We start from the raw sequence: 72089 nt of genomic DNA on the forward strand, positions 1-72089 counted from the left end.
TCTTTGTGGAGTCACTAATTTTGAAATTTATATGAATTATGTAGTATTATGTTGAACTTAACAATTGACCGATCGTTGCCACCTCTGGTTGAATTTGGATGCCTCTTTTACCCATTGGCTTCGTGAAACGGTTGTGGCCGTACACTCCTTGATCCTTCAAAACAGTTTGGTTGTATAAACTGCTGATTTTTGTGAGTTTTGACCATTTATTCTGTGGGGCTTTATCTAGATTCCTCAATTCTTGACTTTTTTATGCTTAAGCGAGTCATGTTATGATTTGTTAAATTGAAGGAAATTGGAATTCAAAGTAGAGGAAATTTTGGATAAATATGGTTGCTTTTATGGGTCTCCTTGGGTGCTATTTAGCCTTTTCTCCATGTGTATTTCTTTTTTGGTTATTTCTTTTTCTTGTGACTATTTTTTTCATTGTTTTAAACCGTTAGTCACACCATTACACACTTACTATAATGTTTTGATGTTTATTTGTGTAATAGTTGTTATTGCAGGTCAATAGCTTATGTTAAAAGGAAGTGCTGTAGAAACACTCAAGAGAAGTCAGTTGCTTATTAATTGCAAGTTAGCCTCTTGAAATGGAGGTAAGCCCCATATGGGCGATTTCATATGAACATTGTTGTAGTTCAATCTCAGAAGAATATTTTTTTATGCTAGTATTGTATTCAATGTATTTAATTTTATAGATAATAAATTTATATCGTAATATTTAAACGTGTCGAACATTATATTTAATATGAACTTTTAGTAGTGATTCTTTTGATTTATGGGTAGGAAAACAGGGCATTGCAGGCCTTGATGAAACGAAGGATGTTTTGGAACCAGATAAAGGAAGTAAAGGGGGGCTTTATGTTCCTGGGAAAGATCGTGTCATATTTAGACCTCCTCCTGAACGAAAGTCCATTCTTGGTATGTTTGCATTCTTAAATGATTCCGCATTGGAAAGTTTGTTCTCTAAGAATGATATGTTTTCCATCCGAAACTCTTGAATAAAAGTATCCATATGGTGTGCGAGTGCACTGGTGAAATAGTCTCTGTTAAATGAGACTATCACTAGAAAATGATGGCAATAACTGATGAACAGTGGTATTTGACACTAACAGGCTTGGATGCTCTGGCCATTGCCAAAGGAGGAAGAAAGAGTGAACATGGGTTTAAAGTTCCTATGGATCGGATTGTTTCATCTATGGCATCACTAGATGCAGAAGAAAAGTCTGATTTCCAAGAATCTGAAGATGGTTCAAGTGATGTGCCTCAAAGAGAACACGAGCTTGCACATCGCCATTACCGGGAATCTTCATCTAGGGGTAAGCTATTTATTTGAGTAAATAGTGGATAGTAATGTCTTGATTACAATGGAAGCTTTGTCCAATTATTTTAAATTGCATACCAAAACATTGCACAGAAGACACTTGAGATCATCAGTTGTTTTTCAAGAATATGATATCATCTAAGGTCTGTTTTGGATCCCTAGGAAAAGATTACGTGGAAATTGCTTTCAAGGGAGATTGCTCACTTCTACTATTTGGATCCAAAATTTGGGGCGGAAATGAGAAATCGTTTTCTCAATTTTATGCCCAAAATAGAGAAGTTACTTTTGTCCCCACAAGCTACAAAATTAATTTCCCTATCAGATTTCCTTATAGAGCCAAACAAAAATAGATAAATAAATAAATACAACAAGCTTATAGCTAGTTGGGGTCTAGAGAAAAGGGCAATCTTTTCCAAATCTCTCTCCCTCTTTCTCTCAGCTCACCTCTCTTTTTCTCTCTCCTCTCTAGCTCAACTGCCGTAACCCACTCTCTCTCGAAAAATCGTTATATCTTTGTTTCTCATCTCTCTCTCTCTATCTCTCCCTATCCATAGAAATCCCTTTCTGCTTCTATCTTGCCCTAGCAATTTCCTTCTCTCTCTATCTCTACCATGTTTTCCTTGCCAGAGATTCATTGCGTTTGACCCCATTTCATGGTGGGAAGATACATTCTACAGTGCTTCCAAATGCCAAATGCCATCCAGACAACAAAAACCAATGGTCTATTGGATCATCACTGTCCATTAAAATGAGGGGGGATGATTGAGATAGAGTGGAGCTTACTAGAGCTCTGACATTTCAATGTTGGGGTCCATTGTTATTATTTCAGTGGATGGTGGTGGATCCCACACTCTCTTCATCACCAATGATTGCCCAATAGACTATGGTTTTTCCCAATTCCTATGGATTATACTTGCCTTGTTTATTTTCAGATCAAGGGAAACCCTGAGTTGGCACTTGAAAGCATTTTTGAGCCGCTTTCTCTCTCAAACTTAACCAACATAGTACTGTGTTCTTTTTCTTTACCATTATTTACCTATCAAGACAATTTGTGAAACAAGCTCCGCTTTTTGCTCTATATGAATCTACTCTTCGTAGATGTCCTAGCTTCATTTTATCTATGTATTGTTATTTATACTAGGTCTTGAATATCTTTCATAAAACAATTGGGGCTTGACATCTGTAACAATTAGAGATATCATAAGGGCCCATCCAAGACAATAATGATGAATGTAGAAAAATAGCTCTGATTCAAAATATTTATCATAGAATAAGCAGGACACCACATACAGTAGGTGCACAGAGAAGTAATCTTGCTAAATTCTGTTCAAAACCTGACATTTCTATCAAATGGAACTTTAGCTTTTGAATAAAAGCTTTGATCTTATGGATTATATTTGATAAGTGATACTAAATATTATTAATGTAGGGTTTGGATGTGATAATTTCTAGCTATGGCTTGGTAAAACTTCGCATGCATCGTCCTGTATGTTTAGTATTTGATTGGTGTAGAGTTATTGGCTTGGTGCTTTGTGAAAAAGCTAAACCTTGTCTTGTTATGCGAACACCTTGTATTCTTAAGTTTTATGAGATGCTCACATACATGTATAATTTTTCAGAGAAATTATCTTTGGAAAAAGAGAGGGAGGCTGCATCTGAAACACAGTCTTCAAGTGAACGCCATCGTACCAAAGTATGTCTATTCTTCTCCCTTTTGTTAAAGAATATTCATTATCATCATAGTTTCATTTTTTACTATCACATGCATATTTATTTTAGAGTATCTATTTCTATTGAAAAGTGACTTACTGAATTCTGAATTGGATCTTTTTATTTGTTAGTTGATGCCTGAAAGTATTAAGATCTCTCTCTCTTTTTATTTGCTTCAAGGACTGCACTCCATCGAGTGACATTTCTAGGAGCAGTCCATATAGGACTCCCAGAAGACACGGGATGGAAGGTTATGGTAGTGGAAGGAGGGAATCTGAGGCTGAGGAAAGGAGTGACAGCAAGAAGCAGAGATATGATAGTGATGGTGATAAAGACTATCGTGGAAGGGAATCACACAGGAGACATGATGGCTATGATCAGATGTATGTTGGCGAGCATGGAAGGAAAAGAAGTAGAGATGCATATTCTTCAAGATCATCTGGGGCTGAGGAAAGGAGTGACAGCAAGAAGCAGAGATATGATAGTGATGGTGATAAAGACTATCGTGGAAGGGAATCACACAGGAGACATGATGGCTATGATCAGATGTATGCTGGCGAGCATGGAAGGAAAAGAAGTAGAGATGCATATTCTTCAAGATCATCTAGTATGTTTAGTTCAAAGAATATGTTTTCTCTATACCAAATTTTATTGTTAAATAAATCATGCTGCTATATGCATCCACATGCGAAAGCAGATGTACCAGCACATCCATTATGCAAGTACATATTATTTCTATCTACATGTATGTACTGGGATTTGAAAATACGACTGAATTCTGAATATGACTCTGCATAAACTTGACTATGTACTCCTGAAGAGCTCATTTACTTTCCTATCAGAAAAATATGCTATTTGTCAATGGATCATGGAAATCTGTAGTCCATTGGTGTCATCACATTCCAATGATATGATGGATGATTCTTTTTCCATATCATGGTTACTGATGACAATGGAGAGATTGTGAGACCCCCTTTGGGCTCATGTCCTGCTCTGAAGGGTCTCACTCTTGCTCCAGTCTATTGCTAAAGTCATCAGATGATGAACCCTCATGGACTACAAGTATACTGCAGTAGTTGTATTATAATACACTTCCCTTTCTCCTTATGGTTCCCATCATAAAGAAATTAACTGTGGCTTGCAGGCAAGTCTGATTGGGATGACGGAGGATGGGAATGGGAAGATACACCTCGTAGGGATAGCCCTCATGTGCCTAGTAGAAATCATTTGCCTGCACACTCTCCAATGCTGGCTGGGGCCTCTCCTGATGCACGATTGGTTTCACCTTGGTTGGGAGGTCATACTCCTTATACTTCAGGTATTTTGAAATTGTTGACAAATCAATTAAAATTTTATTGTTATGCATGTCTTCTTTTCCCCCCCCACTTGTCATACATAAAAGTCAACTCTAAGTATACATACACGCGCACCTAGCCTATAGGCTAGACAGTCCATATTGAATATCAGTGATATGGACAGCTGGCATTGTGTGTTAGTTTTGTTTTTTACAAATAAAATAAATAAAACAATATGCAAGAAACAGGGGAAAATAGGTGTCTGCAATTGCCAGTGAATGCTGGCTGTCTACATGCCTCCTCTGGTTCAATCAGGACCATGTAGGCTATACTATTCCATGGGCTGGCTGCTCATAAAAATTTTATCTCACACACTGAGGTTGTGCTTATCTTAAGAGCTTGAAACTGTCTCACTAACATTGTTAGGATGTCACAGTTTCTGCTTCTCCTTGGGACAGCGTTACTCCTTCTCCAGCCCCAATACATGCAAGTGGAGTTCCAACAAGGTCTTCAATGTCCCGTGGTCAAAGATCACATCAACTCAGTTTTCCGTCAGAAAAGTCCCAGCCACGTTTTGAGGTAACAATTTGCACCATTTGAAGGAAATGATAGTTTTCATTATGGCAAGTCTGCATGCATTCGGTAAGTGTTTTCTATTTCATCTCTTGAGTGCATTTAGCAATTTTTTTCCTGAGAGTACTGCTATGTTTTGATCATTCAGGATGACGGAGTTCATAAAAGATCTTTGTCCAAAGAAGAGTCTCAGGATGTCACTGAAAGGATGAGAGTAGAGATAGAAGATGCGGAGCGAGATGCTGACCGTGCCTGGTACTAACAGTCGACTAGAGCGGCTTTTATAAGATTACATTATTTTTCTCCAACTTGGAATATACCATGTGTATTATATGGATGGCATATACGTAATGCATGCTATGCTTTGCCTATATCATACTTACATAATTGCTAATGATTTGGATAAACATAAACATTGATACTAATAGTCAAAAAATCACAGTTAAATAATTGCTTATGATTTGCATAACGTTACATAGATACTAACTATGTTGTCTGTTGTGTTGAATGAGTCAATACTTGTAGATGTGCAAGGTTGATTTAAATTAGGAAAGTATGCCATGAATTCAACGAACTGCTAAAAATGGGATCTATTTTGGGTTACTGCAATTCAACGAAATGTTTTTTTTTTTTTTTGAATATACGATTCAATGAAATGTTGGATATTAGAGGGGGGGGGGGGGGGGGGGGGGGGGGGAGAGAGAGAGAGAGAGAGAGAGAGAGAGAGGTGGGGGGTGGGGGGGAGCACTTTTGTTTTACTGCCAAGTGAAAAAAAGGGTTATATTGTAGTTATTCGTAAGTCGCCTGTGTGATTTATTATATTTGTATGAAATTGCTTTGAACTAGTTGCTCTCCACCTAAGTTCAGGTTAATATTATAAGGGAAATTTATCAAATTCCCATGAGAGATGAGCAATTTAACACCTTATCAATAACTTTTGAATTTGGTCTAAGAGGGTGAGGACTTCAAACTTTCTCTTGACCCGTCCCAAAACCCTAGTAAAGGAGGTGGGTTGTGTTAGGTAGGCAACCAACGTAAAACTTTGTCAAAACTTTTCATGAATTAGCCGATCCCAAATAGTTGGGAAAAGACTCTGTAGATGATGATGATATGACCGATAACTTTTAATTTAATTTCAAAATACCCATAAAAAATACATGAACTTGAGTTGAAATAATTGCAAATATGTAGAATGTTAGGGTGTCTTGATAAATTTCCAATATTATAATACGAGTAGTGAACTAGTGATTGATGGTAACATCTATGTTTTCATTTTGTAGGTATGATAGAGAAGAAAGTGGTGCAATTTTCGATGCTGATAGCTCATCTATATTTCTTGGCGATGAGGCTACTTTTCAGAAGAAGGAAACAGAGTTAGCAAAAAGATTGGTATGATTGAATTTATATGCTAGAAATCTCTATCTGTATAGGTGTGTTGGCTTCGGATTTTTGTTAAAACTACAAGAAAGTTGTGTGTGGGTACTCAATATTTAAAGGTTCATGAGGCAAACTCTAAACTCATGCATGTACCTCCCTCACTTGACCAGTTTTAATGAAAAAAAGGCAAGGCCATATTTTAATGATTTTTTGGAGAACTTTTCAAAGTTATTTATCTGTTTTTAAGACCAGGTAAGTTGTGTGCAGCTTTGGATACAATGAGTCCCACATTAAGTGGAATTCTTACTCATGATCATTACAAAGATTGAACGTAGCATCTGTAACAAACTTTGATATGCCCAGCACTATATTAACTATGTTAATGACTGTAATGATGTCTCATGGAATATGTACATGCCTTTCAATTTGTGTATTGAATATATTTCAGTGGTTACCTGATCACCATGATGAATGCTCCACTCCTTAGCTGTAGCATCTCTTATTTGCAAATTAATAAAATAACTGTAGGGAAGGAGGTAAAAAATTTCAAAAAGAGTTCTGTGTCATGTTAGCTTTAAAAGGCCTATGCAAGTCAAAATTCTGCATATTTTTGGTGTATCATAGGAAGATCGTTATCTACTGCAGCACAAGGCCTGAATTTGTTTTCACGGTCATTTGTTTGACAGCAGCAACTAGTTGATTAATTTGTCAACAACATTAAAAAGAGTATCATTGTTAAACTTTTCATGGCTATCAGAGTTCTTTCCTGAGGAAGTGTCCTCGTTGAAACATGCAGTATTAACCAATAGTTATTTGCATCTTGTGCTTCATTTTCAGATAGTGATAAATTTTCCAAAGTCGTATTATCATGGCATAACCATCTTCTTTCTGGAAATTCTACGTGCAATCATTGCACCTGCAAATTTGTTTGATATCTGTAATTAGATTGAAAATTGTTCCTTTTAATGCAGATACGGAAGGATGGAACTCGAATGAGTCTAAGCCAAAGCAAAAAGTTGTCACAGCTGACTGCAGACAATGCACAGTGGGAGGACCGCCAACTTCTGAGGTCTGGAGCTGTTAGAGGAACAGAGGTGCAAACTGAGTTTGAGGATGAGGACGAGAAGAAGGTCATACTTCTTGTTCATGGTAAGTACACAAATACAGCCGCCTCTGCTAGCCAGTTGGTCAGTGATGAGAAGGTTTACTTCAATTCCATGAAACGTTGAAACGCCATAATTAATTGGTGTCATCATCTTCCAATTATTCGATGGATGGTGATGGAGGAAATGGAACCGCCATTGGGGCCTATGCAATCCCATTCTCTCTCCATCAGAATGCCTCTTTTTGCTGGAAGTTGATGACCAAATAGACTCCGTTTTTTAAATAATGCATTGGATTGTATTATATTTTCCCATATTATGAAATCCTTTGATAAAGATTATAGGTGTAAATATTAATTTGAACTATATAAAAGATGTATTGGACTAAAACTTGGTTGCTGTCCTTGTCTTCCAATTTGTAATTGCAGATACCAAGCCTCCTTTCTTGGATGGCCGTGTTGTTTTCACCAAGCAAGCAGAACCCATAATGCCAGTGAAGGATCCAACTTCAGATATGGCCATCATATCACGCAAGGGATCTGCTTTAGTGAGAGAAATTCATGAAAAACAGAGTATGAACAAATCGCGCCAGCGCTTTTGGGAACTTGCAGGTTCAGCGCTGGGCAATATTCTGGGGGTTGAAAAATCTGCAGAGCAGGTTAACACTTTGAGAAAACCTTCTGCTTTGGCTCCTTTTTTGTTAATGAACCCTGACTATTAGTAACTGATTTTTGCTTGTTATTATGCAAGTGAGGCGGTATGCTGATTTGGTTTTTCATATGTATTTCAAATGCCAGATTGATGCAGATACAGCTGAAGTAGGGGAACATGGTGAAGTTGATTTTAAGGAGGATGCAAAGTTCGCATCACACATGAAAGAAAAAGGTGAAGCAGTGAGTGATTTTGCAAAGACCAAATCACTAATGGAACAACGGCAATATCTTCCGATTTATTCTGTTCGAGAAGAGTTGTTGCAGGTCCTGTCCTCTTCTTTATATAGAATTTATATTATATTAGACATACAACATTTTGCAAATTATTGATCATCCTGATATACTGAACTTGTTCATTGTTAATCTAGCATTCTTTCTGAAATAGGAATTTATACTAATAATTCAAGTGATAGTGCTATAACTATGATCTATGTGTCATCACCATCTAGAAAAATGGATGATGGTGGGGAGAGAGAGGGACCCACTAGAACAGGATGTAACTTCTTTGGTGTGTACAACTTCCTCTCTATCATCCATAATTTACTGGATACTGATGACCCAATTGATGATGGTTTTTCCACAGTAGAAGGGACTATTGTATAACTCCCATAAATTCTTATATTGTGCTAAGCTTTACATGTTTGTGAATTTGATCATTTGCTTCACTTATTGTCCATCAGGTAGTTCGTGAGAATCAGGTAATTGTTGTCGTTGGTGAGACTGGATCGGGCAAAACGACGCAACTTACACAGGTACTTCTAATTTTCCCCATAAGTTGGGTGGTTCTTTTTTATTACTATTGTAAAATGTTAACTGTATCTTATTAATTGAATGAATCTTTAGAAGTATTATTGTTTTAAATATCTCAAATAATTTAATGAAAGATTCTAAAAGTTGGGAGGTTCTTGCTTCCATCCTGTGTCGGAAGCTAGAAGAATGTCAGTGTTCTATATTTGCTTAGAAGAATTAGCTTTCAATATTTGTTTGGTTTGCGAAGCTTTACAAATGAGATTTTGTTGCAGTACCTGCATGAGGATGGATTCACACAAGGTGGAATTATTGGTTGTACTCAACCAAGGCGTGTTGCAGCTATGAGTGTTGCCAAACGTGTTAGTGAAGAAATGGAGACTGAATTGGGGGATAAAGTTGGTTATGCTATTCGTTTTGAGGATGTGACAGGAAAAAATACTGTAATCAAGGTAGACAAGAAATCAGTTATGATCATTCTCATTTCTTATGAAATTTTTTATTCTATTTATGTGAATGTGTGTTTAAGAGAAAAAGAGGCTTCAGTTATTTAATGTCACCCCTCCATTTGTATCTGGAGCTTCCAGAGATATCGTTGTCTTGAAACTGTCCCACACGTGATGTTATTTACTTTTCTTTTTTGGCATTATTGCAGTACATGACTGATGGAGTACTCCTACGTGAAACTCTAAGGGAGCCTGACCTGGAGACATATAGGTAAGCCCTAGTCTCTTACTGTAATTTGAGGGGTATTGGGGCAGTAAATAAGCAAATATAGTAACTGAAAACCATGGTCAGTAACTTAAAATCTTACCTGGTTGATTGATAATCTAGTTCAAAATCTATACTGGTTGAGACATACACATGCACAGATACATTCCTTGGAATAGAACCAAAACCAAGAGACCATGGAAATGGAAAGCTTCAACTTCCCTTATTTTTTCCCTTTGAGTAAAAGAGAACTTTCTTGCTTGAAGTTCCTTACATGAATATATGAGGTGTATCAAGTTAGAGATGAGAGACACAAGGGTACTATGGAAACAGTAAAAAGGTTTAGGAAAGCATGCCACTACAATAAGATGCACTATGAAAACAGTGATCCATTGGGTCCATCACCACTTTATTAAATGTTGGATGGTCATAGAGAGGTTGACGTCAATGTTGATCATGCTCTTTTTCTCCATTGTCCGTAACAATGTTCAAGACCATGAAATTCTTGGACAACTCAGCCAATGTGCAAACCGAGGCAACTCACCCAATTAAACAGTTCATTGGCAAGAAGCCAAAAACTTGGCTGAGTTTTTCATATTTTGTAAAATTTGCTAAGAAGAGCATGATTATCCATGGTGGGATTTTAACCCAGTTTGTTACGAAGCCATACCACACTCCTACCATTCCACCAAGTATCATTTACATGACAAAACGATACAAAATACACACATAAACGAAAGACTCAGGTTGAACCAAAGTTTCTGTTAGAAAACTTGGCAACTAGCCAAGTCAACTCCGTAAGTTTTCTGAGTTGAAAATGAATCTTAATTACTTGTCCATAAATGCTATGGCCCTAATGTTTTCTCTGATATTTGATTAGCAAAATATTTGATTAACAAAAAATATATGCAAAATGTTGGCTTATAGGTATAAGAGCTCCAATTCTTTTGATTGATTCATTTTTTCATCATCATCATCATCATCATTAGAGCCTTTTCTTAACTATTTAAGGTCAGCTATATCGCGGGAACCCTTGCCTATTTTCGCTACAACTCGGCGGCACTGTGGCGTGTTGCTTCTGGGGAACGCCCTAGCTAACCCTTGCTCATTTCTCACTATACCCGGGTTTCGGTACCGTGCGTCGCTTAATGGGGATGTCGTAGCATAAGCAGATAGCATTGATTTTAGGATTAATGAAAGTTTTGGCAAAGTTTTATGTTGGCTGCCTATCTAACACAACCCACCTCCTTTACCTAGGCTTGGGACGGGTTAAAGGGAAAGTTTAAGGCCCTCACCCTTAGACTATTTTTTGAGTTGAAGAATTTTATATTTTTGCAGGGTCGTTGTCATGGATGAAGCACATGAAAGATCATTGAGCACAGACGTATTATTCGGTATACTGAAGCAAGTGGTCTCCAGACGTCGTGATTTCAAGCTCATTGTGACATCTGCTACGCTAAATGCACAGAAATTCTCCAACTTTTTTGGAAGGTATGGGATTCTTGTAAAACAACTATAAAAAATAATGAACCCTATAAAGACATCTTTTTTTAGTTAGGACCTGATTGCGGCTCAAGGTTTAATAATCAACTCAAGAAAGGTTGATGACCAAACCAGAAAATGGCATCAGTATGTATTGCCACCATGTTTCGGTGGCAGCATCAAAAACAGTTGGTGGATTATTGAGATAGAGAGCGGTCACTCCGCTTTAGGCTTAGGCATTTCTGCTTTCAAATTAAACAGCAAAGGATCCATCCGAAAGTTATAATGTGACCATGATACAATAGAAATCTTATCCTTTCTCTCTTGCTAATATATTTCCCTCTCTTAACCATTCCTTTTCTCAAACCACACCTAGCCCACCAAAGTATTATGACCTTATCTTTCTCTATCAAGAACAAAAGAAGACAAGGATATATCACAGGCTTCCTCTCACTGTCATCTCCAAATCATCTATAAATAAGTTACACTTATCATGTCCTCAAAAAAAAAAAGATACAGTTATCATACAATTCAATGGCAATTTGCCAATCTCCATCCTTTCTATGACTAAACCTTTTGTGCGCTACCTATTGCAGTGTGCCAATCTTTCATATACCTGGCCGAACATTCCCAGTTAACATCCTATACAGCAAAACACCATGTGAGGACTACATCGAAGCAGCAGTGAAGCAAGCCATGACCATCCATATCACATCCCCTCCTGGTGATATTCTCATCTTCATGACAGGCCAAGATGAGATCGAGGCCACATGCTATGCTCTAGCGGAGCGAATGGAGCAATTAGTCTCCACCACAAAGAAAGGAATTTCCAATCTCTCTATCCTCCCTATCTACTCTCAATTACCAGCCGACCTTCAAGCCAAGATATTCCAAAAAGCTGAAGGTGGTGCTCGAAAATGCATAGTGGCGACAAACATAGCTGAAACCTCTCTAACCGTTGATGGCATATTATATGTTATTGACACTGGTTATGGAAAAATGAAGGTGTATAACCCAAGAATGGGTATGGATGCTCTTCAAGTTTTTCCAGCAAGCAGAGCGGCTGCTGATCAGAGAGCAGGTCGAGCAGGAAGAACAGGACCAGGTACATGTTATCGCCTCTATACTGAGACAGCCTATCAAAACGAGATGTTGCCAAATCCGGTGCCTGAAATCCAAAGAACCAATTTGGGCAATGTGGTTTTGTTACTCAAGTCTCTTAATGTTGAGAACTTACTTGATTTTGATTTCATGGACCCCCCACCACAAGATAACATACTGAATTCTATGTACCAATTGTGGGTTTTGGGGGCTTTGGATAATGTGGGGAGGCTCACCGATCTCGGTCGAAAAATGGTGGAGTTCCCATTAGATCCCCCACTAGCTAAGATGCTCTTGATAGGAGAGAAACTAAGATGCGTTAATGAGGTCCTAACCATAGTCTCTATGCTCTCTGTGCCCTCTGTGTTTTTTCGGCCAAAGGACAGGGCCGAAGAGAGCGATGCAGCTAGAGAGAAGTTCTTTGTGCCCGAATCGGATCATTTAACGCTTCTACATGTTTACCAACAATGGAAGGCTAACAATTATAGAGGAGATTGGTGCAATGACCATTTCTTGCATGTTAAAGGCTTGAGGAAAGCAAGAGAGGTGAGGTCTCAACTGCTTGATATCCTCAAAATGCAAAAGATAGAGCTCACTTCCTGTGGTCCAGATTGGGATGTGGTGCGCAAAGCTATATGCTCCGCATATTTCCATAATGCGGCAAGGCTTAAAGGGGTCGGAGAGTATGTGAATTGTAGGACTGGGATGCCTTGTCATTTACACCCTAGTAGCTCGCTCTACGGACTAGGATACACCCCTGACTACGTGGTGTACCATGAGTTGGTGCTAACTACCAAGGAGTATATGCAATGTGTGACTAGTGTGGAGCCTCAATGGTTGGCTGAGTTGGGCCCTATGTTCTTTTCGGTGAAGGACTCGGATACTTCAATGTTGGAGCACAAAAAGAGGCAGAAGGAAGAGAAGAGTGCTATGGAGGAGGAGATGGAGGAGCTGAGGAGGGTTAGAGCACAAGAGGAGAGAGAGAATAAGGAAAGAGAGAAAGAGAAGAGAGAAAAAGAGAAGCAGATGATTGCGATGCCAGGGGCAAAGCCTCCATCGGGTAAGATCAGACCACGCGGAAGGCTCGGTTTGTGATAAGTTATCTGCCCCTCTCATGGCCCCCTGCCCGGGCATGAGAGAGAGAGATGATGGGGTTGGTGGGAGAGGGAAAGCAGGTTGACATGCAACTTATATGATATTTTTTATCTTTACTAGAACAGGTGGGGAAAGATTGTAAATTCATACTCGGCTAGATTCTTAGAAGTACTTCTGTGGGGTATTTTTCAACTCTTTTATTATGCGCCAAAAGATTATATGATTGTACTATCACTCCTTCGGGTTGACTCCTATTTAGGAGTGTGTTTTTGAGTATTTTTTGTACAGCCCGAAATTTTACAAATGCAACCTTCTCAATCTCGCAACTAACCTTAAACGGAAATAAGCAAGGTTATATGCCATATTTGTCACCGGAAAAGTTGACCCCATAGGAGTGCATCCAGAAGAAAAACAGCTGGATAGAAACTAAGAACTACTGGATTGCCTTAGAAAAGTGTCGGATCACTCTAAAAAAGTGTTGGACTGCAACTAAGAATGGCCGGACCGCGTTACCAAATTGTTGGACCGGAGAGTGCATCCAAAGGAAACATTGCTGGATCGCAATTAAGAACTGTCGGATGGTACTTGGAGAGAGGAAGGGGTGTGAACCTCACTAAAGTGGAAGCGTATTTTGGTTTACGCAATATCGGGGTTTACTGATCACTAAAGTGGATATAAGGCAAGATCGGGGTTTAGTGAGTGATCTAATGTTTTAAAGATAAAGATACCCAGCATTTAGGACTATTTGTACTTAAGAGAGAGAGAGAGGTAACTAATGCTTTTTAGCGAGAAAAATTATATTTTTAGGAACGTTTTGTTTTATGGAAGATAAACGTTTGTTGAAAAAAAAAAGGTTATTTTTTCTTGGAAAATGGAATGCTATGTTTTGGAAAGTTTAAATAAGTTATGAGTATTGTGTTTGATAATCTTATGGAATGTTAAGAAAGTTTTGAATGCTGTATTTGATAATGAATTTATATAAATATATATATATATATATATATATATATATGAATATTAATATATATAAAGTTGACACCTTTTTAAGATAAGATTACTCAACATTTTAAAGTTGACACATTAAATGTAGAATTCGAGTACACCTATAAAATATTTCTAAAAAGGTTGTTTAGGTGTTTGAAAAAATATCTAATCGATTACCTTGGCATCAAGATGTATAATTATGAGAAAAAAAAAGAGATTTCAAAGTCTTAAAAACATTACATCTTGCAACACATGATATGGACTTTCCATTTTCAAGAAATTTTATGCTTTTATAGATCAGCTTGATTCAAACTATTTTTTTAGTTTAAAATTTTATAATTAAAAAACGAATTAAATTCTCGTACCCTCTTACGAATTTTCAAACACCAAAATTATATCTCGGGACAAACTTTGGAGGAGCACCTTAATTTGATTGGTTAAGGTTGCAACCACTCCCGTTAGATATTAAGTCGAAAATCTGGTCATTAAGAGGGGACACACATGTAGATATGAGTGTGAGTCCATCTTGGGGAGACCTTATAATTTTTGATGGAGTTTCCATGAGTCAGACACATATATGTCATACACCGTTATATTTAGTTTAGGCCGGTGGATTTTTAAGATGGACGTTGGTGATTGTGTTTCCTATAATATTTGGCTCTTTGCGCGTGTTTAGAGAGAGAGAGAGGTTGGGACTTTTAGGCGCTGGAGAGTTGGTGTAGAGAGAGAGAGATAAGGAAAGATGTTTTGGTTTGCGGCAGCACACCGTCATCCCCGTCTCTGCATCTCTGCCAATCGCCCCGCCATTCTTTCCCAGATTCCCGCCATTAATCAAACCCTATATTTTCACGGAAGGATTTATCCCCTCCCTCTTTCTCTCGCTAATCCCCCTACTCTTCGGATTTCACAGTCTCAGGGGCTGCGGGCTACCAGTGTAAGCGTCTCTCTCTCTCTCTCTCTCTCTCTCTCCATAGAGTGATTAGGAAGAATCTCTCTTTCTTAACAGAGTGGTAAGAAGAATTTCTCTCTTAAGAGAGCTCTCTCCCTCCCCTTTAACAGGGCAGGAAGTATCTCCATCTCTTAACAGATTGAGCAGTTCTCTCTCTCTTGACAGAGCAAATAGGAAGAATCTCCCCTCTCTTTAACATAACAGAGTTAGTAGGAAGAATCTCCCTCCAACCCCCAAACAAAAAAGGTGCAAATAAGGACAGATTCTTTCATTTTATATATTCTTTCATTATGTGTCCCTATACCTTATCTGTGATTTTAGGATTTGGCATATGTGTGGGGATTTGTTTCTTTTCTGATATCATGCTTGAGGTGTGGAATATTATTGGGTTCTCTCGAGAAATTTGGAAAGAAAAAAAAAACAGAGGGGTTGAGTGGTTTCTCTAGAGGACTGGCTTGAATTACTAGCTACATTTGAAGGCCGTTGGGCTCAAGGAAGATTATCTTTGGAATTTAACCAACTGTCACCTCTTTCGAATAAATGACTGGTTTCACTGATGAAAAGGGAAAAGACATAGAACAAATAGGAAAAAGGCGTAAAATGATGAAGTAGTTAGGTGATATAGCTTTGTTTGTGGCAATTCTGCAACCCGTTGATGAAACATTCCACCTCTTATGGTGTTTTTCCTCATCTTCCTATTTTTAGTAGTGAATCATTGTATCTTAGTTCAGTTGAAAGGAATTCTCTAGAAACCAAACCATTTCTATCCAGGAATTGTGCTCATGAAAATTTGGGTTCGGTTCATCAGAGTTGATAATACTTGTTTTGATTTTAATATGGTGGAATTTTTCAGGTAAGAGTGAGGGACTCATGTTATTCATGACAATCATAAAATATTTGCTTTTTGTCGTGGAGCACTGTGGTGTCTAATGCAGTTTATCTTCATTGAATAAACTGTCTGGTTCACCACTTATTACAATTCATGCATTTTTTTTCTCTTCGATTAGTGGACTCCTAACAAATTTTTAGAGCTTTATGCTGGCCATTTGGCTGCTCATTTTATTAATGGTGATTATTAGGTTGACTTATGTCTTTGAGGCATCATTTAATGATTCATTGTTTCTCTTTTGTAGAATAAGAATGGAGATATGGATGATGAGATGGATGATTTGATTAACAAGTATGGTGAGGTAGTCTACCGAAGTAAAGACCAGAAGCCTCATGCTGCTGAAGTCGATGATGATGCCGAGAGCTTGTCACGTAAACTGAATCATTTTGTCATTATCCTTTTGATTATGGTTTCTTAGAATATCGAAAGGATTGCCTTTTTTTTTTTGCTGATATTGTGATTGGATGAACAAAGAGTGGCCCCAAAATGATCCCCCTTTTTTTTTTTTGTCATGCCTTCTTTTTGTAATATTTCTTCTTTTGTAGATGAACATAGTACGCTGGGAGGGAAATCCATGTCGACATTTTTTCTGTTTTGACTCAAGTTTTCCGGTGGCCACTTCCCAAATTTTTTATTTTTTTTTACTGTTAGCCCTTTCATCAAAAAAAAATGCAATTTACTAGTAACTCTTCATGTACAAAATTAAATTTTCAAGTGTACTAATTTGATATCCACACCCTAATCCTCCGGTATAACAACTGTTAATGCTGATCTAACAATTCCTTCTCGTGCAAGTGAGTCTGCTACTTCATTACATTGCCTCCATGAATCCAAAAATGTTAATTGTAACCTATTTACTTAATCAAAAACTTCTTTCATAATCACCATAGGCACATTTCCAATTTATTGGCACATGCAATAGCCTTTCACGAGTCTCCTTCTATGACAATTGTCTCAATTATTCATTTTGAAAATGTATGGGTGGGTGTTGTAGATGTTGTTCGCAGTCTTTTTAAAATGACAATTTTTTTCCCCCTTACTAACTGCGGACAATAAATCCTTTTAAAACTTATTTGTTATGAAATAAGAGCAAAACAATCACCCCACCATTTTATAACATCAGAGAAGCATCCTCATGTTTTACATTTTCTTGTGTCATTTCCATGATGATCAGGAGACGTGTCACGATCTTGGAGATTAGATTGATTGTTTTGAGTCTTTTGACAAAATGAGATCTACTACTCTTCGCTCTAAGGAGGATATTCTGATTTCATGAGGAAATTGAGGTTTTTCTGCCACTCAAAAAGTACCGAGTGTGTCATTTAATATTCTTCCTCAACACAGTATGTTATGATATAAACACATTACATTATATTATACTGTATATAAAAACAGTATATTTGGAGGGACACAGTATATTCTGAGGGAATCCCATGCCACTTTTTCTTCTTCTGTTTTGATGAAGTATCAATATTTTTTTTGAAAGTGTTAATTTTTATATATTGAGTAAAGAGTACAAAGGAGAGAGAGAGAGAGAGAGAGAGAGAGAAGCTATCCACAGGCGGATAGCAGAAGTACAAGGAGGGAGAGAGATAGAGAAGAGAAAAGCGGAATACAAAGGCCTTCTTTTTGAAGGTTACATTAAAACAACGCAACCAAAGAAAACAAACCCATTCCAAAACTTCTTATTGATGGAATATCAATATTATTTGGCTTTGAGAAACCAATATATCTTATTTTGAATTGTCTCCCATAATAGCTGGAGCTGTTTAAAAAATAATGCAGATTTTATTAATAAATATTATTTTTGCCACTAATGCCAAAACAAAATTTAAAAGAGAGGTTTCAATTATTCATTTGGAAAACCTATGGGCATTGTGATCGCAAGTCCTTTATTACTAAACTTGCTGAAAACATAGTGATTCCTTTTGAATCAAATGTTGCTGTAAAACAAAAGAAATAGAAGCAAAATCTTACTCGACTTTCTTGTTACATAAGAGAGTTGAGATGTTTTCTTTGTGTTGTTCCTTAGCTGATAAGCTGTGGTGATATTTGAGATTAGATTGCTTTTTCTTTTTATGAATCTGGTTTCCTAGTTTACTATGATGGTGAGGATATTCTGATTTTGTGTGACAAGTAGGTGTCTTTCGTCCATCTAAAAGAATATGAATAAATGAAATTCCATCATGGCGAAGTTGGTCATTGTTTTGCTACCAAGTTAGACATCTTTCTTTTTTCTCATGTACATTATATATGTTAAAATGGATTTCGTGGGACACTTGTAGTTGCTGTCACTCTTGCCAAGGTTGCGAATGAGGTAAAGGCTGCAGATATCAGAGTTCTATTTGTGAAACCTCTTGTGTATTGGACTCGTTTCTTTATCATTGCCACGGCTTTTTCACGCCCGCAGATCGATGCTATCGGGTAAATGGTTCAGTCGAATAATGAATCTCCAGTTTCTTTGTAGATCCAATAAAGTGTAGGGTATATTGGAATATTCTTGTACCCAATGCAGGACCAGAATCAGAGATATAGCAGAGAAGCAGTTTAAGAGAGTCGCAAGAGGGGACACAAAGCCAAACTCATGGACCTTACTGGACTTCGGTAAAGACTTTTCTTTGTCTCAAGCAATAAGAACTTTTCCTTGCCTTATGAAGTGAGTGGGGAAATGCCGAAATTGCACCAGTTTCAAAGAATTCACAGAAAGAGAGAATGGTTAGAGAATTTTTTACCATCAGGAACTTCTTCCATCTGTTTTGCTCTATTTTCTTTACACTTATTGATTGTGTTATATAGCCCACACTGTGTATGTGTTCCTTTACAATGAATGAAATGGTTTATCGCATATCACATTGATAAAGTAAAGAAATTACTAGGACCGTTTTTTACTTTAACTTCTGCTCCCAACGCAGGTGATGTTGTTGTGCATATTTTTCTCCCTCAACAACGTGAGTTTTACAACCTTGAAGAATTTTACGGCAATGCTACACTCATCGAGTTGCCATTTAATACTGAATCCACCTCCTTTAGAGAGTGAGATACCTATGACGTTTCCAGCTTTGAATTTCTGATACAGAGAGAAAATACTCGAGGATGCAGAAGCACGGTTGCTTGCCATAGGTTGAAACTTTCTTTTTATATCATCTAAAAATATTTTTCCTTTTTTCTAACTTTTTTTTTTCCAGTTACTTAATGCCTTAAGTTGGCTTCCTAAATTTTTGTTCAAACACTGCAGAATAATTGTGAAGAATCTTGTTTGGGCTTATCGCACAAGCTTGGGCTAATCAGATGTAAGTGGCTTTAGGTCAGGTTTCCTTGATGAGTAAATAGGCAAATGGGCCTCCTTTCAATTAGAGAATAGGTCTTGTTTCTTGTAATTTGTGGATGATACAGAAATGAAATGAATTTGGGGGGCCCAGATAAATTTGCAGCTTTTCTTCTTTTTGGAAATCTCATGAAGTGGTTTATGGTAATTTTCCATTTTTTTTTATGAGTATATAATTAATCAAGGCTCCTGTTCCATGAAAAAAGGCAAATGATTTTGCTGTTATTCATTAAAAGAAAAAAGCAGGAAAATTTAAGCATGTTTGGGAGGCTAAAAGTGGGATGACAGTTTAAATGTAAAAAGACGGTCAAAAAAACTACATGCGACTCTTCCTTTCTAGATAATGTTTTAAGAAATGCCAGGTCAGATCGGAATCGCGATCTAGGAAAGTGGGGTCATCCTCATTCCCAAAATATATCGGGAACAGGGTGTTTCTTTCTAGGAACCGGGCGGTTCTATGACAAGAATCGATAGATCTTGTCAAGGAATCGGCCAATCCGGCCCCACAATTAATTTATTCTTTTTGTTTCTTTTTCAATTTTTTATTTTGTTCTCAATTTTTTTATTTTTGATTAGCGTGTTCTCTCGGTTTGATCGTGGATCGGCGATTCGCCAACCCCACGTTTCTTAGATGGCAGGATGAAGCTGTTAATCCAGGTTGACCCACGTATTTAAACACTGTTTCTGGACTTTGTGATGAAGCTGCTAATCCAGATGTATATTGGGATCCTGCACCATCTCTCTCTCTCTCTATCTGTCTATCTTGCACACACATATAAGAGGAAGCAGGCTCAAAAGTAGTCCTTGGCTGCTCTCCTCTCTCTTTCTCTCTCTCCAGGTTACAGCGGCACACACAAACAAAAATGTTGACCAAAGGTACCATCTCAGGCCACGCTTTCCGAGGGTTGGCCATAACAGCAAAACCAGAGAAAATGCAGGAACTTTCCAATTCGTGTCTGCCTAATTCAGCATTTTGCGTCAATCTTTCCCCCAAAACATTCTGTTTCCTACACCCAAACTGCAAAATCCACCTCTCTGATCACAAAAACTTCTCTGTAATAACTCATCTGCACAAATGAATCTCAAACATGCTTTATTAATCCCAGTTTTTCAGAGAAGCAATGGAGGTGGTGAACCGTTCTTTATCATTTTCCCGCCTCCTTCAGCTCTGTGCATCTGATAAGAATCTTCGAAAAGGCCAAAATATCCATGCCCAAATCATCAAAACTGGTTTCTTATCAGACCCATTTCTCCAAAACTCTCTCATAAACACATATTCAAAGTGTGGAGACATGGCTGATGCTGAGCTCAAATTCGAAGAAATTCAAACCAAGGATGTGGTCTCTTGGAACTGCCTCATCAGCGGCTTTTGTAATCATAGCCATGACTCAAAGGTCTTAAATCTATTCAAAAGAATGACGACTGAGAATATGAAGCCAAACTCGTTTACTTTTTCAGGAGTTATTACTGCAATTTCGGGTTTATCAGCTCTCAGAGAGGGAAGGCAAGTTCATTCTCTCTCCATGAAAACTTCGATCTTGAATGATGTTTATGTAGGGAGCTCTCTAATTAACATGTATTGCAAGTGTGGTTTAGTCTCTGAAGCTCGATTGGTGTTTGAAGAAATGCCTGATAAAAACATGGTTACTTGGGCAGCCATGATTTCTGGTTATGCTCTAGAGAGATGTGGCCATGAAGCCATAGCACTCTTCAAGCTTTTGCAGAAAGAAAATATGGGCCTCAATGAGTTTATATTCACTGGTGTCCTGAGTGCAGCTTCAGCTAAAGAATTCCTTAATTATGGACTTCAAATTCACAGCCAGGCCTTAAAGACTGGTCTTGAATCCCACATCTCTGTCAAGAATGCCATTGTTACAATGTATTCAAAGTGTGAGAGGTTAACTGATGCGCTTCTTGTGTTTGAATCTTCAGAAGAGAAGAACCCCATAACCTGGTCTGCAATGATAACTGGCTATACTCAAAATGGAGATTCTAGTGAGGCTTTGAGGCTGTTTTCCAGCATGAATTTGGCTGGAATCCGGCCAAGTGAGTTCACATTGGTTGCGGTTCTAAACTCGTGTAGTAATCTAATGGCTCTGTGGCCTGGAATACAAGTCCATACCTATCTTTTGAAGATGGGTTTTGGCCATCTACTCTTCATAAGAAGCGCTTTAATCGACATGTATGCAAAATGTGGGAGTATAAAGGATGCGAGAAAAGGTTTTGATCAGTTGCAGGAGGCTGATGTGGTGCTTTGGACCTCGATAATAAATGGGCATGTTCAAAATGGAGAGAACGAGGAAGCTTTGAGCTTGTATGGCCAAATGGAGAGAGAGAATATAAGGCCTAATAGCTTAACAATAGCTAGTGTGCTTAGGGCTTGCTCAAGCCTTGCAGCTCTCGAGCAAGGAAAGCAAATCCATGCCAGAGCAGTTAAGTATGGGTTCGGCCTTACGAACCCAACCGGTAGCGCCCTTTCAACCCTTTATTCAAAGTGTGGATGCCTTGAGGAAGGCAACTTGGCCTTCCAAAGAATCCCTGAGAGAGATGTAGTGTCATGGAATACAATGATTTCTGGTTATTCGCATAATGGGTTTGGGCAGAAAGCCCTTAAACTCTTTGAGGAGATGGAGTCAGAGGGTATCACGCCCGATAGTGTGACATTTGTGAACCTTCTATCAGCTTGTAGCCACATGGGAGTGGTAGAGAGAGGATGGCATTACTTTAAATTGATGAAAGAGAAATACGGTATCGAACCGAGAGTGGATCACTATGCATGCATTGTTGACGTCCTTAGTCGGAAAGGCCTGCTTTTGGAGGCAAGAAACTTCATCGAATCGGTTCCTATTGATCATGGCCTGGCCTTGTGGCGAATTCTCTTGGGAGCTTGTAGAAATCAGAGGAATTTCGAGATTGGGTCTTATGCAGGACAAAGATTAATGGAATTGGGATCAACAGAGTCATCGGCTTATGTGCTCCTTTCGAGCATATATGCGAGTGTTGGAAGGTGGGGTGATGTAGAGAGAGTGAGGAAGCTGATGAGAGAGAGAGGGGTGGCAAAGGAGCCAGGGTGTAGCTGGGTCGAGCTCAAGAATAGGGTTCATGTCTTTGTGGTTGGAGACCAAATGCACCCACAAATAGGAGAGATAAGATTGGAATTGAAAAGACTCAACATGCAGATGGGAGATGAAGGGTACAGGCCTGATACCAACTGGGTTTTCCCTGATATGGAGCGTGGGCTAGCTCAGAGTGGGTGAAGTTCTCGGGAGGTGTTTTCTTCATGTGCAAAAATTATAAGCTATGAGTGTTTGGGTGACATGATTGTTTTGGCTTCACATTGTTCACCGCACTAATGCACCTCCCTCCACAGTCTCTCACAGGACACTTGATTGCTCGGCCCGACTGAGCACAGAAATATCTCTTAAGCGTTTCTAAAATAACCAGCTTTGTGGAATCCAGTGTTTCAAGACTTACCATCGGTGGGGGCGGATTGTTGAACTTTAGATTCGTGGCAGGATTTGTAAGACTGAAATTTCACACATTTAATAATTTAAAATAAATTGATTTTTAGTTCTTCAAAGCCTAGGTCCATTTTCCATATGGACCCAAATACAGACTCGAATACTATTCGGGTCCAAGATTTAGATTCAAACCTGACCCCCCAGACCCTGACATAGGTTGGTTCTACTGGTCGGTTCTCGGATCTGTGCCTCCCAATTGCCGAAAGCAAGGTCGGTCCTCCGATTCCGTCTGGATCCATAATTTTGATTTTTCGTTAGCATCTTTTTTTAACACGGTTCTATTTGCAATGAGTTAAATGCAACTATTATGCAAAACCGAATTTGGAAAATTCCCTCCTGTTCTACTGCAAGAGAACACCATACACTTGCTCATTCAAGTAGAAAACCTAAGCTACTTTGTCAATCTAAAATTTTGAAATCCACTCTATGATTTACAGAAAAAATCTTTGAATTTTTCGAAATAGAACAGTCAAACTTTGTCTGGTCTCCATTTCCATTGATTTTCTAGGAACAAAGAAAACCTGAGCCCACTTTTTTTTCCCCTTTATTTCTCTTTCTAGGGAGATTTATTTATCAAAACACCAAAAAGAGATAGATATACTATTTAACAATTCACATTTATTGATTTAATTTCAAAATACCAATAAAAATCAAATTAATCATTGTAAAATATTAAATAATGCATCTCCCATGGGTATTTTGATAAATTTCCGTTTTTAAAAGTTGATCACTAGATTGACAAAGTTGCATCTCGAAAATTTGACCCATCCAATGAACACTACACACATGCGACTTGTATAAGAGGGAGCGCCGGCAACAATCTCTTGTATATAGGAATGCTTTTAGGTGCATTTTTATTTAAGATTGAGAAACCATTGAATTTTGAGGCAAAGAGGTCACAATCACTTTTAGCCATTAAATATGAAATTCAATAGATGAAAGCATTCAAAAAAATTTATATTGGATTTTATGCCTGACATTTCCCTTTTCACCTAAATTGTAAATCTAACTATTGATTTTAACCTCCCTATATGAAAAGTAAACAATCTCATTGAATACATTTTATTTTTATTTTCTAATCCTCCATTGTGGCTTAAATTTACGGATGCTAAATCCAGACACATTAAATGTACAAATGGTTAGCATGACCATCTCAGACTCATATGATCGAGCAATCCACAAAAGTTGGAATTTTTATTCACACAAAATTCTCGAGAATATTTCATGTTTCACACATGTTCCACTTTTTTGAGCATGTAGGATTTTAATTTTACTTTTATTTTTTATAAATCAAATTAAGCTCAATATTGGGGGTCTATACTTTCACTATCATGCACGTGTAAAAATAAATAAAAGAATAATGTTTAAAAAACAAAAAAAGTGATCTAACTCTAAATTTTTTATAGATATTTTGGTCATTTGTTTTTAGTTATTTTCTTAATGACAAGAAATATAAACACCAAATTTGAGCCCAACCCAATGCATTAAAAAAATGTGCAATTTATATAGAGCCTAAGCACTAAATAATCAAATTAGAGCCTACCTTCAAATAGAGTTGAGAAAATTTGTTTCAATATAAGAAATCTTTGTAATACTGATAACCTTAAAATATATTTTCATATTTATTTATAAATTTTAAAGCTTAAAAAATAGTGTAGATCGACAGATCTATGAAAATCTTGAAAATTGACAATTCAAAAATACATTCCAAAATACACTATTTTCAAAGCTAGAATATCCATTTTTTTTCTCATATCCATGCATCTTGATGTCAAGTTGAGCAATTTGAGCATATTTCGGCATCCAAACCTCTACTAGTAAACATTTTGAGGTAGACTCTAATTGATTGTTTAGAGCCTCAAACTCTATGTAAACTTTTCCTTTAAAAAATAGGTGTGATTTCCATAAAGTTGCATTCTTAAACAATCAAAGTAACACGCACTAGCAAACTTCTGTCAATTTTCATGTTCAAAATTTTTACCATCGCATGAGAAGCTATTTTCATATATAATTATACAACTCCAAACCCCAAAAACGGTTCAAATCAAGCAAACCAATAAATACATAAAAATCTTGAGAACAGACCGTCCAAAATAATGTGTTGCAAAATGTACCATTTTTTAAACTTGAAATATTCTTTTTTTCTCTAAATTCATTATTGAGAAGATCAATTAAGATAGTATTCGAATGTCAAAATAGCCATTTCCAAAGGACACCTTACGTATGAGGTATAAGGTGTCAACCTAATGTAAACCTAACATAAAATTTTAAAACAAAAAATTAAATATGCTTTAAATTTCAAAAAAATATAGAATATTTATATTAAATCCATGAGACAAAACAGTCACCATATTCCCATCAAAACATTGAGGGCAACAAGGAAAAATTAGCAATCCGTTTCTAAATCATATTAAAAGGCCATAACTCAAACCATCATTAGCAGTACGCTAATTAAGCTCAAGAACCTTTTCTCGAACTGGTATTGTTCAGACATACTAGTTTCCCAAACAACAAAAGCGTTTATGTTAATCCTCCCAAACAACAAAAGCGTTCATGTTAGGCCACGTTTATGTTAGGCCACGACCTCATCTAAGGTTCCGATAATCTATACAATTTATTTTGTTTTCGTTGATTGTATATTGTTAAGACCATTCATTTTTTGTATAAAGTCGCAATTAATCCAAGCGGTTGTATGTGAATTTAACATTGAAACGCATCACGATTATCATTTTAATTAAAACTTTATACCTACTGAGTAACATATACAACCCAATTTCAAATTTAATGATCAATAATGATTATGCCTTATTATCATAAGTAAATAATCCACCGCATACATTTCCTTAATTGTATGCCATAGATTTGACAATATCACAAAACAAGTTTCTTTAACACAGGCCATGTATAAACTGCATCAAAAAACAACACCCAGAGCTATGTTCGTTTAAGGTTTAGAGCAGCTACTCAGTCTAAAATGTTCAAATATCTTTGAGATGGATTCCAAACCCAAGTCAAATCGATGAATTTATCTTTCATATCCCTCTAATTATTTTTTAAAAAAAAATATTTAAATCTTTGAAAACTTACAAATAAATCTATTTTGAAACCTGGTTTAGACCAAAAATGCCCCCACCACAGGTAGAGATCACGGCTACAGACCTACCGAGTCTGTGAAAATGTAAACACAAATTTCGCGCTTCGGGGCCGAAATTGGTGCTTGGACTGTAGGCAGCATCCAACGCGCTTTGTAGATTTATTTGTAAATTATTTCTACCGAACCCTTTCTAAATAGCATTGTGTCCTATGAGACCATTTATTATTCGTACCTGGAGGGTCACAATTTGATGGGAAAACCATTAGATAGAAATGTGTCACATCATTCCAAAATTTTCTGACTTTGCACTCAGTCAACAACACATCATTATCCAGAATCCAGTCATTAATGATTGTAACCCTTTAGTTTCAAAAATAAATGATATCATTGTATATATATATTTTTTAAAACTATCGAATATCCAAAACATAAATTTTAGAAAAAGGAGAGAATTTGCTTGCAAACGACTCTAGAAAGAGGATATAAAACAAACCTAATATTAGTTACCACAAGGACCCCAATAAAACATCAAAAAAAAATGCACTTCTGAGTCAAATGAAAAATTATCCTGCAGTACTCGGATGGACAAACCAGGTAAATTGAAGGGGGGGGTAAATTTTAAATCAAGAGAATAGGTTCCTAGCATAAAAAAGGTCTAGAACAGTATGCTTCAAAAATGGCTGCAGAGCTATGCTCCAACTGCAAATCCAAACAACAAAAGAAACCATCCATTTTTCTTTGGTTGGTGATCACTTGAGAGGAATAAACCTGGATGAGTGGGTAGCACCAATACCGGGCCTTCCGTGCTTCACAGGCTTGTATGAGATAGAGAACTCGGCCAAGTAATGCCCAATCATCTCAGGCTGCAACACAGGAACAAGAAAATGGCAACAGTCAAAAACAATAAGAAAGAAAGGAACTGCAGTATACCGATTCTACTATGGTTTGATGAATATTAAAGTATCAGTAGAATGCGTTTGTGCGTGTGTGATAGAGAGAGAGAGAGAGATGAGAGGAAACACTAGGCCTGGTTCAGCTTCGTTCGACGAGTGGTAAAGATATCATTGAGCATTAGAGAAAGAGATGAACTTAAAAGGAAACTTGGGGACCGGTTTAACTTTATTTCAGGGAAATTTATCAAAACACCCTAGAGATGCAGCATTCATCATTATATAGTTCTGAGACAATTCCAACTCATGATCCAAACTCTTTCTATGCGTATTTTGAAATTAAATCAAATAATATGGGTACAATGACGAATAATTCATCTCAAATGGGGATTTGAATAAAATTCCCTTTGTTTAATGAGTGAAAAAGATATCTTTAAAATTAGACAGAGATGAACTGGAAAGGAATTCTTGGGACTGGTTCAACTTAATATGATGAGTGATAAAGATATCTGTACGATATCTGTAACATCAAAGAAAGAGCGAGAAAACCAGACCATTAAAGAGATAGAGAGATTAACTTGAAAGGAAACTATGGCACTAGCATATCTAATGTGCCCAATAGATGGAATAAAGCTCATTATACCTTGATCTCGACCTGGTTGAAGGTTTTCCCATTATAGACTCCAATTATGCTACCAATCATCTCAGGTACAATGATCATGTTACGAAGGTGAGTCCTCACAGGCTCGGGCTTCTCACCAGGGGGTGCCTCACGCTTCTACATTCACCATAATAAAAGCAAATCATAACCAATGAAGTTTAAAGGGACTAGAAGTTTAAAGGGACGATATCTTCTGCCACTGAGATCCACACATCCTTAAATGGGACTGTATACAATAAGACTGCTTTCGGTACAAGGTCAAAATCACCCGAAGGCCATCGCCATCAGATGTGAAATCAAGTGGATGGGCAGTGTTGTTTTTCCATATAGAACTCTGAGAAAATTTCTCGGTGCAGTAAGCACAGATGATGGCACATCCCCAAGTCACCAGTCACCACCAGATTCGGGATCTGACGGTAGGGGTGATTGCCCTTCTTGTACCAAACATACATTCTTCTTGTATTCTATTCCCTTCATTTAATATCTTGAAAACATGGGAAGTTAGGCACCACATATGAACCAGAATTTCCAAGGAAGCAACACAAAGAATGGCATTTTAAAGGAAGCCAATAAACCGGCTTCACAAGTCCAACATATTACCGCAAACACAACTTTAAAATACCATATCCTCTTTTTTTTAAACACACACATTGAAATAGCATATCAAAGTTGAATTTATGTCAATCCATCAATAATGCATTCCATACAACATCGCATTTCTCATGATCTCATCATTTGGTTTTCTGAAAAAATAAAACCAAGGTTTTTTTTTTTTTTTTGAGAATAGGTGAAAAATAAAACCAAGGTTATGCTTGACATTGATTCTTTCTTTTCTTTATTTTTTGGGGGGGTTCTTTAGGTCCCTTATTAGGTAGGTCAGCTGGGTTTACATGAGGCTTTCAAAATCTAGATCCCTCTCCTGCAAGCCAGGTTCAATGCTTGATGTCAATGATAATTCTTTAAAAAACTTAATTAAAAAGGGTAAAAGAAATGGAGAAACCTTGGAAAACTAATGAGCAGTGATCAATTCAGCGATGGTGGCTAAAAAACAAAAGACCAAGCTTGTGTACAAACATTTGACACCCTAATGCATTTCACCTAAACCATCATGTGCTGCTTGTATTGTCATGGCAAACCATGCGCTGCAAGCAATAACATGCCATCGATTTAAATTTGGGTGCAGTTTGTATAGAGACTAGGCTCTAAACAATCAAATTAGAGCCTACATTCAAATAGTATCGAGAAATGTGGTTTCAATACTGGAAATCTTTGTGATAGCCTTAAAATATATTTTCATATTTATTTATAAAGTTTAAAGCTTAAAAAATAGTGCAAATCGACAAATCTATGAAAACTTGCAAATCTTGAAAATTAACGATCCAAAAATGCGTTACAAAATACACTATTTCCATAACTTGAAATCCATTTTTTTCTCATGCCCATACATCTTGATGTTGAGATGATCAATATGAGGATATTTGGGCATTAAAAAAACCTCTTCCAGTGAAATTTTTGTGGTAGGCTCCAATTTGATTGTTTAGAGCCTCAGCTCTATATAAACTTTTCCCTTTAAATTTTTCTCCCATAAAATCTATTTCAGCTCTTGTGACAGCAAACAATTGTGAACTATCAAGCTTCCTTTTCCAGTTTCACGCAATATTGACACTAAACAGCCCATAGAAATACGGTACATTAGTTGCAATCAACCTTCGCACGATTGCAAGAAATATCTCCCGTTGAGGCCTTAAAACTGTAGAGTTCTCCCTTTTAAACTAAAAACTAGTGCCAACTCCAGAACCAAGACCATTGGAGCAAGCCAACACTTGTCAGCTCCCAATATTTTATTTATCTATTTTTCAGGAGTTGGCTGAATTTTTGACACTCAGACAATTCCAAATTTCCTGACTCAGGCTGCAGACCCTAGCCAATCTTAACAGAAGTACTTGTTCTGAACCAGTGGTTTTAACCATATTAATCAACCAAGACAGACACGCCTTTCTAATGCTAAGTGATATGATCCATGTTCTTCCAATTACTGCAGCTTGATCTGAAACTTGCTCAAAATTTCTGGAATAAGAGTACAGGATCCTGCCATCCTATGTTATAAGTATCTAATAACATATTGCCTCAATTACTTCCATCTTTGACATATTGTACTCTTTTACCAATGCCTTTTTAACAATCTCTTCACAGTATTTACAACTCATCTACATTACAAAAACTGAAATAAAAAAATAAGTATCATAGTATTTGTCATTTACTTCTTTTTTTGAAAGGTACCGATATACTCTCGTCCTATTTCTCCATATCAAATGATCAACTGACGATGCTCAAGGCACAAATTCTAATCATACATGATGAATTTCTTCAACCAAAAAACCTTTCCTGTGAGCACAAATTCTAATCGTACATTATGAATTTCTTCAACCAAAAAACCTTTCCTGGTCCTCCAAGAAAGTGCTCATCTACTGCCACATGAGAGTTTCCAAGCTCTCACTCCTAAACCCAAAAAAATCACATCCATTGTCATCTTCCTAAAATCTCAGGTAGCAATCAGGTTTACTTCTCTTATAGATTTTGCTCACAACAAAATAATCACATGACTGTCCAACAATTTATCAACTATTAGAAAACTTTGCCCTAACAACTGTGACCGTACACACAATCAACAACTAATAGGAAAACAGGAAATTTATCAAATCACATGTAGCAGCGAAATATTTTAACATCTAACTTGATTCTTTTCATCGGATACAAACAATCCATCTTTCTTTCTTTTTTTAAATTTCAAGTAGCCATGGGGTCATAAATATAGTTCATCTTCAACTCTTGAGTGTGATTTTATAGATTTCCTAGAACAAATTTTTAATATCATTACACATATCTCTCTAAGCATACTAATCGATGAGAATATGGGTGCTAAAATCTCCAAAAAATCTGAGATACAATAACCATAAATTACACAATTTATTCAGTGATTTGGAGGGAAAAAAAACAGGTTCTAAAAGTTCACATTACCTCTGCATACAATAACAACCAACAGAAGTACAGATCGGAACACTTAGATCCACCCATGAGCACCACATAGACTGGATTTCCACTATCACATTTTTCGTGATAAGCTTATCTATCTAGGAAGACAATTCATTTATAGAGGAAGTTGAGAGTAAATTGCAGAAACATAAATTATCGTGACAAAGCATATTTGATCCAAGTTTCGAAAGACATGAAAAGAGCAAAGCATACAACTCTTAAGCTTGAAAAAATAGCACAACGCAAACTAATTTGGGAAAAAACAGATTGAAGGAACATCCAACTATAACAAATCCGTCCCTAATTGGTAATCAAATAACAATAGCCACAGAATTATTAGATCGCAACAGACATACACACACACATGAACATAAGTTTCAGAGCACAAATTCAAAAATTTATCATATAAAAAAAACAATAGCTACAGAACGATTAGATCGTAAACATGAACATAGAGTTTCAGAGCACAAATTTCAAAAACTATCACATAAAAAACTCACCGCCTTGCGAAGCTTCTTAATCAATGCCATAGGTTTTCTGGTAAGCCCACGGCGGAACCTGCAGTTAAAGAAAATAATGTCAACAGAAAACAAATAATAAACCCAACCCTGTTAATAAGAATTAATGAGAGAGGACATATAGAGAGAGGGAGACCTTCTTCGGGCACGAGCATGGAAAAGCTGGACCAAATCATCAGTGTTCATATCAAGTAGCTGGTCAAGATCAACACCTCTGAAGGAGAACTTCTTGAATGTTCTCCTCTTTGGCTGTCCAGTAGCAATATCTGTTTCGCCATCCGCCTGGGCCAAAAAAATGAGTAAATTCCATGGAAAATTCACATGAGATTTAAGGAGAAAACAAGGCATAAATACAAAAGGAAAATTGTAAAACTTCACATTATTTCAGATGACATCTACTAGAAACAATGAATATATACAAAAGGTTGGCTGCGCTGATAAACAAATATAACATTCTGACAAATTTATATTAAAATGAAATAAATAAAAAATATATAAGAGATATTGTTGAAACAGACAAATCAATTTGTTCATAAAACTGCCAAAATCCTGTATCATTGCTTATTATGTTTTTTGAAGTTCAATAAAGAGCATCTAGGATAGGATTCAACTAAAATGTCAATGAAAAAAACAAAATTGAAAAAAAAAAATGGATTTAAGGATAATAAGAAGCACCAAAATAAGTAAAACAAATGGAGCTATCTAATAAACAACCCTAGACTCTCTTTATCTCTATATACAAAATCATAAACGATCCCATATTAGTAGATTCATAAAAAAAAGAAACGTTAAGGATCAATTACTACCAAATGGCCCTAACCAGATCAACTCAACTCATGTTAAATTCAGATCAAACAAACAAAAGACATTCTAAGAAACATCACGGGGCAAATAACACACAGATAAAGCTAGCAAAAACGAAAGGGAGAGAAGTGAATTTCTATACAAGTCAGAATAATCCATTCGATATATAAGAGAGAGAGATTGCAGTGAGAGTTTTGCAGCCTGAAAGTTAAAAAATAGGGTTTAGAAGTGTGCCATAGCTAAGTGTGACCACTGTAGAGAGGAGATTGCCCTCGGCACGTAAGAAGAAACTTAGAGAGAGACTTAAAGAGAGAGAAGATTACCATTGTCGCTGTGCTGCAATAAGAGAGTTGTGGACTCGGCGGATGAGAAAGCCGGGGAGAAGGGGAAAGTGATGAGATTGGGTTTGCCTACGACGGATTTAGGGTTTCGAATGTGAAGAAGGATCCTTTTATATAGGTAAAAATAAAAGAATTTGGTGAGTCGGCTGACTCACTTATTCTAGTGCGGTCTCCCCCCCAAGTGTATGTCACAGGTATATTTTCGATCCAAAATTTTAAGGTTTGATAATTGTGACCATGATCTAAATTTGGTAATTTTCTTATAGAAATATTGTTTTCTTAATTTCTTTTTCCACTGTCTGTTTTAACTTTTAGTGGATATAGCAATTTTTTGACGTTCATCTTAAATATGGACGTTTGTTAGACAAGGGAACGCAAGGTAATTAGGTGAGTCGGCTGATCCACCAAAACCGTGTCTATTAATTAATGTAAATATCAGACTTGACAATGTCTCCTTTACATTGCATATGTTCATGCTGCTGGTTATTGGAGCATGTGATAGAACCATGAGGTTATCACCGTTCCATCAAGTTTTGGACGGTTATTAGTCACTACCATGCAGCTGATGCACAACCCTCCAGGACCTCCATCACCAGCCCATGAAAACATCTATAATTTTGTGGAATATACATGGAAATATTATTTAATTCAAATGTGAAATCAAGCGGCAAAAAGTGTATCATAAAATTGAATTTTGATGGCTAGTAGAAAGGTTTAAAAAGTGGGAAAATTTTATGTAGACTCTAAACAATCAGTGCCCGCCTCATAAATTTCATTAGAAGATGTTGTTTTGATGCTTTAATATCTTCAAATTTATCATTTCAACATCAAGATGCATGGACATGAGAAAAAAAAATGGATCTCAAGTTTTGAAATAGTGCATCTTGTAACTCATATTTGGATCGTCAATTTTCAAGATTTTAAAGTTTTCATAGATCTACTCTATGTACACTATTTTTTGAGCTTTTAAATTTTATAATTAAAGATGAAAATATATTTTAAGGCCATCATAAAGATTTTCGGCATTAAAACCACATTTCTCGACACTATTTCATGGTGCGCTTTACTTTGATCGGACAGAACAATTGCCCCATTGATTAGAGTTGAAAAAAAAAAACTATAATTTTGTGGAATATACATGGAACATAGATCAACTCGAACCATAACCAATACGTAAAAGTCCAAGTTTCTCACAATCGAAGATAACCACTACGCCCATGAATCACATTAATAATATTTTTTATTAAGAAAATATTGTTCTTTCTTTGTTGCTAAAAATATTGTAAGAGGATGCTATCCATTTGCCCCCATGGGCAAAACTTACATGAGAATTATCTTTTAAATCCGGAATTTTGTTGAGGATATGATTCCTGGCAACCAACTTTCAAAGAAAAAACAATTAATTCTCATTCTCCATGTGCCTAAACATGGCATCCCAAAGTGGCACTAGGACCATCCAATTTTTGGAGGGAATGATCCACAAATATTCTGGAACTTAAGATCTGTTTTTAAAAATAATAATAATAATCATGCAGTTATATTTAAATGGATCTCAAAATTTCAAATGAAAAGAGCCTCCGAAATAAGTTTTTTACCCTAGGGAGTAAATATATATTATGCTCCAAAAGGATTATAGTAAATATATATTATGCTCCAAAAGGATTTCTTTAACTTGGCTGAGCTTGACCCAAAGCCGTATCATGCACCAAACCAAGAAAGGAGGTTAAAATTGTTTATCCTCCTTGCTCACCCAAAAGTTGACTCAGACTAATGAACAATGATAAATCAAAGATAAATATCCTTATAAATTTATGTTCAAAATGTTTGTTTATTTTACAGTTTCCTCGAACATTTTAATTTTTTATCTTTTTTTATCCTCAAATTACTCAGTTTGGACGCTAGAGCAGAGGTATTTCTTTTGAAAGTGGGACAAAGGCATGAACAGAGCCAGAACTACTCCATTGTGTTTTTTATAAATGGCCAATTTAAATATCCAACGTCTAAACCCATCTTCAATTTAAATAATCGAGGGGATGTGGAGATCCAATGTGGAACCTGCATACTTTATATTGACAGATATATTTGAGAACTCAATATTTGAATCTGTCTCCCACTTAAAGCGGATTCAAATACCAATGTCCAAACTCATGCACTTACAAAAAGTAAACAAGAAAAGAGGTGGTACGAATATCCATCTCTCACTATTGCAATGCCACAAACCAAAAGATCATCAATAGGGGTGGCAATGGGCCAAGTGGCCCAGCCGAGCCGGCCCTAAAATCCTAGGGCCTGGGCCTAGCCAAGATAGGCCCGGGCTGGTTGGGCTCAGTCCAGTCCTTATTATTTTTATCTCTTTTGCATTGTTTTCTTTTAATCTTATTTCGTGCAGCATTGGCCAGCGCTAATAGGTCCAGGGCCAGCCCTCATAGGAATAGGGTTGGGCTAGGGCGAGGGCCAGCCCGGCCTAGGTCTGGCCCATTGCTACCCCTAATGATCAAATGCTCATACAGTATTTCTTCAATACACCACAGGGAACCACCATCACAACCTATAGCATGTCACGCCTCAGTCCACAGGGACTTACCCCCTTGTTAAGTTAAATAGAACATTCAAGTGTTCGTTTAGGAGGTTAATCTCTTGACTGTGTGCGTGCCTATTGAAGGAAGAATGAGTGAGACACAACTCAAAACGAATAGGCACGGAACAAACAAGTCGCACATGTGAGCCTCACGAGCGCTTGCTGTGCCACTTGGAAAAAAAGCTTGTTCTTGGTGTCGTCATCACTTCAACCTTCAACGATGAGACTCTTACCGCACAGCGTTTTAGCATTGCTCGATATCATTTCCCAAAAAATGAAAAACCCGAAGTCATATAGCTCCCTGGCACCTCACTCAACTGCATGACTTTCTTTATATTAGTATGTTCACCTCTGATGCTCACCTTACTCGGCACACGTGTTCAATATTGATGGCTCTTCTCTACTCAAGTCCACCCGAGACCCATTCGACAACCTAACAGCAGAAGAGAAAACCTTACAGGCAGAAACAACATAGGACCTCTCCGCCTCACAAAATTGAGAATAGTTTTCGATCTACAAGTCACACAAGAAAGCTACAAAGCCAATACATATTCAAGCACCTTGTGTCCGAATCTGTGGAAATGATATATGGATAAATACAGAGAAATGGGAAGTAAAATGTAAAATTGACTGTCCTTTTGTTAAAACAAATATTACGAGGGGATTTATCTCTAATTTTCAACGGGAAAGAAGTTGCTTATCTTCTTCCAAACCCAAATATTTCCTCTCAACAACCATCTAATCTCCATTCTAAAAAGATATTAAAATGGCCCGTCTTCCTTCAAAACCCAAAATATAGCAGGGAAAGAATATTAATCATTTATGCAGCTAATAAATAATTCATGCATGTTGCAAACCTATGTCCAAGTTCAAATCCGCCACCCACCCAAAACCTGACAAAGAGGTAATGCCTATGGCTCAATTTGAAGGTGTTTTTTTGCTACTGCATTGAAGTTTTGGGGTTGAATAACACAAAGTTTGTGTTTGACTTGAAGAGTATGGATTTACTAAAGAGTGGACAAAATAGGGAATTTACCAAAATAAATACCAAGGAAACAATAAAGAGAACTAGGATAGTATTGGGCAAGCTTTTTGTATTTCCTCTACCATATAAAATTTATATATTTCCCCCTATCCAATCATTAATGGATGGCTGAGATGACTCCAATCACAATGTCACACTTATACACTATTTTTTAAAAAATTTATTTTCTATAAAACAAAATTTTGATAGTCCACTCCTCTCTTAAACTCGCACATGTGAAAAAAACCCCAATAAAATAAAATAACCAAAATGTTGTTAAAAGTTTCAGAGATATTTTGGTCAATGTATTTTATCCAAAAAATATGATATTATATATAGGTGCAGCCCATTGAGATGATTGTACATACCAAATTTCATACTCATATAATTTGCAGAAAAATAAAATACCATGAGACGTCGGATCTATATCAAACAGTCAGTGGCTCACTAGATCTGAATTGGATGACTGGTTGGGGGAACATATATCTTGTGTATAGTAGAGGAAGTATAGAAACCTTTCCCGATAGTATTTGGTATGGGCACAATGAGGCCACACTTCGAAACATTAAATAACACCATAAAATATTGTTTTAGCACTGAAAAAACTGTAAATTGATCATATCGACCCCAATAGTCATATATTTAAAAATGTGAAGGGATTTCAAACCCTACGAACAGTTTTTTAGTAACACATGTTCTGGACCACTTGAAAGTGTGAATAGATCCTCCGCATCTCCATCTTTCTCGGAGCCTCATTCAAGAGCAAAAATAGATTTTCAATCCATCACAGGGCTTCCAACACCGAACCTGCACTTTCAAGAGGACATTTAGTTGCGCCTATACCAAAATATCGTGAAGCCGTAACCCTAGAACCCAACAGAATTTGACAGTAGTTAATCTCCTTGATAGACCTGCTCAACCAATTTCACATTCCAAAAGACAAAAGTGGCCACAAACAACAAAAAGTTGGAGAAAGTTATGCAAAAATAGTGTCTTTTGCCACGCCATGTCCCTCTTCGAATGAGTTAAATGGCCAAAAACTATTCCGAAACATGAATCGGCCAAGGTACCCGAGTCGGAGTAACTTACCCCAGTCTAGCCCCAATTAAAAAAATACAAATAATGATAAAATATATATTATGCAATATGTTCGGTTTATGTGGATTTTAAAGTCCTTATGAGTGCGTAATGAAAAACATTTATTATAGTGAAATATAAACTTAGTGGGAGTGTAGTCCCTCGAGGACCGTACTAAGCAAATGATGTTTGCTGATACTGGACTGTACTTGACGATCTAGGCCAATCAGTTAGAAAACTCAAGGTACCTGGGCATAAAAAATAAACTGGTAAGGATTTTTGGGTTAGCCCTTGAGAGGTTAGAGCTTTTGCCTAGATGAGTGAGCCGAAGGACTGTGTGACCCTTGTGTGTGATGGTAGACCTACAGAGACGGGGGCTAAAATATCATCCATGATCCATCACACAGCATGCATATAAATAGATCGTTTGGGAAAGCCAGATTTTCACCTTTGGGTGAAGCGTATGCTTGTGCGAGAGATACCTCTATGTGTCATAGAGCTGTGATCGCATTAGGTCGTGGTGACTTTGACTTATCTTTAGGGGAGGACCTGTAATCCACAGACTGAGATTGAGACTCTTTGGCTCATCAACCAGACTTTGGTGACCCGCTAATCCGCTCCTGTTTGGACTGTGGGTCATGGGAAACACTTGGTCGGTTCGACAAAGCAAGTGTGGTATGTAGTCCACAGTTGAAGGTGGAGTACCCCGTGATCGTTAATAGAATTCTTGAACCATATGGATCCACTTCTCAACATATTAATTTAATTGTATTCATTTTATTATAGAAATTATTTTAGATTTATTATTTGAATTTTTATGAATCGTTCAATGTTTTATTTATGATTTTTTGAATTATAAAAATGAAGTTATTGATTTTATAAATTATATAAAATTCAAATAATGTTTAAATGAAATTTTAAAATATTTATAAAATTTTCATGGGTGCCCGTAGTGTACATGGGCCCACCATGTGGCAAATGGGTGGGACCCCACATATGTCACATATGGGTTTGAGCCTAATTATTTTGGAGTTAGGATTTTAGAGAGATTTAATGGTGCATACCTAATTTTTCCGAAATTAGCTTTCCTGGTTCGAGATTGAAGCTAGACTGCTAATCCCATGTCATTGGATCTGGTGACTCGATGTGAGGTGTAATAAATCCCGTGTCATTGGATGTGGTGACTCGGTGTGGAGTGTAATAAGCCCGGTTGAGATAATCTCCTGCATCTTATCTTTTATTTACTTGCTCTTTTATTTTATATTCTCAAACATAGTATTAGGTTGTATAAATGACATCAAACGGTTGAGTTTTATTTTATTGTTGTGTTGTTTTAGTTTTGAAATATTTATTGATTGTAATAAGACCATTTGTAAATGATTTTTTTGCCAAAATAAAAAATGAGTGATTATTATCATTAAAGATAAAAAAAAAAAAAAAAAATTGCATTCCCTGACAAAATATCACATAGGTCTTTCTTCCATATAGTGTTTACATATTGACATTAAATGCTAAAAGGCATCCTGGTTCTTTATGCAAGAGGTCTCAAGCTCGATCCCCAAACTCGAGTTTTCAGAACTACTTGTTTAACTTGTAAAAAGAAAAAATGTAAGTGATCCTTTTGCCAAAATAAAAAAAAAGTTATTATTATCATTAAAGATATAAAAATAAATAAAAAATAAAATTGTATTTCCTGACAAAATATCACATGGATTTTCTTTCATAAAGTGTTTACCTATTGACATTAAATGCTAAAAGGCGTGTTGGTTCTCTATTCAAGAGGTCTCAAGCTCGATCACCAAACTTGAGTTTTTATAACTACTTGTTTAACTTGTAAAAAGAAAAAAAAGGTTACGTGCAAACATTCAAGAGGTCGCAAGTTCGATCCCCAAACTTGAGTTTTTATAACTACCTGTTTAACTTGTAAAAAGAAAAAAAAGGTTACGTGCAAACAAAACATCAGACACTGCTCGTGAGGAGATTGGAACCCGAGTTACGTGCAAACAAAACAACAGACACTGCTCGTGAGGAGATTGGAACCCGCAACATGATAAGCGATAGCCACACATTCTACCCAACAAGACCAGGTGGAGTCTCGATACATTGCCAAAAACATAAGAAGAAAGAAGAAGCAGAATTTCATGGAATCAAAATATTTGCTCAAACCTTGCTAATTTTTGCCATACTATAACACGAAATTCATCTCACTTTTCCACAACAAAATAACACTTTTACCTTTTATACACCTTCACTTGATACCACACACAAATAAAAATCCATAGACATGCCCACAAAAAAGCACAAAAAAACAGGGCAAGTGCAGCAAAAGATATATTTACATAGTCTCTCTCTCTAACCCCCCAATAGAGGTGCCAGTTATATCAGTTGGCTCACAGTGCAAGCTCCTTTGACAGTATGTACTGATAAGCTTAGCATCTAGCAAGCTGAGTTTCCAAACTACAATGGAAGTTAAGTACACAAATACAAGTCCAAAATAAGCAAGGGAAAACAATACACATACCCATGGAACCAGTAGAAAAACCAGACCAGAGCACAGAGTTAAACCTCTCGCTTTTCTTTTCACGAGTTAACTTGGTTTGCTTCTTTAGAACTCAAGCAAAGTTAGCAAGATCATTGAAGGTTCCTGAATACAAAAAACCATACAGACCTCTTAACCCTAACATGATGCCAAACCATCCGGGAAAAAAAACCCTACAAATAGGCGGGGAACTCAGCCATGACACAATGCACTATCATGTGAGGACTCAGCTGCTACTTTCTGCATCTCTCCAGAGCTCAAGTTTTAATAGCTTCTCCATCTGAATGGGAGGAAGGTGAGGTGTTTCGTTCACCATTTTCCAGTTCGAAGTTCCCTCGTGCCCTAGGGGAACATTGGGTTTGACCAACCTTAGCACAAATATCATGATAATCATTTGGTGAACAAGGCTCACATAATGCAACATCTGGGACAACAGAACCAGAAAAAAGTATATCAGTTGCACAAATGATTATTAATTGTTTATTTACTATTATTGTTTTATCACCACCACCATGGCTTGCCCCAAGTCTGGGCAAAAGAGGGGGGTTTTGTTAGGCAGGCAACCAGCATAAGATTTTTGCCACATCTATTTCATGAATCCTGAACCGATTAGCAGAATAAAGGAACATGATTCTTGTAGTCGACCCCAGGTGGGATAAGACACAGATGATAATGATGATGATGATTCTATCACTATCATCATCATTGAATCATACAAAAGATTCAATATCATAAACTAAAAGTTGTTGCGGTTGCTATTATATTATCATTGTTTTGAGTTTTTACTAACTTGCACCATGGACAGTGAACCCATTCCAAACAATTTAACATTTATCTTATTATCAAAAAGAACATGGAAAAGAAATTAAATATGGTCAAACATAGGTAAGATAATATACCAGCTACTTCTTTATTAGCTTCCTTTTGATTCCGTCCATCCAATCCCTCATCAATTTTACTTAACGAGGAATTCAGATACTTGAAATCTAAAAAGTTTGTGTGCTTCACTGCCATATCTTCTCCCTCATTCTTCACATCAAAATCCGAACACTCCCCACTGCACGTATTGTGGGTTGGAAAGGGGCACATAGTGAAGGAGTCCTCGAGCACATCAGAGAGCTCCACATAGTGAGGCGTGCTAATAATTTCATCTGCACTGAACCCAAACGATGCTCGATACGCTTCAATCTCCTCAACATTGTGCCTATTTTGGTGCACATTTCCACCATTAGAATATGCATCTGTCTCTCTGGAAAGACTGAGCCTCCCGGCACAGTGAGAATGAGGTGCACCTGGTTGCTGAGCTTGGTCTAGATAAAATTGTGGAGAAGTGGCGGGGTAAAGGAATCCATCCTCTTGAGATAGTATAAAGCTTCTTGATGTTGGGATATCGAGACCAAAGAGCTTAGAATGCTCATTCTTTGGAATTGAAGTTCCCCATTGCATTGGGAACTCTGAATCAGGGAGAGATGGGGATAACAAACCATCACCAGAGACACCAGACTTTGGAGAGACTAGATGACTAGCTGGACTTCCTGGATAGAGTTGATAAGTGGCTTGAAGATCACCTGTTGGCTCATAACCAGGAGACATGAAAGGTGAAGGCACTCCATTTTCCTTGTTAGGGTTTTTGACATCAATGGATGAAGAGAGAAGCCGGGCAAATGGTACATCAGGTGATGATGGGGTAGTAAGATGAGCAAGCTCAGGTGGAGGAGTGAAGGGAGCTGTAGAGGGCTCTGTTGTAAAAGTTGAGAAAACAGGGGGAGAGACTAATTGGGTTTCATGGGCATATGGCCCTGTAGCATACATGGTGGAAGAAGGACCTCCTGGTGAGCAAACATTTGCAGACAGAGATAGGAAGTTTGTTGGAGACTGAACTGTAGAGGGAAGGCCAGAGTTTGTAAAAGATGCAGGTGAAGAAGGGGGAGCAAGTAGAGAGGGAGTCAGGGATGTTGCTTGGTTAGAGACACCCACTACTTGAGCCCCATTTGGGCGATTTCCACTTGAGTTTCCTTCTGGCATTCGAGAAGCTGGAACAATACGTTTCCCTCTCTTTTGAGAACCAAAACATGAAAACCCACCAAAACAGCCACGCCATCTCCTTCGCTGTCAAAATAGATTCACATGGATGTTCTATTAAATTAATCGGGCGAACCTGTTGATCTTTTTTTTAAATATCTTCCATAAGTAACTTGTCTCTAAACAGATATTTTTAAACATCAAACACAACCATAAAAGTTTACAGTAGGTATCTACTTTAAAATAGCAAGCAGAACATCTAGTTGATATGCAAGTAATTTATTTTAAATACATTTTTTTATTTTTTTCAATAATTTGCTTCTAAAAGAGATTTTGACACAAAAATATTTTTTTAATTTAAGTACAGAACCTGAAAAGCAATTATCAGCTGTTCTGGAAATACACGTCTCATTTTGACATCAGCAAATCTTAAAAAGCACAATCTGGGACAAATTGCAGACATCATGTCAAATTGATTTGCCAAATCACAATAGTTTGTCCTCGGACCGGAAACTTCACTCTCTCAATTTTGGGCAGGGTGAGAAGGGGAACAGTAAGTTGGGGTGGTGGATCCACTTAGTCTTCTGGAATCATGAAAGCCAGTTGCTACTAAAAAACTAGTTCCAACAAAATACATTTTTCCAATATTCAACGACTTACAAGGCCATTTGTCGATCCTATTCCTATATTAGAGTTATAAATATTACCACCAGCAACACATGCCATGTTTTTGTGTGGCTATTTTTTCAACCTACAAGATACCTCCTCACATACAAATGGACGGATAAACATGGACATATCATTGGACCAAATGCAAGTATGGTGGACAAAAGGTAGGACTTGTAAATGAAGCAAAAATATAATACATTGTGAGTCCAACTAATATGCAAGGAAGACTGCCTAAGCTGAAGTAAGTGATATCCTGTTCTCTTAAACTGCATAATGACAATTACCAGCTCAGTTTAATGGAGATTTTGTTGTCGAGGGGAGATTCTGTAAGAGTATTACAACATTATATCCTCGTATAATGAACCTCGTATAATGAACTGTTCTCTCTGATTTGTTCACCTGACTTGAGTCCCTTTGATAGACGAGCACTATCAATACCAGATTGTATTTATATACTTAAACACAAGTCGCCCAAACCTAAATAGAAACACCAGGATAACCATCCCATCCTTCACCAAAATAGCACAACTCCAAATTCGGGGGTCAAAGAGTTTCATAAAACGTTCTTGGAAAAGAGAAAAGGAAATGATGGACAGGATGACAATCCAAGATGAACCAATTTCAGATGTGGCCCCAAGCTTTATCCAAATATGAGGATGAAGCTTTCGATTCTAAATCAGATGACAGCTTACGTAATGGTGGGAAAATTGTTCCCCCCTTTTGCATATTTGCAATACCCACAGTGCGCACAGCAGAGCCCGAAACAAATGCCCGACCAAAAGCATTAACCCTGATAGCAGTACAGTTGTTCTAGAATCTAGAGCATAGTAGATGCTTTAGAAAATTCACAAACATCTGCAGAGTAAAAGAAGAGGTAGTTGGATGTGAAAAGTTCAAACATTAACTTGCTTATATTCATTCTTGCCAACTAACGATGTTAGTTTAGTTTCTAATTTTCTTGGTTATTGCAGTAACTTCACAGAGCCTGACTTAAGAGCATGGCCTTCAACAAGGAAATCAGGTCAAATCCATTTGAAACTCAATTAAACTTCGACCTAGCAGAGATTAGGTAACCTAAGTATTCCCTTGATCACAAATAAAGTTTCAGACGGATAATGTTCACTTTTGCGAGTTGAACTGATGTGAGTACCTTTGACATAATAAATAAGGACCGGCACAAAGTAGGGTACCTACCAAATATTCCAAGAAATTAGCTATTATTTACCTTTGAAGTCTAAAATATACAATTGGATACCCGACTGACCATTTTCTTTTCTTTTAAAAGCACATTTGTTTTAAACTAACAGGCAGACCATAAGAGTACTAAAGTATAAACAGAAGTCCACTATAACAATTTAGTGATAAATAAGCACGCATAGGCATTCAATCTTATCAGTCTTAACAATTCTCATAAGGTCTAGCATATAAACCCTTTGACATAAGGGTGAGAGTCAAAAAAGCTGAAGAGACTGCACCTCTAGATCACTATGATTTGTTTTTGACTCTTTAGGATGCAAAGAAAAAGTACATTGAACCCAGAACCAAAAAACCCTATAAGGCTACAAAAATCGGCTACTGGCACACAAATTATACTGTAACCACTGCAAATCCAGAAATAGGTAAAGGAATAGTGGTCTCACCAACTTGAGAGATGCTTGGGCCAATGCCATTCGAAAGGAAAGGAAGAACAATAAAGAGGCTCTACCGAAGCTCTTCCATCACAATTGAGCATTCGCTGTTTGACTTTCATTGAATGCCAACAACAACATAAGTCGGGAAGAGACTTAAACCAAAAATTTGAGTTGCCACACAACATGACTACAATTCATAGATACAGAGAAGATAGGGAAACTGCAGCAGCATTTCTCTTTCTTTGGAAATTTTATATTTATCTTCGTATTGATAAACAAGTTTCACCCATTTTCAAGTTTTCACGAATCGACTGATATGTTACAAAAAACCGCATCCGCATTTCTCATTTTTTGGCAAGTTTTATATTTTTCTTTGTATTGATAAACAAGTTTCACCCATTTTCAAGTTTTTATGAATCGACCGATATGTCCAAACAATCACATTTTATAAAAACATTAAATATAACAATGGAAAGTTGATAATCAATGGAAAAGTTTAGGGAATACTACACAGAGCAAAAGAAAAGTGGATATTAAAAAGTAAAAGTGGCCGGTGCTTGTGGCCCCCAAATTCAATAAAAGAGGCATCTTCAATTTCTTTGAGAGATAGAGAAAGGTTGCAACTCCGCGGTGACATTCAGCAGAAAGGACTAGATTTCATCTTTTTTCTTTCAAAGATAAGAATAAGTAAACAAAAGTCCCAGATACCTCATCACATTCCATCAGGAAGAAAATTTTAAAAATATAACCTTAATCCTGTTAATAAGGGAGAAAATTGAACAAATGTAAATTTTCGATCCATTAGTCTCCCCATTACATAGTGTATAATATCTACTTATAAGCAAAATGACCACTTAGAGGTCCCCTTGCCAAAAATAAATAAAAAGAAACCAACCGCTCTATCGACAATTTGTCACCAAAATACTAAATAAAGTGTTTGTAGATGAAACCAATATAAACTGCTCTGTTGGCCAAACAAGCCAAAAATAAAAAAATAAAAAAATAAAAATTAAATGGATTGACAAACTAGATTGCTGAGCTCTGAGATCTACACATACTAATGAGACAATGGGGAATAAAACCACAGATCTGAGTTGTGAACTATGAAATAAATCTTAAAAAAAATAATATTGATAACTTAAAATACAGGCCATTAATTCCTAGCAAAAGCCAACAAAAAGAGAGAAACTGAAAAGAAGCAGATAGATCATCCTGCATCATATATGTTCGCTTGTGACCTAAATCCTTGGAAATCAGTAAGGAATCCAGAAATTAAATGAGGTAATTTGCCCCGATACCTTCCAAAAAGATCAATAAAACAACAGATTATGTGCATTGTATTTTCAACATGTGAAAATGTCAGTACACCTAAAAAAAAAGGAAAAAAAAAAGTATTCTTTACTTCTGCAAAAAATTCCTGAAAAAGGAATGCAGAAAGGAACGATTTTCTCCAAAAAAAAAGAAAAATTAAATAACTGAAATTAATTATTCTGCAACGAATTCCTAACGTGTTGACTAAATCTACAAAAAGCAACCAAAGAAACCTCAAATCTCAAACCATAAATTCTATAAAAATACCAAAAAATAAACTGAAAACATGAGTTTATGTGGCCTATAAAATATTTAGAAGCTTACCTCCTCTCGGGCTGGGAACCTAGGGTGGTCACCTGAGTTTATTGCAGTTGCAGCTGCATTAACAGTAGCCATGCTACTCCTACTGTTACCTCCCCCACTGGAGCTCGCCATGATTCACATTTCCATTGTGGCTCGGAATTATGGTCAACCTTAGGGTTTTACAGACGATTGAAAACCAGATCTTGTGAATTCAGGTTCACAGCCACGGAAATGGACAATCGTAAGGGAACGTAAGAAGGATTCTAGTTATAAGTGGGTGAATGTACACAAGTTGAAGCTTTAGGAGGTCGCTCAGAGGGTTTTAACCGCCATTAAAGCTGAGCTCAAAGAAGCTTCAGAAGAGAGAGTGAGAGAGAGAGGGGATGCATCAATGGAGGTGAATTTGGAGGAGCGAGGAGTAAAGGAGGAGAGGCAGAAATCCACCGCTTAAATGGGACTTCTATAGGCCTCAAGTCCGCGATCTTCGCTCTGTGTTCCCACGAGCATCAAGGAGCTCTCTCTTCTTTCTCTCTCTAAAATGTCCTTTCTCTCACTGTACACTCTCCCTAAAGTGTCCTTTCTCTCTCCACACACTCTCCCAAATGTCCTTTCTCTTTCCACGCACACTCTCTCTCTAAACTGTCCTTTCTCTCTCTTAACCTCCTCCCCAAAATGCCCTTCCTCTCTCTACCTGTCCCTTCTCTCTGTCTTATCTCTCCACCCTCTGCGTACTCTAAAATCTAAGACCCTTCATTCCTCACAGCTCTTTCTCTCTCTAAAATCCCTTCACTCTCTCTCCAACAATTAATGGCTACTTTCTCTCGTGTCCCTCTCTCTCCTCGGTTCCTTCCCCGCTTCTCTCACCTCTCTTTCTCTCTCTATCCTCTTTATTCTCTCTCCACCCTCAGTTTCTCTCTCTAACCATTAATGACAACTTTTCTCTCTCCTTGTTTCTCTCTCTAAAACTGTGTCCATTCGTTTCTCCCTCTAACTCACTGCAAAGATGCGACGAGCCGCACGTTAGCTTCCGAAGCAGTGTTGTTTGGTCTGGTGTTGATAATAATAATAAATAATATAATAATAATAGATTAATAATAGTAAACGAATTAATAAAAAGGAGTGATGATTCCCGTTTTGCCCCTGCTTTTTAGGTGCCTTACTTTGAAATACCCCTTGCTTTATGAGGGGTCACGGGAACTATCGCCCCCCTCTTTTTTATGGATTGACCAAAATGCCCTCGATTGCTGTCACTCTCTCTTCTCACCTCTAATTTGAGAGAGAATAAACCCTTGTAATTCCTTCCCAGTCCTCTTATTTGCAGAAGCTTGTGTATGTACTATTCGAGTAAGATGTATTTTTAAATTTTGTTAAAAAAATAAAAATAGCGCATTAAAAAATTTATAATGTGAGGTGTATTTTAAAATTAAGTTAAATAATAAAATTTCAATATTAAAAATTTTACAATAGCTTGAAAACTAATATCCAATCCTAATTAAAAAATTTAAAATTTTAAAAATAGTGTTGATAGAGCATAAATGCTTAAAAATCTAGAAAATAAAAGGTCTACATAACTTGTTACAAGGTACATAATTTTAGGAGATGAAATTCTATTTTTCTTTGTATCCACACATCTCGATGTCGAGATGATCAATTAGAAGGTTTTCCAAATTCATAATTATCTAATCTACAGATTTTCAAGGTGCACCTTACTTCTATTGTATAAAGTTGCAACCTTATGCAAACTCATTGTCTTTTTATTGTTTTGTTTGGTTAAATTCAATGGGAATTTATGGAACTGCCCATGAGAAATAGATTGATAATCCATTAAAACATTTCACCTTTCTCTTTTAATTTTTTTTTTTTTTTTTGTAAGTGGATCAAAATATATGGGTAAAATATTAAATGGTTCATATATTATACTTATTTTGATAAATTTTTGTGAATTCAATTTGTTCAATAGATTGATCAAATTTCCCATCGAATGGTTGTAAGTAATTGTGACCACCTTGTACCTTGTATAAAAGATAAATAGTTTTATTGTATGCAATCCCTTATTAAAATATACTTGACTTTTGAACAATTTAACAGTTTAACCTTTTTCAACTATCGGTGATGTGTATTTTAATGTTCTTAATGAGATACATGTAACATATTAAATAGTTCATCTCTTATATGTATTTAATAAATTTTTGTTTATTACTTTACAATAAGTTATTGTTATAATAATGATTTATTTTATCCCCAAATTTCATGTTATTACGATAAGAAACTTTCTCGATTGTAATATGTGTGCAATTTGAAAGCAATGTATTAATTATCGTTTGGGTGTTTTATTTCTTCCAGGGCCTAAGTTAGCAGTCAAACAAAAAGCTAGCAAGTTGAATCTGATAAATAACATACACAACGCCTACATTTCGATCCAAAATCTCAAATGCTAATGTTGAGCGATGTCAATGAATCAAGGATATGTAAATTAAAGACGTAAGAATATTTCCTACTCCCTCGGGAGTAATACTATCCATTTACTCCCTTGGGTAAAACACATGCTAGGGATATTATTTAGATATTAAAATTTGGGATGTAATCTTTACAACCATAGAATAATTTCATCAAAACAAATTCTGAAATAAACTCTCTATATACTATAATAATAATAAACTAATGCCTCAAGATTAAATAGAAACCTTCCAATTTTTTAGAAATTTCATCAAAACAAATTCCGAAATAAACTCTCTACATACTATAATAATGATAATAAACTAATGCCTCGAGATTGAATAGAAACCTTCCAATTTTTTAAGGCTAGATCTAAGTATCACAAAACTCAAAATTCAGATATTTATCTTTTAGAAATAATTATCTGGTAGTTCTTATATGGTTCCAAAAAATTTAGACCAAAGAAAAAAATTCTCTTAAATAGGTGTAAGAGTAAGAGAGTAAATTCATAGTATGCTCTAGTGGGAACATAATATATGCGCTCCAAATCTATTGAGATTGACTGTGATATTTTATGAATTTTACTTTTTCTTCTGCATTTGAATTTATTTTCGATTTTTTTTTCTAGAAAATTTCACCCAATTTACATTTCAGCTTTATAAAACTTAAATTCATAATTATTTGTCTTTGAAAAATCATCAAATTATTCATAAGACATGAACAATTGAACATTTACCTAGATATTTTGATTCAATTGTTTGGAATTTGGATACACGGATTTTAAGGCGTGGATTTCTAATATCTTGGATATTCCAAAATCTACTATTTCGATTGTTTAATGACTAGGATATTTAAAATCAAGAAAATCATAATCATCGAAATAAGACCTAAATTTTCATGATTTCATTTCCACAATAAAACTTGTTTTTTTTTATTTCCAAAGCCTATGGATTTCACTCATGGACTCCCTCAACCTAAAACATAGGGAACATTTGGTAGTTATGAAAATTTTAGAGAGAGAAAGTATCTAATTCTTTTTAAAGAGATAAACTATATCAAAAAATTTAGAGAGAGAAACTATCTCAAATTTCAACTTTTAGAGAGATAAAGTACGAGTTAAAATTTTAGAGAGATGAAGTACATTAAAATTTTAGAGAGAGAAAGTACCCAAATATAAACTATCTCAAATTTTTAGAGAGAGAAACTATCTCAAACTTTAAGTTTTAGAGAAAAGCTATCATATTTTAGAGAAAAAACTATCTCAAATTTTTAAAGAGATAAACTATTTCAAAAAATTTATAGAGAGAAACAATCTCATATTTTATTTTTTGGATAGAGAAACTATATCAAATCTTAAGTTTTAGAGAAATAAATTACTCTTCAAATTGTAGAGAGAGAAAGTATTCTTCAACTCTTAGAGATAAATTATTATAAATTTTAGAAAGAGAAACTGCAAAAAAAATAAAATTTAGAGAGAGAAATTGTCAAGTTTTTTTAGAGAGAAACTATCTTAAAATTTGACTTTTAGCGAGAAACTATCTCAATTTTTGAATTTTAGAGAGAAACTATATGGAATTTTGAGTGAAAGAAAAAAATATTGAGATAGAAATTATATCAAATTTTAGAGAGAGAAACTACCTAAAAAATTTTAGAGATAGAAACCATCTCGAAATTTTTGGAGAGAGAAATTATCGCTAAACTTATGTTTTAGAGAGAGAAAGTATCTTAAAATTTTAGAGAGATAAACTATCGTGAAATTTATATTTTAGAGATAGAACAACTATCTTAAAATTTTAGAGAGATAAAGTACATGAAATTTTCAGAGAGAGAAACTATCTCAAAAAAAATAGAGAGAGAAAATCTCAAAAGTTGAGTTTTGGAGAGAGAAAAAGTATCTCAAATTTTAATAGAGAGACACTATATCAAATTTTAAAGGGATAAACTATTTCAAAATTTTAGAGAGATAAATTATCTCATACTTGAAGTTTTAGAGAGAGAAAGCATCTTAAAATTTAAAAGAGTAACTATATCAAATCTCAGAGTGATAAAGTACATACCAAAATTTTAGAAAGAGAAACTATCACAAAATTTTTAGAAATAATTTATCACAAAATTTTAACTTTTAGAGAGAGAAAGTATCTTAAATTTTGAGAGAAAAACTGTCATATTTTAGAGAGAGTGAAACTACTTAAAAATGTTTAGAGATAAATTATCTCAAAATTATTGAAGAGGGGAACTATCTCAATTTTAAGTTTTTGACAAATAGAATCTTAAAATTGTAGAAAGAGAAACTATACTAACTTTTAGAGAGATAAAGCACCTAAATATTTTAGAGAGAGAAACTATCTCAAAAATTTTAAAGAAACAATTTCAAATTTTAAGTTTTAGATAGAAAGTATATTAAAATTTGGAGAGATAAACCATATCAAATTTGAGAGAGATAAACTATCTCAAAATTTGTATAGACACACTATACCAAACTTTGAGTTTTAGAGAGAGAATATACTAAACTTTTAGAGAGAGAAACTATATCAAGTTTTGTTACCAAACAATGAACATGGAAATGATGGCAAGGATTCCCTGAATTTTGTGTAATTTATCCAAACAAGAGATTTGAGGAATCCATGACAAAAATCCTTGATATTGAAAAGGACACGGTTTGTATAGAGCCTAGGCTCTGAACAATCAAATTAGAGCTTACCTTTAAATAGTATTGAGAAATGTGATTTCAATACTGAAAATATTTGTGATAACCTCAAAATATATTTTCATCTTTATTTATAAAGTTTAAAGCTTAAAAAATAGTGTAGATCAATAGATCTATGAAAACTTGAAAATTGATGTTCAAAAAAATACGTTACAAAATACACTATTTCAAAAACTTGAAATCCATTTTTTTCTCATGTCCATGAATCTTAATGTCGATATGATCAATTTGATGATATTTGGGCATCAAAACAACCTCTTCTAGTGAAAGTTTTTAGGTAGGCTCAAATTGATTGTTTAGAGTTTCAGCTCTATATAAATTTTTTCCTATTAAAAATCTATAGATTTTCTTAGATTTCAATTGGATTTCAAATATATAAGATTATTAATTTCCTCCTATTCAAAAGGGCCCTAAAATTTCATAAAAACATGTTATCGTTGGAATAAAATTATCCACAAATAGTATCCCCATAATAGTTGTCTCACCTTATTTTCCAAAAGAAAAATAGAAGGGCTGCATATGGGAATAGGAAAAAGGTGGAGGTGAGGTTATATTGTTACCACTTATTAGATGAGAAAAGTAGTAAACCATGGTAGTTTGCAAATTTATTAGAAACATAGTTATTAACATTTCACGCGTGGTTAATAATTCATTGTTCATGGTTTTACCTCCTATCATGCCTTCAATGTAACTAATAATGTCCCTTGCAAAGTACCTCTCTCTCTCTCTCTCTCCACACCTAACTATGAGTACCATATTTGCTCCGCATAGTAAAAGATTAGGAAATTAGTGCACTTCCTTTCTCAACAATGGCATATTTTAGCTTGGCTTAATTTAGCGCTTGACAATTTGCAAAGTTATGCTCTGGGCCCTCTCCCTATTGACTCATCAAAGAAAAAAACAATAATAATAATTTAGCATTTTTTCTACTATTCTAATTCATGGGCATTTGTGTTTTGATAGCTCAATAGGGTTTTTTAAATTAAATCAAGAGATATAGGTAAAAATGTTATGTGTATTGTCTTATGTGAATTTTGATAAATTTCTCTAAATAAATTAAACACAAGACTGGTTGTCAATGCATGCTATCAGAGTTTTAAATCAGACTGATGCTTGCAAGTATCCAATTCGGATTCGAACCCTACGACTTGGGCTATTCTCGAGTTAAGTCGAATGCATTTGACTATAAAACCCCATCATCGTGATCAGATCGACCGCTAAATTGGTGGGGGTTTGGTCCAATCAAAACTATGATGCTTGTCAGGGTATGATTCGGATTCGAACCCTATGACTTGGGTTATTCTCTAGTTAAATCGGATCGGCCATCGAATTGGTGAGGATCTTATCCAATCAATATTAATTTGAATATGCGTTGAATCGTTTGGACCAAACTTTTGAAAATACAATAAAAATAAAAAATAGTAATTTTAAAATATATAATATATTAGAAAAAAGTTTATCAACTTTGTTTAGTCGGCCGAACTGATCAAACGAAATTGTTCGACAAACCAAAATTGTTCAAAGCCTAATTTAACTATTTTCGTTCAAATCAGATTTTTGTTGTAGAACAGACCAACTAAGGAACTAGTTAGCACTTTGATCAAGTGGTCGAGTGTAGTTTTAATAATTATTCAAAAAACATGTCATTTTTTTCAAAAAAATTGGCAAATCGCTATAATTTAGGAAATTTAGAATTTAGAATCGTCTAACTAATTATCTGAATCCAACTTAGACAATTCCACTTTAGATAATCAATTTTTCAATCGTTGTGCTGCCATAACACTTATGTTTCTATGTTGAACTGAAATATTTCCTACCATGATAGAGATGCTTAGTGAGAGAGGAGCTAGACCATTTTGTTTGTTGTCATGCTTAGGGGTATGGCTGGATATAGATTGAAATACGAAGATATAGTTTAGATGGTAGAATTGTTAGATTTAGTGGTATCAAAAACCACCCACATAAAGAAATCTCATATTATGTGGGATTGAGAGTGATATCGATAAGTTTCTTAAAAGAAATAAAAATCCAATAAGATTAGGACTCTTGGATATATCTCTTGATTTTTTATGATATATGTAACATCTATAAGAAGTTTCCTAAGTGGTTTCCTCTAGAGATAAAAGGCAGGGCCTCATGTGCATAAAATGCAAGGTTTTCTCTGGGAGATAAGAGTGTTTCTTATGGAGAAAAACAAACATTGTGATTATACTTCTTGTAGACTCTACTTGTTTTTTTACAGAAAAGCGGTTTTCATAGAGATTTTAGGTGGTTTCCTTTGGTTGCTCTCAAAATTATCTTTATAGAAAATGATTTAGTTATGGTATACTTTCAAGACAATGGTCTAGTTATGAAATAGAGATAAGAGATCGACAGTGGTGCCATTTGAGAGAGTAGGTTTAAAAGGGCATGCTCGACTAAGTTTTGTCAATGGTTAGAGAGATAACTCCATGTCCCAAATTATTTGATGTAACTTTCATTAGTATAGTGGAATTTAGTTTACTGCATATCCCTTCTGGGGTGAATCACATAAATATTTGTGTTATTGTGGTTTGTGTTTCATGTTTTATTTCTCATACTTTATCTTCAAAAAATCAACCCATTGGGTTTAGAGCTTCTGATACAACAAGTGGTCTCAGAGCATGGCTTGGGTTTTTGTATAGTAATAAAGGATTCGAATGCAAAGTTCGAGGTGAATAAATTTGATGGCAAACACTATTTTTCAGCAAGAATGATGAAAAAATTATTTGACAAAAGATGAATAATTTATAAAGTTATACAATGGATGTTGTCATGGTGATTTTGATATCAAGGTGGAAATTGTTAGATTTTGTGCTATCCAAAATCACCCACATAAAGAAATCTCATATTATGTGGGATTAATAGTGATATTGCTAAGTTTCATAAAAGAAATGGAAATCCATTAAGATTAGGACTCTTTGATATATTTATTGGGTTTTTTAGATAAATATAACATCTATAGAAAGTTTCATATTTAGTGTGTTTTGCTATTCTTATATATATATATATATATATATATTGAAGGTGCAGAGAATTTGTGTACCCTATTTGGGTCACCATATAGGAATGATGGTTTCCTCTAGAGAGAGGGGGTAGGGCATCCTTTACATAAGGTCCAATGTTTATTCTTTGAGATAATAGAGCTTTCTATAGAGAAAAACAAACATTGTGATAGTACCTCTTGTAGACTTTGAAGATTAAGAGGCTTATTTATTTTCGAAGAGTAAGAGGCTTATTTATTTCTGAAGATTAAGAGGCTTATTTATTGCAGATAATAGGTTTTTGTAGAGATTTTGGATAGTTTCCATTGAAAATTTGGGTGGTTTCCCTTTTTACTCAGAGAAAATCTCGGTTGCTCTCAAAGTTTTATTCATAGACAGAGGCTAGTTATTGTCTTTTTTCAGACAGTGGTCTAGTTATGAAATAGAGATGAGAGATCGACAATGGTTCCATTTGGGGTAGTAGGTTTAAAATGGTTTGCTCGACTGGGTTTTGTCGATGGTTAGAGAGGTAACGTTATATCCCAAAATCTTTGATGTAACTTTCATTGGTATAGTGAATTTCAGTTTACCCTGTGGATGTAGCCTTATGGGGTGAATCACGTAAATGTTTGTGTTCTTATGATATGTGTTTCATGTTTTATTTATCTTACTTTATTTGTCAAAAATCAACCTATCGGGTTTAGAGCTTCCAAGCACAACAAGAATCGCATACAAAAGTTTTGCATTGTACGAATCTAAAATTTCCTAATACTTAAGCTAATATAACACTTGGCCACTAAGCCCAGGTTACCAGTTAAACCTTTAGATCGTGAGCTAGATCCCATCAAATTATTTCCGAAGTTGGACGATAGGGTAATATTGTTGTTCGTACACATGTTAAGCTTTTTATGGTTATCATGCATATATAATTTATATATTTATTTAAATTTATATTTTTTTATTTTTATTGGTTGAATTATATATTTATCTGTCTGAAATTACTCAAAAACAGCTGCACAAATCTTGATTGGCGGAACAAGATTTATATAGCCGACTACCAATAAAAAGGATAAACTTGGATGATGATAGTGATGATGATGACCTATATATAGAGTCGTTCTGAAAATAAAATTCGGGTTCAAAACCATACCAAATGCCTCACTATTCTAGAAAACCTAGTAGTTTGAAAAGGACTAAAGTTTGGACTTTGCCACATACTAAATTGCCCATTTGCTTTACCAATCTGAGGCACCAGATGCTCTCGTTGTTGTCTGGGCACTTGATACGATTTAGAAAATCTAGCAAAAAATAAACTTGCGATGAGAATACTACTGGATACAACAAAATCCAACAAGTAACATTCTTTGAGTTGCATGCTCAAGAGAAAATCTCTTTGGGAAATATGATATTTGTACTTATTTCCCTTTGTTGATGACTTGTATTGGTTCTGGATTTTCAAAATCAAAACAAGGAAAATTGAAGGGGGAATGTGAAGCAATCAGTTTAATAACGAATGAAAGCCATAACCACCTAATTGTGGTCAAAACAAAAGATTTTTTTTTTTTTTTTTTTTTTTTGGGTGAGTATGTGGAGAGAGGGCCCATACTTTTAGTTGGAATTGAGCCTAAGACATAACGTCGCAAATCGCCAAAACGAAAGATGAGATATAAATGAAGAGATTTCAATATCAAAAGGGGTATTTACAACATAGTCGTTCAGCTTATTTACACGATATTATCATCTCCTTCTAAATTTATTCGAAAAAAGTAGTATCACACGGATGACCCGATTCGCTAAAAGTAGCAGTACTCGATTTTGATTGTTTAATTTGCATCGAACCAGTTATTCGACATGTACAAACTCGAGTGAAAGTCGGAAGCAATCCACATGATTAAACCGCCAAACGTTTACCCTATTGCTTACAAAAGAGCGAGTGTTTTCTCTGTGATTACATCACCTTTAGGCTTTTTAGTATTAGAAGATCACAACTGTCCTCCAATGTTAAATATAGAAGAATGTAATTGGGCCAGTGTTAGAAAGGTCGTATCGGGCTGAGTACTCGGTCCAAGCCCAAGCCAAGTACTTAGGCCGAGTTTAGTAAATCGACCCGAGTAGTGTTGTATATTGTATGAGCAAAAATAAGTTAAAAATTTATAAAAAAAATACAGGAATTTAAAGTAAAGATTAAGCAAAACCGTTTAAAATATAGTTAAAAAACGGTAAAAAAAATAAAATTAAAAAATCAACTTTTGGCTAGAAGTATTTTTGAATAATCCAAAAAACTAAAAAAATATAAAAATAATTATTTGTTGCCAAAATACTTCCCGATATTTGTCAAAATGATGCAAAACATTCATATAACAAATAAATTCTTTATTTTTTTAGATTTTTATATTTTTTTCAAAATTTTAATATCGTCGAGTAGGACAACTCATGGTAACTCAGGCTCGCGAGGGTGTTGAGTCCGAGTGCCTGGTCCGACTACTTGGCACTCGGATCTTCTAAAACAACATTAAATTGGGCAAAGGGTCGCATGCGGTTGGGTTAATCAGGCCCACCTCACTTCGGTCTGGGCTTAGACCCAAACATCGGACCTTGAAGGTCGGCCCTGGGTCATTAGGTCTGCCCATGGTCTACGACCTTACTCTTGGGATCAAGGATACTCCCACGTGATTGACTAACACGTGTGAAATGATTGGACACCATGTTAACGTTGCGTTACAACCAAGAAACAACGGCCCTTCGAGCAAAGTGGTCCCCACCTTCCCCTGCGCACGTGGTCCCCACTCCATTGCCACGTGTCAGACTAGGAATCAGCTGGGCTTTCACCTTTACCCAGGCGATCCTTTATTTACGAGTGGAAAATTAGCCATGAATCTTCCTTAAATTTCGTAGATACCCTCGACCTTGCATTTGCCTAATAAAATTGAGGGCAAATCAACCTCAACAAAGAAGGAAATGACGATTAAAAAACCATCCTATCAACGTTGCCAAAATGACAAAACTAGTCCCATTTATCTATTTTTTATTAAGGATATATTTATCATTAAGGAATTGTATATTATTGTTCACAACGCGAACCGGAGTAAATATTCAAGCGAAGATCGATCGATTTGTCACTACAAAGTCATTTATTAAAAGTGATAGAAAGTATAGGGAATCAAATTCTAATCTAAAGTCCAATCTAATAAAAAATAAGCAAATTTGTTATTAGATTAATGGCAGAACCAACATTGACTCGGTGCATGAAATATTGAAATAGAATGGATGAAATGGTCATAAATTTAATAAAAATGAAATAAATGAACTAGAGAATGGATATAAGTATACTTGGATGGGCCGGTTAGCTTGGGGCACCCGAGGATTTGAGGCCTTACCCGTATCAGAACCGCTGCTATGTTTGCATCAGGGATCCTCCATATCTCTCTTCAAAGTTGACCAAGTCTCAACTTGGTTGAATGAGGTTTTTTAGATCTAAGCTTTAGGATGTAGGTTTAATTTGCTAGGGTTTTCTAGGGTTTTACGTAGGTTTAAGGTATGTTCACAAACTCACTGTCCTTCTCTATGCTCTCTTTGTCTTAGGGTTTCCTGAGCCTACAGCTTAACAAGGTCTAACCCAATAAATGATATTGAAATGTGTTTTAAAATGTTCAAATTGCACCATAATGAATAACTTCCAAATATTACTGGATTTGCCACCCAAAATTTCAGTTTTTGGGGTCAAGGGCTTGTGGGGCACCAGTGCCGCCGCCCAAACCAAATCTGTACAAAATCAGTAGATTCCAAATCCATGGTGATTTATGGGCTATTGTGATATTACTTGCCAAGAAGCAGGTTATAATATACAGTTTTGCTATTTTTATATGTTTTATTGCTAAAACAATACTTCTACAGGATTTTGGATCACAAGACGGGGACTGTAGATTGAGGTGGTTTATGGTTCAAGGGCTTTACAAAATAGTGTGGTCTTAAGGAATCAAGAGTATCACATAATTTGCTAGTTTTAAAATGAGATGTCTACAATTATAAGATGATTTATTTCTGTTACAAGGAGGTTACATTTATTCTTAGCCATTAGGTGGCAAATTAGATGACTCGATACTCTTATAATCAACTAATTTGAAATCAAGTGAACAAGAGCGACTATGACCTCCTTCTACCAAAAGTAAACAGTCTCTTGTATGCTTCTTCTAAAAATAATTATGCATAGGTATTTTAAAAAATAGTTAAATTTTAATGTTTTTTCAATATTTAGATGTACATTCAAAGAATTAGATGGTATTTGTTTAAGAAAAAGTATACAATGATACCATTTATCTTTGGTACAAGGTGGTCACAATTAATCTTGACCGTTGGATGTAAAATTAGATGTCTGTATTTATTTTATTCAACAAGCTCAAACTTCAAAAGAAAATTTCTTAAACTTTGTGACACACCTAAGCTTTTAGATTTCACATCGGATGGTTGTAAGTAATTGATAACCTTATGAAGTGAGGTAAGATTTTGACTAATGTCTGTTTACTTTGCAAACAAGACAGGGAATATGTTGCAAACTTGTTAATGCATTGCCTTTTCTCTTATCGGATCTAGCACTGGTTGTTTAATTTGGTTGGGGTTTCTATGGTTATGCCACATAAGATATCCGAAAAGGCTGACACAATTCTCAATGCCCTTTCTTCTAAAACAGGGAGAATTGTCTGAAAGATTGCAGTAGGTATGATGTTGTGGGAAATCTGAAAAGAAATGAATAGGACTTTTGAAGGTGTTCTTACCCTTCCAAAAGGTCGTTATATTAATTCAGCACTCTAGTTGGTATTCTTTTTATGTAACCAAAGAGGGATGGGGAATTACCAAACTGGATGTCATATCCTACATCTCCAATTTTTTTACACTTGAAGTGAGAAAAACTAGATCTAAGGCTTTATGGTGTGCTCCTCCCTTTGGATGCTTTAAGATTAAATTTGATGGTCACTCAATGGGTAATCTAGGTCTGGCAGATATTGGGGAAATTATTCGATATTGTTTTGGGAACACTATTATTTCATATGCATGACCTATTGGTGTAACAACTTCGAATATTGCATAGATGAGCGCTTTACTCGGGGGATTGCTTATTTGTTTACACTTCAACTTGAGGAACATTTGTATTGTTGAAGGGGATTCTTTCAACATCATAAAATGATGTTGAAAAGAGCAATCTGTTATCTGGGAACTTCGGTCTCTGTGGCTACAGATTTTGGATGTCTCAGCTTCCTTATCCATTTATTTCTCCCATGTATTTCGAGAGGCTAGTGGGGTTGCTGATGCTTTGGCTAAACGGGGTGTTGGCCTTGATTCTATTATTGTTTCTTCTGATGTAATTTATTTTTATCATTTCAATAAAGTCTTGAACATTGGTAAAAAAAATTGTGATCTATTTGTATTAAAGGTAAATGGTCTCATTGTAGGTAAATCTAAGGTGAGATTTGAAATGTATTCTCTTAAGGAAAAAGTTTATATAACGTTGAAACCTTAAAATGTGGAGTTAAGGTGTACCCAAAAAATTATTGTACAAGGTTATTTTGAAGTTAGAAACCTTCTAAATAATTATTTTATCATCAAGATTTATGAATAAGTAAAAAAAGATTTTAAGTACAAAAAATAATACATTCTACAACTCATCATTTGCGATGTCCGTTCTCAAATTTAAACGTGTTCAGATAGCTACCTGATTTGAATTATTTTTTAGAGCCTAAAAATTTTATAATGAGAGATGAAAATGGATTCTCAAGCTATACTAAACTTTTTTTAATATAAAAATTACATCTTAGGATAAAACTTGGTGGTTCACTTTAAAGTTGCAACCTCATATCGGCTACACCTTTCTTTGATATTATTCACAGAGAATCAACCAAATATTTCGTCTAAAATATATTTATAATGGCCAACCCCTGCAGACAATCAAAAGGGTGGGGCTCGAGGTTTACGCCACGCTGGCTCGAAGCGATATTATTGGTCCACATGTCAAGTAGACGTCTACGCAGTCTCACGCAAATGGGACCCACCCGTTGGTTCGCCTTCGCACATGCCAATTGTTTGATTCCATCGCACGTGTGAATTGGGTGTCTGCGTCTTTCTCTACAAAGCGAGGGGTAGCTTGTGGCATTTGAGCTCAAGAATTGGCCATATTGTGATAAAGGGAAAGGAAAAGTGTTTTTTATTGGAAAAAGCTAAAGTTTTTGAGCACTTTGGAGGGGGCAATCCTTTGCTTTAAGACCAAGGAGAAAGCAATGGCATAATTCCCAAGAGATTTTTACTCCATTAAATAATATTTTTCTCAATGTTTTTTGAGAAAAATAATAATTTTCCTAATTTTGCCATGCCTATGTGTACGAAACTTCTCTCATCTTTTCTTCTTTTTTGAATGTTATGCGTGGCTTCTTTTTTTTTTCTTTCTTTCTCTCGCTTCTTTTTCTTAGCAAGAAAATTAGCGAATTCCACCTCAATTTTTATTAATTCAAAGTTCTTTAAAAAAATAACAATGGATCTCCCTTAAAACCCTTTAGCAACGAGTATTTAATCAAACTTGAAATCCAAAAAATCAGCATTATTTTTATTTAATACTACCAATCCATTCTTAACTTAAAATAAATGACCAACCTTGCTCCTATCAAGATCGCAAATAACAACTAAATTGAAAAATAAAGACCTAAAATTATTTTTTTAATTATAATGTTTGACCCTTTTTGAATGGTGTTTAGCTAAAGAATGGCTGCATCAATTAGCACTCTATCTCGTGCTTGTAGAGACCTCTCTATCTCTATCTCTCTCTCATATGTAGATTACCCCTCTCGGTCTAGAGACCCTCTCTCACACTTGTAGAGAGCCCTCCCTTTCTCTAATCTTGGACTTCAACTATGGGATGTGAAACCTAACGAAATGGTTATAGGCAGTGTTTACAAAATCAGCCGAGTAGTTTTTACGCACCCAAGTTATTCGGGCTAAACTGCTCGGCCAAGTTACTTGCTCTTAGGCCCTTCGGATTCCGAGGTGTTTAATTTGAGTATATTAAAAAAAAAAAAAAAAGATAAAGAAATTTATTTCCGATTTTTTTTTTTTAATTAATTTTTTTATCATTTTGATAAAGATTAAAAAGTGTTTTGGTCATAAAATACTTATTTTTATACTTTTTCTATCTTTTTTGGGTTATTTCAAAATACCCCTTGTCACACATTATTTTTTTAAATCCATTTTTTAACATAATTTTGAAGTGATTTGCTTAATAATACTTTAAACATATATTTCTTTTTTTTTTTTTCAAATTTTTATATTTTTATAATTTTATTATTATTATTATTTTGCTGTTGTAGTACCCGGCTCAAATCGGCCAAGTTACTCAAACAGCCCGAGTAATCGGCTCGAGTCAGGACTCGATTACTCGGTCCCAGTGCACTTTCTACCACTGGTTATAGGTTGTGTGCTTAGATTCTGTGGACCACTTTATGTTCATGGGCTTGTCTTATTTGGAGACATATGCTCATCTTTTTCCCATTCAATACAATTTCCACAATAATTTAAGTGAGGTCATACATGCATTGTTTTCAACTCTTATCTTTATGGTAAGCATAACATATTCATGCTTAGCTATAAGGGTCACTTTTAGTAAAAGAAAAAGATCACTTTTATGAGTCGATTGCTCTTATTTGGAGAAACATGTCAACCTTTTCTCAAGTTTTCACATAAGCACGTGTAGTTTACTCCCATGGGATCTATTTAGGAGTATTTTTTAGATCTAAAATTTTGGAATCCATTTTAAAATCACTAGCAATCGGTGCAACTGCTCTTCTAAAGGGTAGGAGGCTTCGCAAAGCAAAAAGCCAGTAAGCATGGCTCAAAAGCCTACAAGCAATGGTTAGCACGAAAGCTTTTGCGTTAATGCACATCCATTTTCTTGCTTTTTTTTGGCACAAAAGCCAACAATCAATTAGTACTTTGATTTTAAATAAAGGTTTTTGAGTTTTTAAGCATTTTGGTCTGACAATTAAAAATTGTAGGGTTCTCCATTCAATCTTATTTTTCATGAACTCAAAGATTTTTCTTTCTTTTATTTTCTGTATTTTTCGCTTCATTGCTTGGTTCAAGAAGTTTCGTCCCTAAGATTTAGGGTTAGGGTTATTCCTAGATTGGTTTTTCACAAAAGAGAGCATATACCTGTAAGGGCATGTAATCTCTTAGCTTACCATACAATAAATGTAAGGGCAAATATGCACAATTTTCCACTCTCCTTCTCTTCTGTGTTTGGATATGCAGATCGCTATTCGTTTTTAACTGTATTTAGGTCTTATTTACACAAAGTAAAAGTATTCAATGAATAAATTGGCTCTTCATCATTATCGTTTTTTTCAATTATCTGGGGTCAGGTATATGAATCATGATCCGTCATTATGCTCTATCAAGAATCATACCATTTTAATGAGGCTATAGTGAATAAGTTGACTCGGGAGTCTTTCTTCGTTTATGAAATATTTAGAATGCAAAACACATTTCAAAGCACTACAAATCTATTTTCACCTCAAAATTTGAAACTTCAAAAACAACATAGATCTAATTTATCAAATAAATAATCAAAAAAGCACCAAATTACCCATTTTGAGGCCTAATTTCTTTGTTAAGTTCATAGCCGTGGTGTTTTAAACAATATACTTGCAAGATCTTGAAAATAATCTATCACTCAGACAGATTTTCAAGATGGTGGACTATGTTAGCTTACTAAATGTATATATTTATTTAATGGTTGACTTAGTGGTAGGAATCAAACTGGATATGCAATATCACTAATATCAATCGCTAACCATCAAGTCCAAGCCCGGTTCTTGACACTGGACACACCAAAACCCTAACATTGGTAGAACATGCTATTCTTCGCCTAATTTCCACAATAAAATAAGCAAAGACACATGGTTTCAACTCTCTCTCTCTTGTGCTTCTTCCAAGGAGGCTAAACAATTGCTTAAAATGTGTTGAACTTGAGTTTTAGGACTCCTTTTAACTATGAGTTTGTCATATTTGAGGGACACACCAATATTTTATCTCCTTATAGTTTGCTATAAAAAATGCATTAGGAACATGGCAAGGAACATGGATTCTTGGAATTCATTCCTCAGTTTCTCCACACCATCATAAGCTTAAAAGCTTAATGAATGTTTATGCATGATCAAATGTTTGAATCAGCGTTTTAAAAAACGCCGAGTCGAACCGGACTCGCCCGGTTCGACTCGGAAATCGTGAAAAAGGAACCGGATCGCCCAAAAATCGGAAATCGTCCGGTTCTAGAGAGAACCGGACGATTCTATACAGTAAATCGCCGATTCACTGTACGGAATCGGCGAGTCCGAACAGTGAATGGGCGATTCCGTATGGATTTTTTTTTTTTTTTTTTTTTTTTTTGTAATCCATGATAGATTTTTTTGTAATCCATGATCGAATTGTTTTTTTTTTTTTGTAATCCATGATCGAATTTTTTGGTTTTTTGTAACCCATAATAGAATTTTTTGTAATCCATGATCGAAATGTTTGTTTTCTTTACTTGTAATCCATGATCGATTTTTTTGTTTTTTTTTTTTTTTTTGTAACCCATGATAGAATTTTTTGTAATCCATGATCGAATGTTTTGTAATACATGATCGAAATGTTTGTTTTTTTTTTGTAATCCATGATCGAAATGTTTGTTTGTTTTTTTTTAATCCATGATTGAATTTTTTGTTTTTTGCTTTTTTTGTAACCCATGATAGAGTTTTTTGTAATCCATGATTGAATTTTTTGTAATCCATGATCGAACTATTTTTTTCTTTTTTTGTAATCCACGATTGAATTTTTTGTTTTTTTTGTTTGTTTTTTTTTGTAATCCATGATCGAATTTTATGTAATCCATGATTGAATTTTTTGAAAATTTGTGATTTTTTTTGTTTAATCCATGATCGATTTTTTTTTTGTAATCCATGATAGAATTTTTTGAAAATTTGTGATTTTTTTTTTAATCCATGATCGATTTTTTTGAAAATTTGTTTTTTTTTTTTTTAATCCATATTATTCAAAGAGAAAACGAGAGAGATGATGATTCTGAGGCCACCCTATCCCAGCCATATTATTCACATATCGAGTCCCAACAGCAACAGTGTAGGGATGAGCACGAAATACTGTAAATTAAATGCTGAATGGCGGTTCATGCAGGGAAAGAACATATCAATATTCGCATATTCATTCAAAAACATGAAAATTCTTAATGGAGTACCCTCATTTTTTATTGAATTCCTAAAAACCAATATTTATAATGAATTTTAATAATTTTTTCGAATTTTTTTTAAGCTTTATTCTGACCGATTCACCCGATTCCCGATCCGGATCGCCGATTCGCCGATCCGGATCGATTTTTTGGAAGCCAGATCCGGATCACCGATCCGTTTTTTAAACCATTGGTTTGAATAGTCAATGAAATTGTCATAGCCATACTTAGTTATCAACTAGAGCGGCTGGTTCGGACTGTCGATCAGTATGCTCTAGCACTAACTCCCTCAAAACAAAAAGGTATTTAAAATAAATTATTTTATTTAAAATTTTAAAATCTATTTAAGAATCATTAAATAATTATGTTCTAAAAAACATAGATTTTGCGTTTTGAAACACATACATCAAAGTCTAACCACACAATAATTGGAGTGTCCCGGTTCAACATTTTGAGGTTGATTTTATTTCAGGCACTCGAAGAGTCCACTTGAAAATGCATGTGGCTTTGTATCTAGGTTACGTCCAAAAAATTTAGAGTCCTGAAAACAGTCCTACCTTGAATTTTACCTGAGGCTGTAAATTGACAGCATGCTCTTCAAGGAACAAGAAGTGTTTTTGACGGTTTTCAAGTTTTAAAGAGATCTGCGGCCGCTACATCTCCATGTCTACCTTTGATTTCTCTCCCCTCTCGTAATTTTCAAGCACACGAATACTAATTTTAGTGTTAAATTGCTAATTTTATGAAAATGTATATAATGAGCGTCTGCTTTTGATACAAGAAGGTCACAATCATCATTGACTGACTTTTAGATTTGAAATCGGGTGATTAAAGATATGTCTAGTTCAAAACAAAAATTCTCAATTGTGATTGCTAAAAGTCATTGTGACCTACTTGTATAAAAAATAAACGGTCTCATAATATGCAATTCCTAATTTTACAGTTGGTACGCTCCCACAAGAACATAAAATAGAGATAGATAGATGGGCTGCCCCAACATTTTTCACAAAATTTGATGTCTACCTTTGATTTCTCTTAATTTTGGAGCACATAGAAATTAAATTTGCAGTGAAGTAAGTGGAGTTATGGTTAGAGGTTGGTCCTATAATTTAGGTGAGCCAATGGCCCCATCGTTAAAGTAGAGGCCTCCCTTCACGGGAAAGGTGTGATGAGGGAGAGTTTTCCAAAATGCCCTTCATGCATACCCATTCCAAGCCCAACTAACCAACCCCTCATTCATGGTGGATCACCTTTACCTCTTCCAAACCCACCTGTCTCTTTACCTCTCTCTCTTTCTTCACCTTCCTTGACTTCTCTCCCTCCTTCTCTACGAAGGTGGGGGTCTAATCAGAAACACACACTAGTTTCTGAATCATCATCATCATCACCATCACCATTCTCGATGGCACTGAAGATATTGTCTGTTGTCTTGCTTCTGTTCGCGGCGGCCTCGATGTCTAGTGCATTTATGCCTGATAGTGATTGGGAGCTCAAGAGCTTGGATGCAGACGTTGGCATTGGCTACATCCACGGCGGAGACGGTCTTGTGGGGGATCTCATCGAAGAAGATGAGGAAATGTCAATGCAATCTGAGACAAGCAGAAGGGTTCTAGGGGCGGCCCGACAGTACTTGAGCTACCGGGCCCTTCTCAAGAATCGTGTCCCCTGCAACCACCGCGGTAACTCGTACTACAACTGCAAGCCTAGGGCTCGTGCCAACCCTTACAGACGTGGCTGCAGTATCATCACCAGGTGCGCCAGAATCCTAAAATAAAAGAACTACTGCAACCACCACCACCACCACCACCACCACAACATCGACCACAAAAATGGTAATGCCACCATTGATAGCAAAAAGATCATGCTGGGAAACATTACATGAATAATACGCAGCATGACCGTACATCCCTCCATCCATACATGAAGTGGCTTTGTCTTGCTTTTTTTTCTCTACAAACTCTATATAACTTCTGGGGCTTGGTTATTTTCTCTTCATTTTGTGTTGGTTTTCTTGGCACTGTTTTGCCCTTTTACCAGGTACGTATAATTTGATTCCAAATTCTCGACAGATGTTGTGGTGACTTATAGCTACCATCACTGCCTCCATTATATATAATTTTATTTATTATATTTAGTAAGATCACTTGTGTATAATTAAGAATTGGGAAAAAGCTACGATGATGATGATAACTTGCGTATAATTATGACCCTAGTTCAAGGGCTCGTAGCATCCTGGCCATGCATGTATCGTTTCAATTTTATCTGATATCTTTAAAAGGACCATTTTCTCTATATATAGGACTCTCCCAATGAAAATTTTCTACAGTTTCAAAAAACAACTTTTCAAAAAACTAAGGTTTTAAGGATATTACTTCGAAATAATATAATTATATGTTTATGCAAATGTAGTAATAATAACCTGTGACCATCCCTTTCTTCTTAAATTCAAGTGAAATTAACTTCTGGAGATTGAATTAAGATGATCTACTTTCCAAGCAGTCATCTAAGTATTTAGGAACTCAAAATCTAGAAGCTTTTTATTTGAAAATACTAATCTGGTTATTATATTTGAGTCTTTTAAAAAAAAAAACTCTTATTTTCTTATGTCTTGAATTGAGGTCCTCATGCATGAGTAATTGGTTGAATAGCAAATAGCTGATCATCTTATACTTCTCCATCGCATGGGAGAGTGTGATATGATCACCAAAAACATCCTTATAACAATGGTAGTAAACTAGTAATAGTCCGATTCATATATTTTACTGCAACTAAGAGAGAGTGGATCATACCATAATTCAAAATTAAAGGCCTTAATCCCTCAGGTTTTGGTTCAATGGCAGTTATATCAGTTTGAACGAGGACGATTCGAATCATTGAAATTTGTCTAAATTTTTTTAAAGAAATGTGAACAGCTTAACGTGGTTTTCTGTTCAACGAAAAAATATCTTGGGCCTTGGAATGAGAAACGGCAAAATATCATTTAAGGAGCATAACTCTTAAAAAATCGCTAAGGAGAGCATAAGAGTGTTTACTTTTTTATTTTTTTCAGGTACTTCTTCAAAAGATATCTAATAAAACGATCAATTTGTCCCTGTTCATGGTTTGAAACCTGAATAAACATGAACATTCAATAATTTGACCCACCCAGAAGGACTTAAACAAATAATAGGAAAGGTAGGTTAAATTATTAAAATACCTTTGATTGCTTCTAGTTCCCAACCCTGAATAAAGACTATTTATCAATATATTTTGAGAAGGTAATTAAGTAAAATAAAGAATAAAAAGTTAAATATGAGCCTGGATGTTTTGATTTTGCAAGAGATTTCGATCGCATAGATGATATTTTCCTTAAAAGCTATGTTGTTACGTTCGGGTTAATTGTAAGAGCTTAATTGTTACATGGAGGAAATGCCAAATTACAAAATAACGGCGTTCTTGTGGAATTAGAAGTCATTATATCGGCGCTAAGGCCCTTATAAGGGAATTGAGTAGTTTTTTAGACATCCTTTTTAAAAAAGTTTTTATAGACGGTGATTATTTTTCAAAATGACGGGATTTTAATATAATAAGATATTAAATGTGCTTCTCTACATACTTTCTAATTTATATGTTGTTTTTTTCCCTTTTCATATTTCTTTTTCTTTTGCTCCTCACAAGGATTTGAATCCGTTATAACAAATATTATCCATTCAGGATTGTATAAAATGAGGCTATTTACCTATTACACAAGGTGGTCACAATTATTATAACTATCGGATGTAAAATTTGATAGCTTGAGTGTGTCACAAAATTCGAGAAAAATTCTTTTTAACATGTGTTTGCTCAATGTAATAAATTTAGCCTTTCACATCCTTAGGTCAAAATTAATTATGACCACCTTATGCATAACGTAGATGGTCTCATTATATATATTTTCGTATTCATAAAACTAACACTCTCTCTCCTCAGTTTTTTGTTTTTTTTTGTTTTGTAACACTAGATGTGTCACTTAAACAAAAAGCTCTTTTTTGGGTAAATACTTAAAAGAAAAGCTAACTTGTTTGGACTTTTTGAAGCAAATTTTGAAAATTCCAATACCACCAAAACCCCTTTTTTAAGGGCTAAACGGGCTTGGAACATATTACTAGTTCAATACACAAGTGTTGGGAATGGGGTTGGGGTCGTGATGGTAGCATCATTTGTGCCCCAGCTAAAGAATAGGCTTCTATTCTCACCTAACACAATAAAAAACTACTGACAATTTCAAAAAATTATTAGGAGCTCGTCATCTCCACTGAGTTACCCAAGGGCAATGGTGGCCATGGGCTAGGTCCTGGTGACCTGGAATTGGTTCGGGCAACTCGCTCTAACAAGACACGTCCTAGTCGGTCTAAAAACGGTTTAAAAAATAAAATATAAAACTAAAAATATATGAAAAATATGTTTAAAATATAATTAAACAAAATACATCCAAATGAAATTTTAAAGTGAGTGAAAAGGTGGATTTTTAAAAATCAATATTTCCAAAGGGGTATATTAGAAATAATCCCAAAAAGATAGAAAAATATAAAAATAAGCATTTAAAGCCAAAATATTTCTCAATATTTTTCAAAACAATAGAAAACTTTAAAGGGTGTAGTTTCTATACGGCCGATGCTCTAAACCATCAAAGTAGGGCACACTTTCAAATAGTGTCAAAATGTATTGTTTTAATACTATAACTCTTTGTGATGGCTTGAACATTTATTTTTATATCAAATTTAAAGTTTAAAAAATGGTGTACATCTATCATATCCACGAACACTTGAAAATCATGAAAATTGGCTATCCAAAAATACATTACAAGATTTTAACTATTTCCCAAACTTGAAATCCATTTTTTTGCCATGTCCGTACATTGTGAGGTTGAGATGATCAATTTGAGGAATTATGGACATTGAAACAACCTCTTTTAATGAATTTTTGTGCGTGCTAATTTGATTGTTTAGAGTCTCGTACTTATATAAACTTTTTCATAAAAGACCTAATATAAACAAATTTTTTATTTTTTTAATTTTCAAGTGTTCATAAATCTGCTCGATCCACCCTATTTTTAAACCTCAAATTTTATAATTAGAGATGAGTTTCAGGCCACCATAAAGATTTCTAATATTGAGACAACATATTCGGCACTATTTGAAGGTGTGCCCTACTTTGATTGTTTAAGGCCTCGACCTTATACAAACCTTTTATAATTACCCTTATATTTCTCATAAGTTTGGGAGTATTGTACAAGTCCCATCGGTTATAAGAACCAAAGGGGGAGATTTGTTGCATACAAGCTTTGCGTCCAAAGCTAATCCGAACCGTTCATATTATTGAGTCCATGTTCTCGTTGGATCATGGTGATTAATTTGTTATTCAATTATTTTCTCATCATGTTCATCATGGTTGTCATTTTATAGTTGTCCAGCATTTTTGCTTAGCATCATGGTCACCATCATCATCGGTATAGTTGGCGAGTTTTGATATTGTATCCCGTGCTTATAAAGTGGGGCTCGAGATATGACTCGCTGGGTCCGGGCCTAGTCCATGTCTGATTCACACGAGTCATAATTGGACTATGGAATTTTAAAAAGAAAAACAATGTGTTAGAAATCACGGGTCTGATCGGGACTCGCCTAAGCTCGGCCGTATTGGCCTAGATCACCTAACACTTTTATTGTATCCCAAACTTTCAAATTATTCTGATTAAAAATGTTCGATTCTTACTTGTCCGGGTCAAACCAAGGGCTCTAAGGCTCCAAACTCTAGCAACTGAGAAACAAGCCGAACTTTATGTTAAGGGTGCAGTTGGCATACGGATGCGTAGCTGTCGAGGTAAGGTGCACCTTCAAATTTTATCATGGTATATAATTTTGATGTAAAATATTTTTTGGATTATCTCAAAATCTATTTTTATATCTAATTATAAAATTTTAAATTTAAAAAATAGTTAAAATTAAGTAGATCTATAAACCTATGAAAATCTTGAAAATAGAAAGTGTAGATAATATGTTGTAAAATGCACCATGTCTTAAACTTAAAATCTTTTTATTTTTCGTGGTCATACATCTAGACGTCGAGATGATCAATCAAAGGGTTTTTCAACATTAAAACTACTTTTTCCGATGGATTTTTGAGGTGCATATGTAGTTCCACATTATAAGATCCTTATATAAACTTTTACCTTATGTTAATCAAGGCTCCAAACTCTATGAACTGGGAAGCAAGCCGAACATTATGTTAATCAATCATTACCAAAAGCTGACGTACCGAAGATATATGGATGCTCAAAACCCACATTGAAAAGAGAGTGTGAGAGGGAGTAAAATGACCTATATTCACCACAAATCCACTTTTATAATCAGAAAAGCAGGTTACAATGCGACAAACAAAAGAAATTGAAAATTAACAGAAGATCAAGTTGCAATCACGGTAAAAAAAATCGAATCGGAACGGTTAATTGGAATGGGACCGGAAGCGGTTGCAATCAGTGTAGAAAAAATCAAACCATAATGGTTAACTGGAATGGGCCGGAAGCTGTTCAACCGGCTTAACCGGTAAACCGATCATTTAACCGGCCTAACAGGCAATCAAAAAAATGTTAAAAAATATAATAAAATACAAAATAAAATCCAATAACATATGAAAAGTATATTTAAAAAATGATTAAACCAAGCACATGCAAATGAAATTGAAAATTAATGAAAACTAAATTTTAGATAATTAATTTGTGTCCAGAGGTATTTTTGAATTTAAAAAAAAAGAAAAAGAAAAATCCAAACACAATTTCAAATATTTGCCATAAAAGACTTTCCAAACAAAATCCCTTATTTTTTGGGATTTTATATAAATTTTTTTTGTTTTTTGGATTAAAATTTTTTTTAATATCTAGCAGGTTCACGAAATTGGCCACTAGCTGGTTCCAATTTAATAGGGCTAACCGGACGGTTAGAATTTGATTTTTCTTACATTGGTTGCAATACAGCAAGTAGCGTTGGCAGCGGTGGCAGGATCGGTGTTGGCCGCCGGGTTGTTGGTAGCAATGTGCAGCAAGTAGCGTTGGCGGCGGTGGCAGGATCGGTGTTGGCCGCCAGGTTTTTGGTAGCAATGTGCAGCAAGTAGCGTTGGCAGCGGTGGCAGGATCGGATCGGTGTTGGCTGCCGGGTTGTTGGTAACAATGTGCAGCAAGTAGCGTTGGCGGCGGTGGCAGGATTGGATCGGTGTTGGCCACCGGGTTGTTGGTAGCAATGTGCAGCATGTAGCATTGGCGGCGGTGGCAGGATCGGATCGGTGTTGGCCACCGGGTTGTTGGTAGCAATGTGCAGCATGTAGCATTGGCGGCGGTGGCAGGATCGGATCGGTGTTGGCCGCCGGGTTGTTGGTAGCAATGTGCAGCAAGTAGCGTTGGCGGCGGTGGCAGGATCGGTGTTGGCCACCGGGTTGTTGGTAGGAATGTGCAGCAAGTAGCATTGGCGGCGGTGGCAGGTTCGGTTCGGTTCGGTGTTGGGCGCCGGGTTGTTGGTAGCAATGTGCGGGGTTGTTGGCAGCGACGGGACAGCAGAGGTGGTGAAACCACTCGAAGTATTTTAGAAATATGAGGGGACAAACCATTGAAACGATCAACGTTCAGATGATCCTTATTAAATCACCGTTTAGGAAACGAACAGTTTTCCATGAATGATCAGCACACAGATTAAAGAGGCAAAGGAAACGCCCGTGTAATTTTTTTACTGTTCATCATTGCTGATCACACAGAGAATAGAAGATCGAGGAGAAGTAGAAGAGATAGGTTCTAGAGAAACAATAGAGAGGGATTGAAATTTAAGACATAAATTTCCAATGTATAAAATCCAGAACCTTTTGAATAACGTAATTCTAATTACGACTATCTCAATATGTGAAATAAAGAATGTCGTTCATAGAATAGATAAAAGGACATCGGTTTTGAAATTAGTTATGGTTTAAAGTTTTGAATATTGAATAGTTCGAAGTAGATAAGAAGATTTTCAAATTTATAAATTAAATTTGTGTTATGTCTACTGCAAAAATAAAATAAATTAATTCGTTAAGTTCTCTTTTAAGTATTCTTAATAACTCTTTTTGCCAAAAAAAATTTAAAATATAATTTTCAGGTTATGAAAATGGCAAGAACGGATATGTTATGATCTGCCAAATATCTATTAAGAATATTGAAAACGTATTACGTTATTCTCTTCTTTTAATTAGATATATTATTTTAAACACGCCATGCATGGGACGTTGATCTTAATAGTTTTGGGGATAATC

The 72089-nt window shown here is 35.6% G+C and overlaps 5 protein-coding genes across 12 annotated transcripts; 3 read left to right on the forward strand and 2 right to left on the reverse strand.

Moving 5' to 3' along the window:
• Positions 1–543: 543 nt before the first annotated feature.
• Positions 544–13535, forward strand: EMB3011 (RNA helicase family protein). 3 transcript variants are annotated; one of them, XM_088862695.1, is made up of 17 exons: positions 544–596; positions 787–921; positions 1116–1319; positions 2944–3017; positions 3215–3641; positions 4179–4352; positions 4766–4908; positions 5051–5157; positions 6183–6291; positions 7251–7428; positions 7811–8040; positions 8180–8359; positions 8776–8847; positions 9118–9294; positions 9498–9559; positions 10892–11044; positions 11632–13535. In XM_088862695.1, exons 3-17 carry the CDS (start codon positions 1178–1180, stop codon positions 13229–13231), a joined length of 3828 nt encoding a protein of 1275 aa, XP_088718821.1. In that variant the 5' UTR covers positions 544–596; positions 787–921; positions 1116–1177; the 3' UTR covers positions 13232–13535. The 3 variants fall into 3 exon arrangements, with proteins under 3 accessions (XP_088718821.1, XP_088718822.1, XP_088718819.1); XM_088862696.1 differs by having other exon boundaries at positions 4788–4908; XM_088862693.1 differs by having other exon boundaries at positions 795–921.
• A 1407-nt stretch (positions 13536–14942) lies between these two features.
• LOC18439652 (Lojap-related protein) lies at positions 14943–19477 on the forward strand. 5 transcript variants are annotated; one of them, XR_016052668.1, is made up of 6 exons: positions 14943–15149; positions 16298–16424; positions 18339–18477; positions 18569–18768; positions 18966–19173; positions 19289–19477. XR_016052668.1 is itself a non-coding variant. In XM_088862697.1 (5 exons), the coding sequence occupies exons 1-5, from the start codon at positions 14958–14960 to the stop codon at positions 19088–19090; spliced, it is 672 nt and encodes a 223-aa protein (XP_088718823.1). In that variant the 5' UTR covers positions 14943–14957; the 3' UTR covers positions 19091–19477. The 5 variants fall into 5 exon arrangements, 2 of the variants coding, with proteins under 2 accessions (XP_088718823.1, XP_088718824.1); XR_016052667.1 differs by having other exon boundaries at positions 18569–18657; XR_002281914.2 differs by lacking the exon at positions 14943–15149 and adding an exon at positions 15224–15410 and having other exon boundaries at positions 18569–18657.
• A 185-nt stretch (positions 19478–19662) lies between these two features.
• On the forward strand, positions 19663–22958 carry LOC18439653 (pentatricopeptide repeat-containing protein At2g33680). The gene has a single exon (XM_020670774.2). It carries the CDS (start codon positions 20500–20502, stop codon positions 22633–22635), a length of 2136 nt encoding a protein of 711 aa, XP_020526433.1. The 5' UTR covers positions 19663–20499; the 3' UTR covers positions 22636–22958.
• A 3558-nt stretch (positions 22959–26516) lies between these two features.
• Positions 26517–32322, reverse strand: LOC18439654 (small ribosomal subunit protein uS19). The gene is made up of 5 exons (XM_006849814.4): positions 32223–32322; positions 31232–31377; positions 31078–31135; positions 27527–27661; positions 26517–26856 (listed from the first exon to the last, which is right to left on the reverse strand). The coding sequence occupies exons 1-5, from the start codon at positions 32223–32225 to the stop codon at positions 26743–26745; spliced, it is 456 nt and encodes a 151-aa protein (XP_006849877.1). The 5' UTR covers positions 32226–32322; the 3' UTR covers positions 26517–26742.
• A 6915-nt stretch (positions 32323–39237) lies between these two features.
• Positions 39238–45847, reverse strand: LOC18439655 (hydroxyproline-rich glycoprotein family protein). Of its 2 annotated transcripts, XM_020670777.2 has the most exons (4): positions 45416–45847; positions 43790–43892; positions 40358–41567; positions 39238–39882 (listed from the first exon to the last, which is right to left on the reverse strand). In XM_020670777.2, exons 2-4 carry the CDS (start codon positions 43817–43819, stop codon positions 39716–39718), a joined length of 1407 nt encoding a protein of 468 aa, XP_020526436.1. In that variant the 5' UTR covers positions 43820–43892; positions 45416–45847; the 3' UTR covers positions 39238–39715. The 2 variants fall into 2 exon arrangements, with proteins under 2 accessions (XP_020526436.1, XP_011625403.1); XM_011627101.3 differs by lacking the exon at positions 43790–43892.
• Positions 45848–72089: the final 26242 nt, after the last annotated feature.

This window comes from Amborella trichopoda, chromosome 3 (genome assembly GCF_054954075.1).
Source record: "Amborella trichopoda isolate Santa Cruz 75 chromosome 3, AtrichopodaSantaCruz75HAP2 v2.0, whole genome shotgun sequence".
Classification (NCBI taxonomy): domain Eukaryota; kingdom Viridiplantae; phylum Streptophyta; class Magnoliopsida; order Amborellales; family Amborellaceae; genus Amborella; species Amborella trichopoda.

Coding starts and splice junctions, on each gene's coding strand:
- LOC18439655 (XM_011627101.3), bottom strand. CDS start 45,526: ATGGCGAGCTCCAGTGGGGGAGGTAACAGTAGGAGTAGCATGGCTACT. Junction 41,568..45,415: donor GGTTCCCAGCCCGAGAGGAG/GTAAGCTTCTAA, acceptor CTATTTTGACAG/CGAAGGAGATGGCGTGGCTG. Junction 39,883..40,357: donor AGCTAATAAAGAAGTAGCTG/GTATATTATCTT, acceptor CTGTTGTCCCAG/ATGTTGCATTATGTGAGCCT.
- LOC18439654 (XM_006849814.4), bottom strand. Junction 31,136..31,231: donor CATGCTCGTGCCCGAAGAAG/GTCTCCCTCTCT, acceptor CTTTAACTGCAG/GTTCCGCCGTGGGCTTACCA. Junction 27,662..31,077: donor TTAAGAAGCTTCGCAAGGCG/GTGAGTTTTTTA, acceptor TGGTGAATGTAG/AAGCGTGAGGCACCCCCTGG.
- LOC18439653 (XM_020670774.2), top strand. CDS start 20,500: ATGGAGGTGGTGAACCGTTCTTTATCATTTTCCCGCCTCCTTCAGCTC.
- LOC18439652 (XM_088862697.1), top strand. CDS start 14,958: ATGTTTTGGTTTGCGGCAGCACACCGTCATCCCCGTCTCTGCATCTCT. Junction 15,150..16,297: donor AGGGGCTGCGGGCTACCAGT/GTAAGCGTCTCT, acceptor TCTCTTTTGTAG/AATAAGAATGGAGATATGGA. Junction 18,658..18,965: donor ATGGACCTTACTGGACTTCG/GTAAAGACTTTT, acceptor CTCCCAACGCAG/GTGATGTTGTTGTGCATATT.
- EMB3011 (XM_088862693.1), top strand. Junction 3,018..3,214: donor GTGAACGCCATCGTACCAAA/GTATGTCTATTC, acceptor ATTTGCTTCAAG/GACTGCACTCCATCGAGTGA. Junction 8,041..8,179: donor TTGAAAAATCTGCAGAGCAG/GTTAACACTTTG, acceptor TTCAAATGCCAG/ATTGATGCAGATACAGCTGA.